This window comes from Bufo bufo, chromosome 4 (genome assembly GCF_905171765.1).
Source record: "Bufo bufo chromosome 4, aBufBuf1.1, whole genome shotgun sequence".
In the NCBI taxonomy this organism is placed as follows: domain Eukaryota; kingdom Metazoa; phylum Chordata; class Amphibia; order Anura; family Bufonidae; genus Bufo; species Bufo bufo.
In genome coordinates this window covers 132159768-132213206 of record NC_053392.1, presented here as the reverse complement: position 1 = coordinate 132213206, position 53439 = coordinate 132159768, and the positions used below count along the sequence as shown (strand labels likewise).

Here is a 53439-nt window from a genome sequence, read left to right as displayed (position 1 = left end):
AGCCCCATTCTCTTCTATGGGGCTGAGTTGCAACTAGGCCATGTGACCGATGTACGGTGATGTCACTGGCCTAGGAAGAGGCCACGGCACTAGGCCAATTTAAGCCACACCCCAAAAAGGGTGTGGTTGTGGTGGGTGTGGCTTAACATGGAGTGTGTTAAGTCGCTTTGTCATAATGTGACTCCCAGTAATATTAATGCCTCCATTAGTGCCCTCCAGAATTCATAATGCCCCTATTAGCACCCCCCAGAATTAACAGCGCCCCTGTTAGAGCCCCCTAGTAATATGAATGCCCCCATTAGTGCCTCTAGTAATAGTAATGCCCCTTTTAGTGCCCCCAGTAATAGTAATGCCTCCATTTGTGCCCCCCAGAATTACTAATGCCCCTATTAGTGCCCCCAATATTAACCACCTCCCGACCGCCTAACGCAGGATTGCGTCCTGCGGGCGGCCGGGTTATTCCTCCTGGACGCATCGGCGCATCCTCTCGCGAGACGCGAGATTTCCTGTGAACGCGTCTAATATACCTGCTACCTGGTCCTCTGGTGGTCCCTTTTGCTTGGATCGACCACCAGAGGACACAGGCAACTCTGTAAGTAGCACCAAACACCACTACACTACACCCCCCCGTCACTTATTAACCCCTTATTAACCACCTGATCACCCCATATAGACTCCCTGATCACCCCCCTGTCATTGATCACCCCCCTGTAAGGCTCCATTCAGACGTCCGTATGTGTTTTGCGGATCCGCGGATCCGCAAAACTCATACGGATGTCTGAATGGAGCCTTACAGGGGGGTGATCAATGACAGGGGGGTGATCACCCCATATAGACTCCCTGATCACCCCCCTGTCATTGATCGCTCCCCTGTAAGGCTCCATTCAGACGTCCATATGTGTTTTGCGGATCTGCGGATCCGCAAAACGCATACGGGCGTCTGAATGGAGCCTTACAGGGGGGTGATCAATGACAGGGGGGTGATCACCCCATATAGACTCCCTGATCACCCCCCTGTCATTGATCACCCCCCTGTAAGGCTCCATTCAGACGTCCATATGTGATTTGCGGATCCACAGATCCGCAAAGCACGGACACCGGCAATGTGCTTTCCGCATTTTGCGGATCCGCACATTGCCAGAACTATATAGAAAATGTGTAGAAAATATCGGGATGGCTCACCCTCCAAGTTGCAAGGAAAAGGGTGCTCCCCCTAAAAAGGTTACCCCAAACCTTTAGGGAAAAGTCAAGTATGCAAATATGTAAGAGGGGCACACCTACATCTGATTCACACCAAACGCTAATCAATGTTTAGTATTAATATTTAAAAATTTATTAAATACAGTTTAATATAATATGCTGAATATGGTACCTTATCGCTCTAAAATCATAAAATACATGCTTAAAATATAGCCATGCCAAGGGTTAATGTGTACTTCAATCTGAGATTTCAGTAGTGGATATAATGTCTATTTCAATACTACCGAGTCTCAGTTTATAAAATGATAGTGAATGCAGTCTCTGTGTTAATCCGCAGTTTGTCAGCGATATTTTCAATATAGGAATTTGCTGAGATAGAAATATTGTCCTTTGCAATTCCTTGCATATGGTCTTTCACAGTTATAGCTCAAAAAGGTGTTTGGCTAGTGCACTGTGATAATATAATGATAAATTACTCACTGTTTGGAAGCAGTAAAGTGTTCGGATTTTTGCGCTTAACGTGGCGTCCCACGAATTATCAGCACAGGTAGTCGTACCACCGATCAATTTTACATGTGAGCTATGAGCTTGCAAACAAAGAAACAGTCCGTTTGGGTGCCGGGGTAGGTGTGTGGTTACACCCGCTTGAAATTTGTAGTAGCTTGATATCTTTTTTCCCAGGACAATACCGGACTTTCGTTTCTTTACAAAATATATTCGGATATTGTTGCAAGTTGAGTAAAGATGCGCAGATAGTGAACTGCGGTTTTTCTTCCTTTTGTAGAGACTTGTGTACACCAGACGCGTTTCGGAGTTAACACGACTCCTTCCTCAGACATTATATCTACTACTGAAATCTCAGATTGAAGTACAGATTGAAGTACACATTAACCCTTGGCATGGCTATATTTTAAGCATGTATTTTATGATTTTAGAGCGATAAGGTACCATATTCAGCATATTATATTAAACTGTATTTAATAAATTTTTAAATATTAATACTAAACATTGATTAGCGTTTGGTGTGAATCAGATGTAGGTGTGCCCCTCTTACATATTTGCATATATAGAAAATGCCTTTTCTTGTCCGCAATTGCGGACAAGAATAGGACATGTTCTATAGGATCTACAAAAAACGCAGTGTGCGCCCGATCAGGCCTGATCTTGTGCGCACACTTGCGTTCAGTCCGCCCCACCGCAGTGACATAAATTTCTTTTTTTCTGATCACTGCAAAAACACTGTAAAATCGCTGCGGTGCTATAAAGATCACTTTTGAGGGGCATGGCGAGTTCATAGAAGATTTTTTTTTTTTTTGGGCACAAGTTAGCGGAAATTGTTTTTTTTTTTTTTCTTACAAAGTCTCATATTCCACTAACTTGTGACAAAAAATAAAATCTCACATGAACTCACCATACCCCTCACGGAATCAAATGCGTAAATTTTTTTAGACATTTATATTCCAGACTTCTTCTCACGCTTTAGGGCCCCTAAAATGCCAGGGCAGTATAAATACCCCACATGTGACCCCATTTTGGAAAGAAGACACCCCAAGGTATTTCGTGAGGGACATGGCGAGTTCATGTAAAATTTTCTGTTATTTTATAGGGGCCCTAAAGCGTGAGAAGTAGTTTGGAATCCAAATGCGTAAAAAATGCCCTGTGAAATCCTAAAAGTACTCATTGGAATTTGGGCCCCTTTGCGCACCTAGGCTGCAAAAAAGTGTCACACATGTGGTATCGCCGTACTCAGGAGAAGTAGGGCAATGTGTTTTGGGGTGTATTTTTACATATACCCATACTGTGTGTGAGAAATATCTCTGTAAATGACAACTTTTTAAATTTTTTTATACAAAGTTGTCAGTTTACAGAGATATTTCTCTCACCCAGCATGGGTATATGTAAAAATACACCCCAAAACCCATTGCCCTACTTCTCCTGAGTACGGCGATACCACATGTGTGACACTTTTTTGCAGCCTAGGTGCATAAAGGGGCCGAAAGTCCAACGAGTACCTTTAGGCTTTACAGGGTTGCTCACAATTTAGCCCCGCCCAAAATGCCAGAACAGTAAACACACCCCACAAATGACTTCATTTCGGAAAGTAGACACCCCAAGGTATTCGCTGAGGGGCATATTGAGTCCATAAAAGATTGAACTTTTTGTCACAAGTTAGCGGAAAGGGAGACTTTGTGAGAAAAAACTAAAAAAAATCAATTTCCGCTAACTTGTGCCAAAAAAAAAAACTTCTATGAACTCGCCATGCCTCTCCTGGAATACCTTGGGGTGTCTTCTTTCCAAAATGGGGTCACTTGTGGGGTATTTATACTGCCCTGGCATTTTAGGGGCCCTAAAGCGTGAGAAGAAGTTTGGAATCCAAATGCCTAAAAATGCCCTCCTAAAAGGTACTCATTGGAATTTGGGCCCCTTTGCGCACCTAGGCTGCAAAAAAGTGTCACACATGTGGTATCGCCATACTCAGGAGAAGTAGGGCAATGTGTTTTGGGGTGTCTTTTTACATATACCCATGGTGGGTGAGAGAAATATCTCTGTAAAATTACAACTTTGTATAAAAAAATGGGAAAAGTTGTCTTTTACAAAGATATTTATCTCACACAGTATGGGTATATGTAAAAAGACACCCCAAAACACATTGCTCTACTTCTCCTGAGAAATATCTCAGTAAAATGACAACTTTGTATAAAAAAATCGGAAAAGTTGTGTTTTACAGCATGGGTATATGTAAAAAGACACCCCAAAACACATTGCCCTACTTCTCCTGAGTACGGCGATACCACATATGTGACACTTTTTTGCAGCCTAGGTGTGCAAAGGGGCCCAAATTCCAAAGAGTATCTTTACGATTTCACAGGGCATTTTTTACGCATCTGGATTCCAAACTACTTCTCACGCTTTAGGTCCCCTAAAATGCCAGGGCAGTATAAATACCCCACAAGTGATCCCATTTTGGAAAGAAGACACCCCAAGGTATTCCGTGAGGGGTATGGTGAGTTCATGTAAAATTTTATTTTTCGTCACAAGTTAGTGGAATATGAGACTTTGTAAGAAAAAAAAAAAAATAATAATAATTTTCCGCTAAATTGTGACAAAAAATAAAAACTTCCATGAACTCACTATGCCCATCAGCGAATACCTTAGGGTGTCTACTTTCCGAAATGGGGTCATTTGTGGGGTGTTTCTACTGTCTGGGCATTGTAGAACCTCAGGAAACATGACAGGTGCTTAGAAAGTCAGAGCTGCTTCAAAATGCGGAAATTCACATTTTTGTACCATAGTTTGTAAATGCTATAACTTTTGCGCAAACCAATAAATATGTACTTATTGCATTTTTTTTTATCAAAGACATGTAGAACAATAAATTTAGAGAAAAATTTATATAGAAATGTAGTTTTGTTTGAAAAATTGTACAACAGAAAGTGAAAAATGAAATTTTTTGGCAAAAATTTCGGTCAATTTCGATTAATAACAAAAAAAGTAAAAATGTCAGCAGCAATGAAATACCACCAAATAAAAGCTCTATTAGTGAGAAGAAAAGGAGGTTAAATTCATTTGGGTGGTAAGTTGTATGACCGAGCAATAAACCGTGAAAGTATTGTAGTGCAGAATTGTAAAAAGTGGTCTGGTCATTAAAGGGTTTCTGTCACCCCACAAAACTCATATATTTTTTTTTGGGATAGTTAGATTCCTTATAGGGCGATATAGGAGAATATAATAGTCTTACTTACTTTCATGCGGCCGATTCTTTATAAAACAAAGTTTTATAATATGTAAATGAGGGCTCTACCAGCAAGTAGGGCGTCTACTTGCTGGTAGCCGCAGCAGCAATCCGCCCCCTCGCCGTGTTGACTGACAGGGCCAGCCGGGATCTCCTCCTCCGGCCGGCCCTGTCAGTAATTCAAAAATCGCGCGCCTCTGGTCATTCGGCGCAGGCGCTCTGAGATGAGGAGGCTCGTCTCCTCAGTGCGCCTGCGCCGATGACATCCCCGAAAGAGAAGACGTCATCGGCGCACTGAGGGAGTGCTGAGGAGACGAGCCTCCTCATCTCAGAGCGCCTGCGCCGAATGACCAGAGGCGCGCGATTTTTGAAATACTGACAGGGCCGGCCGGAGGAGGAGATCCCGGCTGGCCCTGTCAATCAACACGGCGAGGGGGCGGATTGCTGCTGCGGCTACCAGCAAGTAGACGCCCTACTTGCTGGTAGAGCCCTCATTTACATATTATAAAACTTTGTTTTATAAAGAATCGGCCGCATGAAAGTAAGTAAGACTATTATATTCTCCTATATCGCCCTATAAGGAATCTAACTATCCAAAAAAAAAAAAGAAGAGTTTTGTGGGGTGACAGAAACCCTTTAAGGGGGTTTAAGCTAGGGGAGCTGAGGTGGTTATTAATGCCTCCATTTGCGCCCCCCCTAGAATTAATAGTGCTCCCATTAGAGCCCCCCAGTAATATGAATGTTCCCAGTAATAGTAATGCCCCCATTAATGCCCCCCAATAATAGTAATACCCCCCCATTAGTGCCCCCCAGAATTACTAATGTCCCCTTCTCTGCTTGTGCAACAAAAAAAAACAAAAGAACTCACCTCCTCCATTTTATTGCGCCCCGGTGAACACTGTCTGCTCAGGACAGGACCTGCACTCCAGTGTGATGATGTTTTGCAGGTCCTTCTCCTGCTTCCAGTAAATGCTGTTAAACATCATCATGCTGTAGTGCAGATCCTGACCCCGCCACCATCAAATAGAGGTAATTTTTTTTTCTTAACATAAGTGGGGGTGAGGGGTAAAAGTTAAAGGATGTACTAACGAGCGCAGCACAATGGAAGTGCTCATTAGTAAATCCATATAGGAATACCAGCAATTATTACTGTCGGTAGAAAAAAATTACTGCCACTGGCAGGGGCACTAAAATACCGGCTTGGCTGCTGAGTCACTGACCAGGTGGCAACTCTAGCTGGCTCTCGGTCCCCCGCTGATCTGATATTGATGACCTATCCTGACAATTTTCAGGATAACTCCTTTAACACTTTTTTGTTTACAGCTTATCTGTCACGGACATTTCCTGTGGCAGGTACAAGCAGATCGGAGAAACTGGACATTTTGTCAATATATGTCCAAGCATTCAGCGGCAAAAAGAGAAACAAAAAGGGGCGTCTAAATCCCATCTGACTATCGGAGGTGTGAGTGGGGAGTCAGAGAATGTGCATTTGTCCTTTGCTGGAAGTACCCGATTTCTCCTGACTGCTGAAGTGGTGCTAGAGTCAAAAACTGTGGAAATTGAAGTATTTATCGACAGCAGGGCCGGGGTGAACCTGATTGATGCTCAGTTTGTCCGCATGATTGCCCTGTCAATCTTATTCCCGGGGCTAAATTGCCTAAATCTAGGTTATATAATCTTTCTGAACCTAAAAAGGCAGGCCATGAGAGAATATTTTGCCGTGAGTTTGAAGAAAGGGCACATAAGACCTTCCAAGTCTCCAGTGGCTGCAGGGTTCTTTTTTGAAAAAAAAAGATGGAGGTTTTCGGCCATGTCTGGATTTTCGTGAACTCAATCAGATTAGTATCCGTGATCCTTACCCTCTTCCTTTGATACCCGATTTGTTTAACCAGATTATTGGTGCCAAAGTGTTCTCCAAGTTGGACTTAAGGGGGGCAAATAATCTGGTTAGGATCAAGGAAGGGGATGAATGGAAGACGGCTTTTAATACTCCTGAGGGGCACTTTGAGAACCTGGTCATGCCTTTCGGGGTGACCAATGCCTCGGCGGTCTTCCAACATTTTGTGAATGACATCTTTCATCACCTGGTGGGGAGGTTTGTGATTGTGTATTTGGATGACATTCTTATTTATTCTCCTGACATGGAAACACATCAGAATCATGTGAGACAGGTGTTACAGATTCTAAGGGATAATAAATTGTTTGCAAAATTAGAGAAATGTGTTTTTGCGGTACACGAGGTGCAGTTCTTGGGCTACCTGCTGTCATCTTCGGGTTTTCGAATGGATCCTGAGAAAGTCCGTGCTCTATTGGACTGGGATTGACCCGAAAATCTGAAGGCTCTTATGAGGTTTTTAGTATTCACCAACTTTTACCGAAAATGTATTAAGAATTATTCGACAATAGTAAAACTCTTAACGGACATGAGTAAGAAAGGGACGGATGTCTCTGTATAGTCGGATTCGCCGTTGCAAGCCTTTTCTGCGATTAAGGAATGCTTCTCTTCTGCTCCCATATTGGTGCAGCCAGATGTGTCACAACCGTTTTGTTGTGGAAGTGGACGCATCCGAAGTGCGGGTAGGAGCAGTTTTGTCACAGCGCCCATGACCTAGTAAATGGTGACCATGTGCATTTTTTCTCGAAAAAACTATCCCCCGCTGAGAAAAATTATGATGTGGGTAACAGAGAGTTGCTGGCCATTAAATTGGCTTTTGAGGAGTGGCCTCATTTGTTGGAAGGGGCGATTCATCCTATTACTGTATTCACTGATCACAAACATCTGGCTTATCTGGAGTCGGCGAAACAGCTGAACCCAAGACAGGCCAGATGGGCTCTGTTTTTCATCAGATTCAATTTCACTGTCACCTATGGTCCTGGGATTAAGAATGTCAAGGCGGACGCCTGGTAACGTAGTTTCCCTGGAGGTGATGATTTCAAAAACCCGAGTCCCATACTGTCTAAAAGGGTGGTGATATCCGCCCTCTACCCTGACCTTGAGGTGAAGGTGTTAGAGGCTCAGGGAGCCGTACCGGACTCGTGTCCCTCTGGGAAACTATTTGTGCCACCGGAATTGCGTCACAAGGTGTTGGAGGAACATCATTGTACGGTTCTTACAGGACATCCTGGGAGTAGGTCCACTGCCAACCTCATATCTCGTAGATTCTGGTGGCCGAGGTGGCGTAAGTGTGTGAAGGACTACGTGTCAGTCTGTACTACCTGTGCATGGGCCAAGGTGACACATACTCGACCTTCTGGATCTTTACTTCCGTTACCCATTTTGTCCAGACCATGGACTCATGTATCCATGGACTTTATCACTGATCTACCTAATTCTTCAGGAAAGACAGTTATTCTGGTGGTAATTGATCGCTTTAGTAAAATTGTACATTTTATTGCATTACCAGGCCTACCTAATGCTAAAACACTTGCACATGTATTTGTTGACAACATTGTGAAACTTCATGGCATTCCCTCTGACATGGTCTCAGATCGTGGGACTCAAATTGTTTCCAGATTCTGGAAGGCGTTCTGTACTCGTCCTGTAATTTAACTGTCCTTTTCTTCGACTTTTCATCCTCAGTAGAACGGACAGACGGAGCGCACTAATCAGAGTCTGGAGACTTAGTTGAGATGTTTTGTATCGGCCCATATAAGATCACAGCCATTGTTAATCCTGTAGCTTTTCATCTTGAGCTTCCTCAGGCCCTGAAAATTCATAATGTGTTCCATAGGTCTTTGTTGAAAAAATATGTGGAACCTTTACAGCCATCTTCCTTGCCACCCGCTCCTGTCATGGTGGACGGTAATTTGGAATTCGAGATCTCGAAAATACTTGACTCTCGAGTTCTCTGTGGATCCCTTCAATATCCACTGGAGAGGTTATGGACCGGAGGAGAGATGTGGGTGCCGGCATCCGACGTTAATGCCAATCGTTTAGTGAATGCCTTTCATAGATCTCACCCAGATAAGGTCGGTCCTGGGTGCCCAGAGGTCATCCGTAGTAGGGGGGTACTGTCACGGACATTCCCGTGGCAGGAACCAGGAGATTGGCAACTCGAGGGAACCAGGAGACTGGCAACTCGAGGGTTAAATTGACAAGTTCATTGTGGATCTTATTGTGTCTGTGTTTTGGTGAATGCCTCACCCCTTGCTTCAGGTGTTGCTTGTTGGTAAATCACCTTTCCCATAAGTAGCAGCTTCTCACTCTTGGAGGTGTGGTTTATAGATTTTCTTCCTGACTTCTAACTAGCTAGTTGGTTGTACTCTGTGGTGCTTCTGGAGTTGCCAGTTTTCTACTTTCAGATAAGTCTTGTCTGTTCCCTTTGTTTTGTGTTTGTTATATTCCCTGTTGTTGTATCTGGGCCTGAGACAGAGACTTCCATTCGTCCATCTGGGGAGGAATGGGTTGTCTCTGCTCCTAACCTCATTCCAGGGCCTTATAGGGATATAAAGGCCTAGGTATACAGCATATGAATATTCCTACCTTTAAGGTCTCCTCATATTAATAGGTAGTTAGGGCCTGGATTAGGGTTGTTTAGGAGGTGACCTGTTTCTTCCCTAGTTTCCAGGCCCAGTTACTGTTCCTCTTCCCTCCTGTGTTTAGTGTGGAGTTTTTCCCCCACACTGATCGTGACATTATCTTACTTGCCAACTACCTGTTCAGCAGTTTGCTATGGCAGGCCTGGGAGACTTCCACATGAACTAATTGGAGTTCTATGATTTCCCTATTGGGAGCCCCTTCTCTCTATCCTCTCAGATGTCATGGTTTGTATTGACAGTGTCACCTGATTGGTTAAATGACCAGGATCGGTGTTAACTCCAATTCCAATCATTGTGGCCTGGTGTCAGCTGTATTACACAGCCGACACTCACTGCGGATGGAATGCCCCCATCTTGTGAGCCCTCTCCATAGGTGTGTATGACAGATTTATTTTCGGTTAAACTCCTAAATCTAGTATACTAATTCCCCATTCCCAAGGAACACCCAGCTATTCCTTCAGGACACCCGCTTATGGGGTATATTTGAATAAACCCAACTCCGTTTTGGTTGGGGCTATGGGATTATCATGGCACAGTGGAGTCTGTTGGCACACATGCCTTTATTAGGGTATGGTTTGGGGGCTTCTTGTGCCCTTACAGTATATGTGACATGGGAACACCTTGTATACACAATTGTCAGGCATTTACAAGAACCAGAGATACAAGGGAGTCCTCCCATGTGCCGATTTCGGTTCTTTGGGCTCATCAGAGGAAATTATTCTCCGGGTCCAGGGGCCCAGGCCCTATCAATAAAATCAAATAGGTCCTAGTGGCAAGTGATTGTTTCGGGACCTACTAAAAGGAATGACAGAATGGAATGCCCATAGACTTTAACAGGAAAGTGGAATGCCTATAGAGAATAATAGACCAGAGTGGAATGCCCATAGAGAATAATGGAAATGTAATATTTAAATTAGAGACAAAACCATTTGACACATCTAATAATTATTTAGCAGGTTTACTCTCCAAATTCAGTGGGATTATTTAATGTTCAGATTAAGTGAAATTATCACTGTTTTCTGCAGAATGGCGAGGGTGACTGACACAAAGGAATGCCCATAGACTGAATGGAAAGTAAACTATGAGCTCATTTGAAGGTAAATCTGTGTTATGTAGGACATTAACCTTTACCGCAAGTGTTCCCTGGGTAGAGTAGCATATTGTAAAAAAAAAAATTACCTTGGATTATAACCATTTTTCTATAGAATGCAAAGGTGATGGAATGCACATAGGCTATAATGGGAAGTAAAATGTGACTTGGTGCCTGAACCATTCAACATATCAAATAAATATGTAGCAGATTTACAGATTATCATTGGTTTCTATGATATGAGAAGGGGGATGATACAATGGAATGCCCATAGGCTATAATGGGAATTAAAACGTGACTTCTCATATCATAGAAACCAATGATAATCCCACTTAATCTCAATTTTAAATAATCCCACTGAACTTGAAGAGTAAGCCTGCTACAGATGTATTTGATATGTTGAATGGTTCAGGCACCGAGTCACGTTTTTATTCCCATTATAGCCTATGGGCATTCCATCACCTTTGCATTCTATAGAAAAACGGCTATAATCCAAGGTAATTTTCATTTTACAATATGCTACTCTACCTAGGGAACACTAAAGTAAAGTTTTTTTTTTAACTCTTTATTATTTTCTAAACCATACACATAAATCTGCATTACAATCAATGTAAAGACAACATACAATTATACAAAGATCAGTAAATTAAACCCCACCCCACCCCCCTTTAATTCACTGCTGCGTGACCCGACCCCACCGTTATTCTCATCTGATCTCCAATTCCCATACCATATATAATTAAAGTCCTAGGGACAGATTAGAAAACCACTCCCTTAAACATTACTCTGATTTTTTAGCTATTCTTTTGTAGGCATCTATAATATCAATACGAGCCTTCCACTCGGGGAAAGTAGGGCTGTTTTTTGTACCCCAGTATTTAATAATCAAGGCCTTTGCGGCCATGAAACCCTCCAAACATACTCGCTTCTGATAGGGTGTCAAATTAGTGGGGGGAAAAAAGCCTAGTATTGCCTGCATAAAACAACAATTCAATTTAATCCTATATCTTTGATGTAGTTCTTCATAAATGCTGGTCCAAAACCCACCTATTTCTGGGCAATTCCATAACAGATGACTTAGACCGGCATTTTCTGCCGAACACTTCCAACATGTGTCCTTCTTTTCTTTATATATTTTTGCGAGGAAGGCAGGGGAGTAGTATAAACGATGTACAATTTTAAACTGCATCAATCTGTAGTTTTGGGAAATCGACACTTTTTTTATATTTTGATAGGCTACATCCCAATCTAAATTGCTCTTGTGGCCTAATTCAGTCTCCAGCCTCCCTCACTTTTGAATATTGTTATTTCCCCCAGGCAATCCTGAAGCCTACGATATATCTGTGAGAGAGTGAGTTGTGTGTCCTTGGATCTAAAACTAAAAAATCCAAAAACGAGTTTGCCCTTATATTCAAAAGACTTTTATCCTGAGTGCTCATAAATGCATGACTAATTTGTGAATATCTAAGTCTATCTAAAAAAGTAACATTTATATCCTTCATCATTTTATCTATAGGGGTAATATTACCATGTGAAATTATATGAGTTAAGCGGTTAATACCGCGTGAATTCCAATACTTATAATCTTCAATTAACATAAACTCTTTCAAATTATAATTGTGCCAAAGTGGGGTGAAATTAGTGGAACTTCTTACACGCAATATTTTTTTTGTCTTCTTCCATACCCTATCTAACGTATCACTAATTAAACACAGTTTTTTTCTTTTCCCTGGGTGACCACTCTCCAGAATAGAGAAGATGTCTCCATATGGCCCCTGAAAATTCTTTGAGATGATACTCATCAATGTCGCTAATTGGTGATCTCCCTCCGGTCCAACCCACCACTTTATCTGACCTGCGATATAATATCCCTGAAGGTATGGAAGGGAGAGACCGCCATCTCTCTCCGAGAGCCAAAGATATTTTTGCTTAATCCTAACCCTTCCCCTCCCCCAGATTAACTCATTCAATAATCTATCCAGCAGCCCAAAAAAGGAGTCATCAATCCATATCGGGCAGGCTGTCAAGGGGTATAAAGCAATGGGGAGAACAACCATCCTAACCAGTGCTATCCGTTCTACCTGTGACAAGGGCAACTTCTGCCAGGTACGGATCTTCTTCCTCAGCTTGTTAATCATAGGGGTTATATTTAAAAGATTATATCTGGTCAGATCTGCGCTGATTTTTATACCCAAATATCGTATAGAATCGGTGAGACTAAGAGGCCTGATACCCATCGGGAGGTGATCGACCTAGAGGTAGGAGTTCGGACTTGTCCCAGTTTACTTTATATCCTGATATTGAGCCATATTCTCTCAAGATATTCATAATGGATGGAACAGCTTTCCATCCCTGCCTCAAAAACACAATGATATCATCCGCGTACAGACTAATTTTATCCTGCTCTCCCCTCCCTCCAAAGCCAACAATCTCCCCAGACTGTCGGATTCTACATGCAAGGGGTTCAAGCGCCAAGGCAAATATCAAGGGAGAGAGAGGGCATCCCTGCCTAGTACCTCGCTGTAGGGGGAACTGTTCAGAGTCAATGTCATTTATCCTTACACTTGCGGTGGGGCCACAGTAAAGTAACTGAATCCATTTGATAAAATGTTCACCCAAATTCATTCTGTTCAAAGTTCCCCATAAAAAGGGCCACTCCACCCTGTCGAAGGCCTTCTCGGCATCCAGAGTCAGGATGGAGCGGTCCTCCCCCCCTCCGACATATATATTAAGAAAGGCTCGGCGAATACTAGACTGTATGGTTCGTTTGGGGATAAAACCCGTCTGATCCGGGTGAATCAGTGTATGACCCCCTTCAGCCTATTAGCGAGCACTTTAGCCAGTATCTTATAATCGGTATTGAGTAACGAAATTGGGCGGTACGACTCTACCTCCGTCCTATCTTTATCCTTTTTCAAAACTAAAGAGATAGAAGCTTCCCTCAAAGACGGAGGGAGTAAACCACTCCTCCAAGATTCATTAAACGTTTGGAGAAGAAGGGGCAATACCGTTTTCCGATATACTCTATATACTTCAAAAGGCAATCCATCTCGCCCTGGAGCCGTATTGCCCTTTATACTACCCAGAGCCAATTCCAATTCTTCGAGGGTAATTAGCAAGTTCAATTTCAAATGGTCTTGATTAGAGAGACAAGGGAGTACCACACTATCCAAAAAAGCAGAGACGGAAACTCCCTCCTCCACCCCAAAATCAGACTGGTACAATTTGGTGAAGTATTCTATAAAAGCTGTTTTAATGGTTATATAATCATTAGTTAACGTACCGGTGGATAATTTAATTTGCTTTATTGGGGTTTGGGTCCACTGGTTGGCTACTACAGATGCCGAGATATAGGCGGTGTGGAGAGGAGAGAGAAAAAGGAACCTATCACACCCGTGGAGGAAAAAGTTTGAAACACATACCAGGCGCCAAATCCCTCGGTTATTAGTCGTGAAAAAGATATAGGTTGATTCTTATTTGTGTATAAAATATAAAAAATAAAAAAGACCTTCACTAGGTCTATTGAAGAGCTCGGGTTTTCGGAAACAAATACCTCAGTTCGATAGTGATGATATTAAGAATCATAAATTAATGATAATAAAAACAAATGCACTCACTTCACAGGGGGGGCAGTCACCAGGATAAACTCATGACACCTGAGACTATTTTCCCCCCCGGCCAGGATCGCATGAAGAGATGTAAATAATTGAACGCCGCCTACACACGTGGCTTCTGGTCAATCATTTTAATAAATATAAGGCTCAACGCGTTTCGAGGGTCTGAGGCCCTCTTCTTCAGGAGAAATACATAAATGAATAAATAAATGAATAAATAAATAAATGAATTTGGTTACAACAGAATACATAAAAAGTTATTGTATAGATACATACATACATATACATTCATACACACCTATACGCACACACACGCACACACATGGGAAAATTGTGTACATGTGTGTGTAGGTGCACCCATACAAAACCACATGGCAGCACTCATGTGGATGGTATTTTGCCTCACGTTTATCGTTTAACGATAAACGTGAGGCAAAATACCATCCACATGAGTGCTGCCATGTGGTTTTGTATGGGTGCACCTACACACACATGTACACAATTTTCCCATGTGTGTGCGTGTGTGTGCGTATAGGTGTGTATGAATGTATATGTATGTATGTATCTATACAATAACTTTTTATGTATTCTGTTGTAACCAAATTCATTTATTTATTTATTCATTTATTTATTCATTTATGTATTTCTCCTGAAGAAGAGGGCCTCAGACCCTCGAAACGCGTTGAGCCTTATATTTATTAAAATGATTGACCAGAAGCCACGTGTGTAGGCGGCGTTCAATTATTTACATCTCTTCATGCGATCCTGGCCGGGGGGGAAAATAGTCTCAGGTGTCATGAGTTTATCCTGGTGACTGCCCCCCCTGTGAAGTGAGTGCATTTGTTTTTATTATCATTAATTTATGATTCTTAATATCATCACTATCGAACTGAGGTATTTGTTTCCGAAAACCCGAGCTCTTCAATAGACCTAGTGAAGGTCTTTTTTATTTTTTATATTTTATACACAAATAAGAATCAACCTATATCTTTTTCACGACTAATAACCGAGGGATTTGGCGCCTGGTATGTGTTTCAAACTTTTTCCTCCACGGGTGTGATAGGTTCCTTTTTCTCTCTCCTCTCCACACCGCCTATATCTCTTCTTAAGTGGACAAGGGCAATCCTTTACCCACTGAAACACTTGAGCAGCCTATCCTGTTCCTTAATTGCAGACGGGCATAACTCCATATATACATATATATATATATATATTGATATATATATTGGCCTATATAGAATTCACCTCCGCCCCCTGGCGCCTCTGATAGCCTCTACTCTAGGTACCTCTTTTGTGACTCCTGGTCTGTTTCCAAAACCAGGAAGTTCAAATTGTACCGTAATCCTCTTTTTGTATCTCTACATTTTACTACAGATGCCAGCATTCTTCCCGTTTTCCCTTTTTCAAAGAAGGCCTGTTGTCCCGCAAAAAAAGATTTGTGCTGCGCTTTTTCATATAAGAAGATTTGATACTCTTTCTTAGCCTCCATTAATAATAATCTATCCTTTTCCTCATTCTGTCTGGCCAATGCTACCTCCAGGGCTCCAACCCTCTCTGCCAATTCCTTTTCCGTCTTAGCATACTCCGCCCTTTTTTTTCTGATTTCCTTCCAATATATCCCCCTTATCATAGCCTTCAAGGAATCCCACACAAGATGAATATGAGTGGAGCCATAGTTTAATGCCCAGAACTCTAAAATATCTTCCCTGATTCTTTCTTGGTCGCCTACCACTTGAATCCAATGTGGGTTTAACCTAAAGGGTTTTCTTCCCATTAAGGACACAGTATCGGCCATTGTCAGTAACATTGGAGTGTGGTCAGATATTCCATGTGGCTCATATTTCATTTTTTGTAGTAAAGGTTAATGTCCTACATAACACAGATTTACCTGCAAATGAGCTCATAGTTTACTTTCCATTATAGTCTATGGGCATTCATTTGTGTCAGTCATCCTCGTCATTCTGCAGAAAACTGTGATAATCCCACTTAATCAGAACATTAAATAATCCCACTGAACTTGAAGAGTAAACCTGCTACAGATTTATTTGATATGTTGAATGGTTCAGGAACCAAGTCACATTTTACTTCCCATTATAGCCTATGTGCATTCCATTGTGTCATCCCTATTCTCATACAGGCTTGGACTGGCCCACAGGGGTACAAGGGAAACCCCCGGTGGGCCCCTGAGCAAGGTGGGCCCCTAATCTCCCACCCCCTGCACAAGTGGCACATAACACATTAAACTTACTGCACTACATAGATATATTCAATGTACATTACCTCAACCAGCCTATGTTCATATAACAAACTTGTTAGATTATTTATTATATTTGAATGTATCTGTATTATATTTGAATGTATCTGTAGGGTGGGCCCCCCAAATTTTTTTTTTACTGGTGGGCCCTAGGTACCCCAGTCCGACACTGTTCTCATATCATAGAAACCAATGATAATCCCACTTAATTTTAATTTTAAATAATCCCACTGAACTTGGAGAGTAAACCTGCTAAATAATTATCAGATATGTCAAATGGTTTTGTCTCTAATTCAAATATTACATTTCCATTATTCTCTATGGGCATTCCACTTTCCTGTTAAAGTCTATGGGCATTCCATTCTGTCCTTCCTTTTAGTAGGTCCCATTGTTTCCAATGTCAGCTTCAAATGGGTATTTTTCTCCTGGACCTTTGGGGCCCACTCAGGATCCTCTGGTGGGCGAGTCCGACCCTGGAAAACACATCTGTACATACAAAGGAATCTTAGGCCAGCCAGCTTTACAAAGCCCCTGGAGATGCTACGTTCCCATAGCAACCGAGGCCTTGCCTTGCGCAAATGCGCACGAATAGAATGAGCTGTTCAGCAAGCGTGTTGTTAATAAAGTTTACCTTCAAAGCGGAAGTAGTCATCTCCAGCTGTTCTCCTCTGATTGGCTAGAGGCGCGCTACGATTCCTTCATGATTGGCTGATGGCTCGCTGGGCCCCGCCCACATCGTTGATTGACCGACGATCAGATTTCCAGGATTAGTTAGAATTAGTAACCGGTGGGCCGGTAGTCCCGGAATGGAGCTGTATGACGAGCTTCCCGAACCGCCGCGGGCTCCGGGTGAGCACATAGCAGAGTCTGCTGCGTCCTATAGAGCACCCATGGCCACATGTCCTCATCTGTCAGCGCAGGGGGATGCGACATTGCAGTTCAGGCGTCAGTTTGTATCATGGCTGTGTGGTCTGCTGTACGCACAGGTGGCCACAGCTGATATGGGGGCGCTAGTCCACCCTGCAGGCCATGGAAGCTTCAGCTCATTGCCTGGGAGCTCTAGCTGCTCCTTCACTGCTTGAGACATGTGAAAACCTGCCCTGCATTTACCCCAATGGTAACCTGCTGTGTGCCCAAATCCTTGCCAGGGACACACCTGAAGAATCTGTGCTGGTCACGTGTTGTATGTGGCCTGGTCTCCATGGCGATGTGGTCACAGCCCATAAGCTATTCCTGGAGCCGTGTATGGGATATTGGCTAATATTATCCCCTCCAACGCCCAGGCCCCGCAGATCCACTCTGCATTGTCACATACGATGGCATGACATGATTACACTGAGGTCACATGTAATAAGCTTGTGGGTTTGATATGTGAAGACCCGTCCTGTCACCCAGACGTTCACCCCGTTAGGCCGCTTTCACGCAGTCAGCGTTTGATCAGTGAATGTGAGCCAAAAACGCAGAACAGGAGCAGATCTTTCCATAATTTAATAAGAGGCAGATTCCTCTCTGCCCTGCGCCAGAAACTTCGCAGACTTCAGCTATAACTTCCGCTAGTTACAGTAAATCCAGCCCTGCCACTAAGCCACTTCAGAAACGTGGGGGAGAATCCTAAAAAGTCTCAAATGATGGCGCACGTATGGTGTGTGCCGTAATTTACAACCTTTTTACACGACTATTGGTCCGGAAACGGTTTAATAAATGTCCCTGCTTGTCTCGGGTTTGGCTCACAATCCCTGATGGAAATCGCAGACCAAACACTGACTGTGTGAAAGGGGCCTTAGGGCGCTGCCTCGGATGCGGTTTTTGCCACGACATACATGCAGTTCAGGTGAATGGAGGTCATTTTCAGTCGCGGAAAATTTCTGCAACAAAATGTGCCGTGTGTGAAGGCGTCAATAAAGGACTGATATTTTGGGCAATTATGGGGAACAAACTGTTCCCGATAATTGCCTGATTGTCAGTGGAGATGAGGGCTGCATTTACATGCCGCAATCACCCCCTCTGCATGGAGAAAAGCAATCACTACACCAATCGCTTATCCCAATAGAAAACCATTGGAGTCATTTACAAACATTTTTCACGCCAGTTTTTGGCTTAAAAAATGGGCTCAATCCCAGCAAAAAACTCTTCCGTTTTGTCCTTATTTATTGTCAATGGGGACAAAACGTAATTGATCAGAAAGGAATACATTCCGTTCAGTTCTCATACCGGAGAGCAAACTTCAGCATGCTGCGGTTTCCTTTCCGTCCTGGGATGCGGAGCAAGACGGATCCGTCATGAAGTCAATGGGGACGGTCCGTTTTCTCTGACACAATAGAAAACTGATCCGTCCCCCATTGACTTTCAATGGAGTTCATGACGGATCCGTCTTGGCCATGTTAAAGATAATACAACCGGATCCGTCCATAATGGATGCAGACGGTTGTATTTAGAGATGAGCGAATTTCATATTTTGAAATTCATTCACGCTTCGTTTACTAGTAAAAGCAGAATTGCGTTATGGATTCTGCTACCACGGACCATAACGAAATTCTATGAAAGAATGCACAACAGAATGCCTTTAGAGGACTCCCCTGCATAACGGGAACGGGACAGATCCGTTTTGCAGCCCATAGACTTCTATTATAACAGAATGTCTCTAAAGGCATTCCGTCATAGAATTACGTTATGGTCCGTGGTAGCAGAATCCATAACGCAATTCTGCTTTTCTAGTAAACTAATCACAAACAAATTTCATAAGCGGAAATTCGCTCATCTCTAGTTGTATTATCAGTAACGGAAGCGTTTTTGCTGAACCCTGCAGGATCCAGCAAAAACGCCGGTGTGAAAGCAGCCTTAGAGTGCATCCACACGTGACTGAAAATACAGTGGAATAGTCAGCTGCGGTCATTACTGCAGATCTGCCGCCGACACTGCATCCGTTTTTTGCCTGTGGGTTTCGCCCTCTCCATTGTAAAAAGTGAAATCTGCCACATAAATGAAAGGGGTTGTGCAGGCGTTTATATTGATGACACACCTTCCTTCAGTCTGTGCTGCTAAGGATGGGAGTCGCCTTGCAAGGCCTCGTGCACACGACCATATTTTCGGTTGACATCCGATCTGCATTTTTTGCGGATTAAATGTGGACCCAGCCATGGGGCTGCAAAAAATGTGCTGTCCGCATCCATGGAGCTGTGCTGCAAATGGTAGAACACGGCCTTCATTTCAGACAATAGGCATTTCTACAATGGGGCCCGCGAAACGTGCAGGATGCACGCGGACCGCTAAACCGGTACGGCAGTGTGCAGGAGGCCTCACGGGGAGGCAAAGATTTCAGAAGTGTTTTTAGGGCGGATAACATGAAAATTATTAAAGTGGTTTAAGGATTTGTTCAGTTTCACCTAAAGTAACCTTTGATAAGTTGCTGCCCATTTAAATTAGAATATCCACGACACAACCGTTTTCTGCATAGTGCTGCTACTTTAAAGGGATTCTCTCACTGCAGCAAATGACATTTACCATGTAGAAAAAGTTAATACAAGGCACTTACTAATGTATTGTTATTATCCATATTGCTTCCTCTGTTGGCTGGATTCATTTTTCCATCACATTATACACTGCTTGTATCCATGGTTACGACCACCTTGCAATCTAGCAGCAGTGGCCGTGCTTGAAAAAGCAGCAGCCTATGTGAGCTCCCACGGTCCCAGCCAGCACTTTTTCCTATAGTGTACAAGCACGGCCACCACTGCTGGATTGCAGGGCGGTCGTAACCATGGAAACGAGCAGTGTATAATGTGATGGAAAAATGAATCCAGTCAGCAAAGTATAGAATATGGACAATCACAATACATTAGTAAGTGCCTTGTATTAACTTTCTCTACATGATAAATGCCACTTGCTGAAGTGACAAGTAAGTACTTTGTCTCCTTCAAAGGCGATAAATGAGGCGGTGAGCACTCCCCTTCCGTCTATATGCATACCTCATACATTTTGGGGAAGATTTATCAAACTGGTGTAAAGCAGAAATGGCTTAGGTGCCCATAGCAACCAATCAGATTCCTCCTTTCATTTTCCAAAGGAGTTCTCCAAAATGAAAGGTGCAATCTGATTGGTTGCTATGGACAGCTAAGCCAGTTCTACTTCACACCAGTTTCATAAATCTCCCCCTTTATCTCCAAATTGGAAGCCTCACCCCTGCTTCACACTTGAGCACCACTGAATGATTTCAGTTCCGTTCTCAGTCTCAGCCCCTCGTTTGCTGCTGTTCTTCCCAGTATCTTCTGTGTCACCTTTGTGTCGTCTTCTCCCTAAGAAGCCGTTCACACGATGGAGTATTTACCCGCATGTATTTTGCACAGCAGAAATTCCAGACTGACCTTGCACGAGTAGGAGCCCCATTATAAATTAGGGGGGACAGTCTCTGGACAGGGGTGCGGATTATCTTGTAAAATAAATGAATATAATAATCACGTTGCCCAGCAGAAAGACGTCACTTATTACAATGGCCGATAAAAGAAACTCAGCAAATTGGTGGCGAAATGTTCCTGTGCAGAAACCGCATTCGCACTCATGGGATGCAGATTATGTGCTGATACCTGCATGCAATTTCATTGTGTGAACATAGCTCAAGAAGATGTATCTCTGACATAACCCGTGCTCTTGCAGCCGCAGCAGGATCTCCACCGGCCCCCGGACCTCCAAACGGTAACTCAAGTGGGAAACGAAGAGCGGAAGAGAGTGACCCGGACGGCTGTGAGGGCGCGCACCAGGAAAAGAAAGTTTGTAAAGGTTTTCACACAACGTAACCGTGCACATGGAGTCTGTGTGTCTGTACAGCGTGTATCTGCCACTTACATATGGCTCCTACACCAGCTCTAATCTGTCCCAGTACTCTGTGTCATAATGGAATAGATCTGTGAGGGTCCAAGTGCGGAGACCCCCCCCCCCCCCCCCCACTGATCGCTAGAACAAGCAGGTCCACTGATCGCTAGAACAAGCAGGTCCACTGATCGCTAGAACAAGCAGGTCCACTGATCGCTAGAACAAGCAGGTCCACTGATCGCTAGAACAAGCAGGTCCACTGATCGCTAGAACAAGCAGGTCCACTGATCGCTAGAACAAGCAGGTCCACTGATCGCTAGAACAAGCAGGTCCACTGATCGCTAGAACAAGCAGGTCCACTGATCGCTAGAACAAGCAGGTCCACTGATCGCTAGAACAAGCAGGTCCACTGATCGCTAGAACAAGCAGGTCCACTGATCGCTAGAACAAGCAGGTCCACTGATCGCTAGAACAAGCAGAAAGAGGGGCTCAGACTAGAGACAAGCCCATCTCCTGCAGTGTGCTATGTCAACGCTTCTTTCTCCTTGTTCTAGTGATCGTGGGGGTCTCACAGTCAGACTCCCACCGATCAAAACCTTTGATACATCACTGTAACATGTCAAATATTTATTTTTTATTTTTTATTCAAGTACAGGAACACTTGTCAGCAGAATTAAAGGGGTTATCCTGGAAAAGATAATGATTACTTACCCTCAGGATAGGCCATCATTATCACATCAGCGGGGGTCCAAGTCCTGGCACCCCAGCCGATCAGCTGTTTCAGGGAGCCGCTGAGCTGACCAAAGCTATGGTGAGTGATGCAGGCTCCCGGCAACTTACCAAGGACAGCGGCGTACGTCGTATAGTGGTGTTGAATGAGGCTGAGCTGTAACTAGGCCATGTGACTGATGTAGAGTGATGTCACTGGCCTAGCAAGTGGCTGCGGCGCTCAAGGCCTCTTCTAACCCCCGATTGGTGGGGGTCCCGGGTGTCGCACCCTCGCAAATCTGATACTGATGACCTATCCTGAGGATAAACCATAAATATCTTTTACTGGATAACCCTTTTAAAACAGGTATATTGGGGTTGATCCTGCTGATGAAACTTGTACCTGTCTTGTGAAAATAAGTTGTGTCATTCCCAATAATAAAAATAATGGATTCTTTATGGAAATGAGATGGGTGGTCTCTAGACCCTTGCTGCTCCTCAGCTTTTCGGTGCTGGCCATGCCCCTTGGGGCACTGAAGCCCTCACTTGCACGAAGGATAAAAGTATTTGTCTGGTTTTAATGCTACCCGTGCCAGGATCACAGGTCCCAGGGGGCATTCCCTTCAGGGCTCTCTGCACTGGTGTGAGTGATGGCGCTGACGATCTCCTGATTGGACATGAAGGCAGTGACTAAAGAGGGGAGGGTCTTTAGAGTTCAGCGTCGAGTGCCCCCTGGGCCTTTAATTCTAGCGACGGGAGCATTAAAATTTAGATTTCTCAGTCATGCAGGAAGCAAGCAGATAAGTATTAACTCCGCTCTCCCCATTACCTACATAGCTGTCTTAGGCTACTTTCACACTAGGGTTTTAGTTTTCCGGTATTGAGATCCGTCATAGGGGCTTAATACCGGAAAAAAGCTTCAGTTTTGTCCCCATTCATTGTCAATGAACTGAACAGAACGGAATGCTCCAAAATGCATTCTGATACATTTAGTTGCGTTCCCAGACCGGAGAGCAAACCACAGCATGCTGTAGTTTGCTTTCCATCCTGGAATGCGGAGCAAGACTGATCCGGCATGACCCCCAATGCAAGTCAATGGGGACGGATCCGTTTTCTCTGCCACAATAGAAAACGGATCCGTCCTCCATTGACTTTCAATGGAGTTTATGACGGATCCGTCTTGGCCATGTTAAAGATAATACAACCGGATCCGTCCATAACGGATGCAGATGGTTGTATTATCAGTAACGGAAGCGTTTTTGCTGAAACCCGCCGGATCCAGTAAAAACGCTAGTGTGAAAGTAGCCTTAGGCTCCTTTCACACTGGTGTTTACTTGTTCCCCTGCCGGATCCGTAACTACAGTGTACTACCGTCCAGAAGTGCGTCCGATGTGCTGCGGCCGGATCCACGCCACTCCCCATTATAGTGAATGGGGCATACTTCCGGCAGCTCACGGATGTACATTGTAGTTACGGATTCAGCAGGCCGGAACAAGTACACTCCAGTGTGGAACAGGCCTTCGCAGTTTCACGATGGCAATACTGTTGACTGCCTTTAAAGGGGTATTCCAGCTTTTAGATTTTGATCACCTATCCAGTGGGGTCTGATACCTGGGACCCTCACCGATCAGCTGGTTTCAGCTGCGCCAGTTACTAAACAGTGGACAGAGCTGGAAGAAGGCTCCAACCTTGGTGTAGTGGCCGTGCGTGGTACTGCAGCTGCACTTCCATTTCTACATACCCCTTTTAAAGTGCCTCTGCCAGGTCTCCTATGCTTGCCGTGTGAGGGTGGCTGGGAAGATGTTGAATTTGAGGATACATGGATTCCTATATGAAGATTCAGTGTTTTTATGTTAAAAGCTGCTACGTCAAGGGCAAAAGCTGTCAGTCACTCTCTGCTAGTGGGGGACGCAGAAGGGCTTGGGAGATCTACAAACCCCAATCCATATGCCATGGAATCCAGATCCACAGCATGCCTGTCTGCCACAGGGGTGTCCTGAATGCATAGTTATATGTATATATATTATATGTTCATTGTTTTCAGTCTGTTAGGTGTTTGAACAGTTGCAACCACAAGAGGGCGGAAGGCAACACACATTCCCAGCATTACTGAGTGCGACACAATGGTGGATGTTTAATCCAACAATATGTTCTTAAGCTATGCAAGAGGATAAAACCCCAGTTTTCCCACGTTGTAAAACCCATTCGATTGCCCTTTATGAATGAAGCCCAGGAAGAGTCACATGCTGAAATGAAACATGGAGGAAAGGAAGACCTGCTTCTGCTGGGAGATTCTTAATAAATGTTCCCCGTTATTCCTGTCTCTGATCGAATATTGCTAGGATAGGCTTCCATTTTGTGATTGGTGGAGTTCCTACCTCGGAACCCCGTAGCCATCCTGTTTTTAAAAGAAAGCAGCCACCTTTTTCTAGTTTTGGACAACCCCCTTTAATAGAGCTGTGCTGCAGTTCCCCGAACAGCCAGGGGATGGGAGTGGTGCTGTGCAAGGAAACGGAATGAAAGGCTGCAGCGCTAAACCAGCTCTACTTCTCTTTCATTCTCAGTCCTAGTGGTCCTGGAGGTCGGATCACCATCAATCATATCACTTTAAGATGGGAATAACCCAATAAGATGGGGGTGCGAGGTGTCAGACCCCTGCTGATCAGATAGTGATGGCCTGTCCAATGGACAACCCATCTAAACTCTGATCTTGCAGAAGTGTTAGAATATTTTATAGGATACAGCATACATTCATTGCTTTGCAACCTGGTTCAGGCACTGTTGCTATATGCAGCCCTGACACATAGGACTGTGCAAGCAGCTATAGACTGTGCTGACACCTGTATTGGAAGTTCAGTTAAAGGGTCGCTGAGTTCTGCCCTCCTCCTGATCTGCATACCACCTAATGGAAGACGTAGAATATTTATTGCACCCGCTTATCTGGAGCTTTTTTTCTTTTTTGTGTTTCGTCCATGTAGGAATCGTGTCATTAAAAGCTCATGTGGCAGAAAGGAGAGGAGAAAGGGAAGAGTTACAGGATGCCCATGCCGTGTGCGATCTAAGCAAAGAGTGCCAGCCTTTGCTCTCCAACGTGTAAGTAAAAGACCATGTGCTCAATGGACACTTTATTAAAGGGGATTTCTAACCATGAGCCATTTTCTCCAAGCCTCCCCAACCTGCTCATTTACTTAATAAAAACTTCCTTTCTCTGGTGCCATCTGCATACTGACAACATATGCCACTGATCTAAGGGACAGTGGCAAGTATCATTGGTGGCACTGTCCGCCGCAGTCTCTTCTTGTCTGATTATGAGGGTGATGGTTGATGCACCATGCTCCTTCTCCAGGAGCGTCTGGCTGCTCCTTAGCAGGAATTGCAACTCCCTCAACTTGTGTTTGTACATTGTAGTACCACTGCTGCTCTCTGTGTCTTACTGCTCACCCGCACCTGCTACTGTATTGTGTGCTAACTTCAGATTTCTGCTGACTGACAGCTTTCTCCCTATTACTATGCATAGGGTAAAAGCTGTCAATCAGCAGAGGGCGCTAACAGCTCATACATTCTGGACTTACCGACTGGATCACTGTGCTCAGAGAGTGCTACTACTATTAGATTGAAGGTTTGCCCAACCACAATGTATTTTCACATACGTGACACAAGGCACTTTACTGCGCAGGCTCTCCCTGCGCATGTAGGACAGTGCAGTTGTGCAGGCTCGTTCTTCTGTGCTCTGCAGCATATTGAATGGAGAGATACCTGCTGGGAGAATCAGAGCGGTGGTGTGAGATCTGTCAGGTAAGTAATCATCCTTTCTTTAGTACAGGTCAATCCCGTGCGCAGCCGTGTTTCCTTTTGAAACCAGACAACCCCTTTAATAATGATGGATGCGCTGACAAACCATTTGAAGAGGACTGCCGACAACAAGGGAACGTGGCATTACTAGCTGTTATATTGTGTTACCGTTTGTTTTTCTTGTAGATCACGTCTTTCATACTATGCAGTATTTGATGGGCATGGCGGGAGTCGCGCAGCACGATATGCAGCACACAATCTACACCGGAATCTAGTGAAAAAGTTGCCAAAGGGTAAGTACAGGGTCACGTTATATTACACATTAAGGCTCCTTGAGCGAGTTTTCTGTATGGGTGCCATGCGTGAATTGAACGCATTGCACCCGCACTGAATCCTGACCCGTCCATTTCTATGTGTCTGTGTACACAAGCATTGTTTTTCACACATCAGTTCTGCGTTAGGTAAAATTCGCAGCATCTTCTATATTCTGCATTTTTCAAGCAGCCCTGGCCCCCTAGAAGTGAATGGGGCTTCCATGGAAAACGCATTGCATCCGGAAGCAAAGCGCTTTTCACTGATGGTTGCTAGGAGATGTAGATTGTAGTTATTCATCAGTTGTTTTTTTTTTCCATGCTTATGAAAAATGCATCAAAACTGATGGCATCCACGTGAAAAATTACTGAACCACTGAACGCAATCGCAGGCAAAACTGACTGAACTTGCATACAAAACCGTCAGTATTTCCTGAAGAGACCCTGAGAGCATCTGTAATGCTCGTGTGAAAGAGGCCTAAGGGCTTCTTTTAGTTTGTGAGCGTGATTTCCCGTTTCCCGTCTTTGGAGCACATGGCATTATAATGATTTATTATGCTGTGTCTCTGCATGACCTTACGTCTACAGAATCACAGTGACAGCTTTATTTCGGTATAATTCTGTCATGTAGAGACACACAGCATTATAAATCAGTATAATGCTGTGCACTCCTGCGAAGAAGAATCATGCTTGCACACGGAGAGTGATTTCCGCACAGGACACGCTCGTCTGAAACAGCCCTAATATACGAGAATGGAGTCTCACATGGCCATTCTTTACAGGAGATGGAGGCAGTGTGGACAAGGCCATAAAGAAGACTCTGCTCGATGCTTTCAAACAGACTGATGAAGAGTTCCTGAAGCAGGCGGCCAGCCAGTGGGTGTCTTCCAGATTTCTCCAGTTGTGTGATTTAACGCGTTTTGGCCTTATGACCTTATCATTTCCATCTGTTCTATTTTGTAGGAAGCCAGCATGGAAAGACGGCACAACAGCCATTTGTGTACTGGTTGCAGATAACGTTCTCTATATTGCCAATCTCGGGGACAGCAGAGTGAGCACTAAACCCTAATATTTTCTACAAATTGGAGTGGAAATATCCATATACCTGACTATTCACTTACAAGACATTCCCTATTCCCATGGAGGCGACTTAACAGTCCAGCGATTGTTTGCCAGGGTTCCAGCCCCTAGCTGTTATCACCCAGGGGAGGGCCATGTCCAACCAGATATTTCCTCTGCAGTGGTGGCTTCTTTCTATGGCAGCTGTTCAGATGACTAGCCAGCCATTCAGGGAAGGACATTAGTATTGGATTTGGGGTCAACATTGCATAAGGCTGCGACATAAATGTTGTTGCTGTTGCTCATTAGATCCTTGCTATTTCTTAGTCACCTATATAATTGAATACTATTAACTTACTGTTGTTGTACTTTTGCCACCACTGCCATAAATATAGTATTTGAGATTCTGAATTTTTATTCCATGCCAGATCTCCTTTCCACTGCTCCTCTGTTCTGTTTTCTTGAGCTAGGCTTTGCTCTGCAGAATAAATGAAGAAACGCAGAAAGCCACCGTTTTGGGTTTGAGTAAAGAACACAATCCCACCCAGTATGAGGAGAGGATGCGAATCCAGAGAGCAGGAGGAAATGTGAGGTGAGCCTCTCTGCCACATGTCACTTAAACGCACACCTGGGGGTTTGTAGAACTTCACAGTGGCCACTAAGGTTGAGCGAATCAAAGTATGCAAAGTGGACTTCGCAGTGAAGCCGAACGTCCTCGTGGTAAAGATTATTTTTTTCTGAAATGGCGTTAGAAAAAAAAATAAAAAATCAATTTGAACGTGAAGAGGTCGCCATGGCCACCTTGATTGAAGATTCCACGCAAAATCTTGTATGATGTCACCATGCATCAGGACCTTCAATCAGGATGGCCGCAGTGGCCTCTTCACGCTCAGAGAAGGTGAGTATTATTATTTCTCATCCATATCATTGGGGACACAGGCTTGACCATGGTATAGCTATTGCCACTAGGATGCGACACTAAGCACAAAAGCTCCTCCCTTCAGCTATACCCTTTCTACAAGGACTAAGCTAAAACAGTTTTAGCTTAGTGTCCGTAGGAGGCAGACCTTCCCTGCTTTGCAGGTCTGCTGAATGTTTTTCTTTTTTCTTTTCTTCCAGCAGGATTACAGGCAGTCCTAGCTGCCTGCACTCCCACCCAGGAGACGGAAGACCAGGGGGTCCCCAAGCCCGCTGCTCCTTCGCGGTCTCCAGAAGACAAGGAGGACCAGAGGTTCTTAAAGCCTCTGCATCTCGCCAGCCTTTGGGTCACCACGACAAGTGCCCTCTGTTCCGGTGTAGCGGCCCTCCCCAAGGGGCCGCACACCAAAGGTGGTGACCCGGCTGGAACCAGGGGGGCAGAAGACGCTGGACGGGTAAGTATTCCTGGCTCCAAGCCCCCCTCTCCCCCCTCCCCCTTCACAGGTTACTTGCTAGGATCGCCCCCACGAAGCCTTGTTCCCCCCAGGCGGGGAAAGAGTTAACAGCTGCATGTCAGCTCTCCTGTGAAGGGAAGCCCTTTGTACTTTCCAAGCTTCTTTCTGGGCCCTAAAACCACCCCGCAGACCTTTCTCCACACCGCCTGCCTGCCACCTGTTTCATGTGGAGTTCCGCTATTCTCCGCCGGGGCCGCTTGTAATTTGAGGCCCCGGCTTCTACTGCGGCCTACTTCCGATCCGCTCGCCGCGGATACTTCTCGTCAGGCCAGCATCTCCGCTCGGTCAGGGCTCCTTGCGGCACCACCGCTGTACTTGGGGGTGTGGGGAAGAGTCTTGGGGAGTCAGTTGATTCGCTCCTTTTTCTTTTTCGCAGGCGGCTGACTCCATTATGGGGGCGGGGCATGAGTTCTCCCTGCTTCCTTCATCTGGCGCAAGTTTTTCGCGCTGGTTTCTCTGACTCCGCCCATCTCCTGCTCAGGAGGACATCTGCGGTCTCTGGCACCAGGTTTTCTCTGAACAGGCTGCAGTAAGGGGCACAGGCCGAGTAAGCTCTTTCCCCTCCTTCCTACAGGGTCTTGCTTACCCTTCTACCTTTCACCACAGGTACTCACTATGTCCGAACCTAGATCCCAGGCCCCAAAGCCGGCGGTCACTTCCGTGCGACATTTTGCATGTGCTTCTTGTCGCTCAAAATTACCATCCGGCCAGTCGGACCCCCTCTGCTCCTCTTGCTCTGCTCCACCGCCAAGTGGCTCTGAACCTGTCCCAGTCCCCCCCTTCCTGCCCAGCCCATGGTAGAGCACCCATGGGTGCGCTCTCTGTCTAAGATGGTGCAGGACGTTTCCCATTCCAACAGGGCCATTGTGGACATGCTGCGGCGTTATGCTGCACGGCCACCCTCTGACCAGTCAGACACTGGGAACCCCTCTGATGCCCCCTATCGCGTATGTCCTGCAAAACGGACCAGACCACCCTCTCCTCGAAGGGAATCTGCGTCCCCCCATTTCATCCACCTCCCAGGGAGTCTCGCTCCGACGTGTCCTCATTAGAAGAGGCGTGTTCTCAGGAAAAGTTGTCAGACGCTGATTTTGTCTTACCGGAGGACCAGTCTTCCAAACTGTCCGCTATGGTAGACAATCTTATCGCAGCAATTATAGAAATCTTACAGGTTGAGGACCCTGTGCCCTTCTCTGACGGTTCTGGTTTTTACTTCAGGCGATCCCGTCGCTCGCCACATGTGTTCCCCAACCACCCGGAGTTTGTTTTCTCCCTTTCCAAGGAATGGAACTTCCCTGACAGGCGTTTTGCTTTACCGAAACGCTTATATCCCTTTCCAGAGGATTTGACAAAGAGGTGGTCATCCTCTCCTATTGACCCTCCGGTATCCCGCCTGGCTAAGAATACCACCTTGCCTATGGCGGGTGGGGTTTCCTTCTCTGACCCAAGGGATAAGAAATTGGAATTCGTTGCCAAATCTTCTTTTGAAGCAGTTGGCACTGCCCTGTGCCCGGTTTTTGCCTCGACATGGGTTAGTAAGACTAAGCTACGTCAGGGCCTCGTCTCTGGGGACTCCCCGGAGGAACTTTCAGATATTGCAGTGCAACTTTCCCACGCCAGCTCTTACATCTGTTAGGCCTCTCTGGACGTGGCCATGCTTGTGGCCCGCTCTTCAGCCATTTTGCTGGCTATTTGCCGTACCCTGTGGCTATGTTGCTGGGCGGAGGATAATGCTTCTAAACGGGCCTTGACGTCCCTCTCCTTTGCAGGTAGCAGACTTTTTGGCAAGCGTCTGGATGATATTATCTCTGATGCTACAGGGGGTAAAAGCACCCATTTGCCGCAGAGCAGGAAGCGCTTCAACAGATCTAAAAAGCGCAGACCTCTTTTTCGGCCCTTTCACAGTTCCTCCAGCCTGAAGCGGCCAACCCTTAAATCTGCCCCAGAGCAGAAGCGCAAACAATCTTTCAAGCCTTGCCCTCCCTGGCGTCCTCGCCAGCAGGGCTCCAAGCCCTGTACCCCCACGTCCTCCTCTGCATGACAGGTCGCCTCTGGCGCCCGCCAGACTAGTGGGGGGTCGTCTTCATCTGTTCCAGCATGTCTGGCAAGCTCACGTCTCGGATGTCTGGGTGCGAGAAGTCATATCGGAGGGTTACAAACTGGAGTTCCGATCCCCACCTCCACCCCGTTTTTTTTCGCTCGTCCCCTCCAACCTCACCCTCCACCGCCCATAACTTTTTTCCGGCTATTCTCTCCCGTCTGTGACAGGGAGTGATTGTCCCCGTTCCGCGTCAAGATTCTACTCCAATCTCTTTGTAGTCCCCAAGAAGGAGGGTACGGTCCGTCCCGTCCCGTCCCATCCTAGACCTCAAAGGCCTCAACCACTTTCGCTGCTTCCGAATGGAGTCCCTGTGTTCGGTCATGGCATCCATGGCCCCGGGGGAATACCTGTCCTCGATAGACATCAAGGACGCCTACCTCCATGTTCCCATCTGCATCGGTTACCAGAAATAACTTTGGTTCGCAGTGGGACCTTTTCAGTACCTGTGCATAGCCTGCGCATCATCCGGGACACCCTGGAACGCTTCGGATGGGTTCTGAACCTATCAAAGTCATGTCTTTATCCATCTCGGCAACTGATCTTTCTGGGCATGCTGTTCGACACTGATTGGGCCAAGATATTCTTGCCCCCGGACAAACTCTCTGCTCTCCGTCGTCAGATCCTCCCATTGTTGCGGACTCAGCCTCTCCCCATTCGCCAATGCATGAGGGCTCTGGGCCACATTGTCTCTTCCTTCGAAGCAGTGCCCTATGCTCAATTCCATACCAGGCTCTTTAGCGGTGCATTCTGTCCATTTAGGACCGTTCCCCAGCCTCCCTGGATCAATTTATCTGTCCCTGCCCCAACGCGCAGAGACCTTCGGTTATGGTTGATGTCTCCGATGCTGACGTCGGGCCGCTCCTTCCTTCCCCTCCAATGGATAGTGTTGACAACAGACGCCAGTCTCCGGGGCTGGGGGAGAGTTCTGGACAATCTCTCGGTCCATGTCTCCTGGTCCCGAGAGGAACGCCAACTTCCGATCAATATTCTTGAATTGCGGGCAATTTGTCTCTCTCTGGTTCATTGGACAGACCGTCTCCGGGGGTATCCAGGTCGGTTTCAATCCAACAATTCTACGGCAGTCACATATCTAAACCATCAGGGTGGCACCCAGAGCCCCGCAGCCATGTTGGAAGCGGCGCTCATTCTCTCCTGGGTGGAGAGTCATGTTCCAGCTCTGTTGGCAGTTAATATCCCTGGCTTCGACAACTGGATCACCAACTTTCTCAGCTGAGAGAGGCAAGTTTCGGCCCTTTCCATTATTTTTCAACGAAACCTGGCTTCGCTTTCTGGGGTTCAGACCTTCCTGCAGTGGGTGGCGCACACTGCGCCCCCTTACCGTCTTCTGTTAAATCCGTGGGACCTTAATCTGGTGCACAGCGCTCTCCAGTCCTCTCCGTTTGAGCCTTTGCAGCAGGTGTCCCTTCGCTTCCTGTTCTACAAGGTGGCCTTTTTGGTTGCAATCACTTCCATCCGTAGGGTATCGGAGCTAGCGTCTCTTTCCTGTCTGTCGCCCTTCCTTATCATCCACCAGGACAGAGTGGTCCTTCGCCCTGTCCACTTCTTCCTTCCGAAGGTCATGTCGGCATTCCATCTTGATGAAGAGATCATTCTCCCTTCCTTTTGTCCTGCCCTGTCTCATCCTTGTGAACAGTCGCTCCACACTCTGGATTTGGTTCGGGCAATTCGCATCTGTCTGTCTGACATTCTCTTTCCGACGGACTAATTCTCTATTCGTCATTCCAGAGGAACCGAGATGAGGGTTGGCTGCGTCCAAAGTTTAAATTTCCCGATGGATTTGTTTGGTTATTGTGGAAGCTTACTGCATCAGTGACCGGACCCCGTCCCCTTCTGTGTTACTGGTCATTCTGCTCGGGCAGTGGGGGCCTCATGGGCAGTACATCATGGGGCTTCGGCCTTTCAGGTGTGCAAGGCGGCTACCTGGTCATCTTTACACACCTTTTCCAAGTTTTACAGAGTACCCACTTTTCTGTTCTCTTCTGACGCTTCTCTGGGGCGTAGAGTATTGCAGACTGCGGTTCTCTGATTGGCCGGAGGGCTTCTTTGTTATGGCCCACCCCAAGGTCAAGCCTGTGTCCCCCAATGATACGGATGAGAAAACTCGATTTTTGTACTTACTGTAAAATCCTGTTTCTCTTCTGTTCATTGGGGGACACAGTTCCCATCCATTCTCTCTGGCTGCGGGCCTCGTCGTGGCCTGAGTGATTCTGTACATAGTTTGGTTTTCCTGTTTTTCCTTTTGTTTCTCCTACTGCTTTTGCACAAACTTTTAGCTTAGTCCCTGTAGGAAGGGTATAGCTGAAGGGGAGGAGCTCACACCTTTGTGCTTAGTGTCGCCTCCTATTGGCAATAGCTATGCCATGGTCAAGCCTGTGTCCCCCAATGAACAGAAGAGAAACAGATTTTACGGGAAGTACAAAAATCTATTTTTTTTGTATTTTTTAACTGATTAACCCCTGAAAGCCCTCATTTTTTAATCTCAGATGTCGCGATCAGCAATGAACACTGCATCTTAAGGGGTTCAATGATGGAGGGGGCGGCACAATTCCCGTTCCCAGTTATTGCGCCCGCTACTCACAAAGAAATACGCTACATGATGAAGTAATTCGTCACAGAGCGAATTTCTTTGTGATATTCAGTGAACCAGCCGAATCAAATTTTAGTAAACTTCACTCAACACTAGTGGCAGAAATACAGACAGAAACTCTTAGGCCTCTTTCACACGGGCGTTGCGGGAAAATGTGCGGGTGCGTTGCGGGAACACCCGCAATTTTTCCGCACGAGTGCAAAACATTGTAATGCGTTTTACACTCGCGTGAGAAAAATTGCGCGTGTTTGGTACTCGAACTTCTTCACAGAAGTTCAGGCTTGGGATCGGTGTTCTGTAGATTGTATTATTTTCCCTTGTAACATGGTTATAAGGAAAAATAATAGCATTCTGAATACAGAATGCAGAGTAAAACATCTCTGGAGGGGTAAAAAAAAAAATATATATATTTAACTCACCTTAGTCCACTTGATCGCGGCCCGGCATCTCCTTCTGTCTTCATCTGATCTCTGTGCAGCAACAGGACCTTTGGTGACGTCATTCCAGTCATCACATGATCCATCACCATGGTAAAAGATCATGTGATGACCGGAGTGACGTCACCAAAGGTCCTTTACCTGTAATTAATGCTCACCACAGGTCCTGTTCAGCAAAGGAGACAGAAGGAGATGCCGGGCCGCAATCAAGTGGACTAAGGTGAGTTAAATTATTATTATAATTTTTTTAACCCCTCCAGCGCTAGTTTTCTATGCATTCTGTATTCAGAATGCTATTATTTTCCCTTATAACCATGTTATAAGGGAAAATAATAATGATCGGGTCTCCATCCCGATCGTCTCCTAGCAACCGTGCGTGAAAATCGCACCGCATCCGCACTTGCTTGCGGATGCTTGCGATTTTCACGCAACCCCATTCATTTCTATGGGGCCTGCGTTACGTGAAAAACGCACAAAGAGGAGCATGCTGCGATTTTCACGCAACGCACAAGTGATGCGTGAAAATCACCGCTCATGTGAACAGCCCCATAGAAATGAATGGGTCAGTATTCAGTGCGGGTGCAATGCGTTCACATCCCGCATCGCATCCGCGCGGAATACTCGCCCGTGTGAAAGGGGCCTTATTCAAAACGCTGTTATCTACCTGTAATAACCTGCGTAGTCCTAAGCCCCACAGAGAGCTGTAGCCAAACTGGCACGGGCTACCTGGGATGTTCTTAAGTTTTTGTGTCTACAATTATTTCATCACATTCTGCCTTCAGGGTGGAGGAGCCCCTAGCACTCGGGTGTGTACAGTTTTCTGCAGAATCAGCGAATTCTGTGAAATGCCAGGCAGTTATCTGTATAAGCCACACTGCAGACTGTGCTCTGCCCGTGGGCTAAATTTGCTGAAAAAGTTTCACCAAGATATGGACTGTGTGATGCCTCCCAGCGCTGAAAATCTCTTACAGAAGACTCCTTGTAGAGATATGCAGCCTAAGCGAAGGAGAGTTTTTTTTTTAGTTTTTTTCTTGCATTCTACAAGATGCATCTTTGCTGCACAAAAACATGGCTTAACCAACTAAGTAAAACCGCAGAAAATTACTACAGCACTATTATATTTCTATATACACAATGGCCAATATTATGTGGACGCCCGACCATCACACCTTTTATGAGCTTGTTGGGCGCCACATTCCAAAACCATGGGGCTTGATGTGGAGTTGAGACCCCTTTTGCAGCAGTGCCTGTCCTCACTCTCCAGAAAAGGCTTTCCGCAAGATTTCTGAGGGTATTTTTGCCCCTTCAGCCAGAAGAGCATTTGTTAAGATCTGTCTCACATTCAACATTCCAGTTCATCCTATAGGTGTTCTATAAGGGCTCATTCAGACGGCCGCATGTTGTCGGCAAAAATGTGGATCCGTTTTTGTGCGGATTAGATGCTGTCCTATTCACTTCTATGGGGCCCTTTTCTTCCATTGCACGGCTCAGTAAAACAAATGAAACATGTCCTATACTTGTCAGTGAAAATCAGGACATGGCCCCATTGAAGTCTATGGGTCAGCCCAAAAAACGGAATGCAATCCGTTTTTTTTTTTTTTTTTGCGGACAAGCTAAACTGTTAGCAAAAAAAGGATCTGCATTTTTGCGGACAGCATACGGCCGTCTGAATGAGCCCTGAAGGGCGAGGTCAGGACTCATCGAACCAAGTCTGTATGGACCTGGCATTGTGCAAACGGGCACAGTCCTCCCCAAACTGTTACCACAAAGTTAAAAGCATAACATATTAACATCTAAAATGTCTTTGTATCGTGTAATTTGAATATTACCCTTTACGGACCCAAACTTTTCTCTCTCCCACAAAATATTCTGGGAGGCACTTTACATTCTGTTAGGTACCATGCTCATTCCATCTGCTGGACTCAGATTTGTCCATCAGACTGCCAGGTAGTAACACATTATTCATCACTTTACACCGCTCCAGCAGACGCATGTCATGGCCACTTCATGAGGCTCCTGGTGCACAGTTCTTGTACTCATGTCCCTTCCACAGACACTTGTAGTTAATGATGGAATAGAGCAGGGATCAGCAACCTTCGGCACTCCAGCTGTTTTGAAACTAAAATTCCCAGCGTGCTCCATTCATTTCTATGTGAGTTCTTAGAAGAGCAGAGCAAGTATGCATGTTGGGAGTTGTAGTTTCACAACAGCTGGAGTGCCGGAGTTTGCCTACCCCTGGATTAGAGGATAGATTCTATTAATGTTCCATGCCCTTAAAGGGTTATTCTGGTAATAATTAGTGTTGAGTGAATCAAGGATAAAGAATCAAGCTGAATTTCCTCGTGCTTCGTGGTAACCTGAAATAGTGTAAAAAACTAAAAAGAAATCATACTTGCCTCATCCATTTACTCGCAACAGGCTGGCCACAGCCATCTTGCTTGAAGGTCTCGCACGAAATTCTGTGTGCGGTGGCCTATGACGTCACCACGGACTGCCAGATCTTCAAGCAAGATGGAGGCAGCCGGCCTATCACGAGCAAAGGGATAAGGTAAGTATGATTTATTTTTATTATTATTATTATTTTTTAAACACTTTATTTCAGATGCTGTGATCATGTATGAACGCAGCATCTGAGGGTTACAATGACTGGGAGCTGCGCAATCGCCACTCCCTGTCATTGCAACCACTACTTACAAAGAAATTTGCTCATCTCTAGTAATAATCATTGTGTAGTAGTGCCAGAAGCCTGGCCCTGAAACAGAAGATTCATATGTAGCTTCTCCACGCTGTTTACAGCCAGCGGTGCATGAGCCTGGCCACTAGCAGCACGTCACCGCTGGAGCGGTACATGTGACCACAGCCTGCGGGATGTAAACAGCGGAGGACCAGAGCAGCGTGGAGCAGGTAAGTGTGAATCTTCGGTTTCAGGGGGCAGGCCGCGGGCACGTGATAAAAAATAACTATTACCAATTACTCCTGGGACACATCTATCATGCATTTCACAAGTAGCATCCTGTGATAGCTCCATGTTAAACTCACTGAGCTTCTCCGTATGACTTGTGCGATTACGGAGATTGTATGGCTGTGTGCTTGATTTTATACACCAAGTGGGCAGGTTGTCAGCTGCCTCGCATAAACCCGGCTATATTGTATATACCTTTGTCTATAAATGAAATCAGTTCAGTAATAGATACGCCTGGCTGATTTAGCTTTTTTTTAAACTAATCATGGGATAACCCCTTTTATAACATTCTTTTAAAACCCACATATGTGTTTGTTTGACAGAGATGGGCGAGTCCTTGGGGTGTTGGAGGTGTCCCGTTCCCTAGGCGATGGTCAGTACAAACGTTGCGGTGTCATTAGCACCCCAGAGGTGAAAAGGTGCCCACTATCTGACAGTGACCGGTAAGTAAGGCTTCTGTACATCCGTGTTGTGGCCACACAGACATCGGCGCTTTATGCCCTTTTGAATGCTGCTAATCGCATTCTCTGGCTATGTTACCCCAAGAGATCATCTCATTCTATCTTTCCTTTTCCCAAGTGTTTTCCCATTAATTATAACGGAAGCTGTGGAGTGTGTGCAGGAAGTATACCCTACTCCCACGAATTACATCAAAGTACTCCTTCTGCTCTTCTCATACACTGTGCTGTCTAATAGAGGCACAAGCACATTCAGAATACTGTACTGTCGGCCTCATCACCCTTGAGAACAAAGATCAGGCATGTTCAAATTCAGCATGCCTCATCCTGTTCTCCCCTGACATTTTCCAAAGGAATGCCGACCAAACATCTAATACACATTGGCCACCTTTATGGACACCTTTTAGAGAAATGTCATATTCTAAAAAAAATTTTTTTAACTCACAACAATTGCAGCTTCATCAGATTTATAATCCATAAAGCAGCATGGTGTAAAAACAATCCATGCATGGAATTTTTGCGGAACGGGTGCAGACCCATTCATTTTCAATAGGGCTGGAATGTGCTGTCCGGATCCGCATTTGCGGATCCGCACTTCCGCATCCGTGCTTCCGTTTCTGCAAAAAAAAAATAGAACATGTCCTATTCTTGTCCGCAATTACAGACAAGATTAGGCATTTTCTATTATAGTGCCGGCGATGTGCGGTGCGCAAATTGCGGAATGCACATTGCCAGTGTCTGTGTTTTGCGGATCTGCAAAACACTTACGGACATGTGAATGCACCCTAAGGCTCCATTCACACATCCTTATAATGGGTTCGTAATTTGTGGAACGGGTGCGGATCCATTCTCTATGGGAACGGAATGGATGCGGAGAGAGCACACTATGTGCTCTCCGCATTTCCGGGGCGCGCCCCTGATCTTCCGGGCCACGGCTCCGGAAAAAAAATAGAACATGTCCTATTCTTGTCCGCAAGAATAGGCAGTTCTATGGGGGTGGTGGCCGGGTGTATTGCGGATTCGCAATGCACTACAGATGTGTGAATGGGCCCTAAAAGTCTGATTCCACTGCCCTTAGGCACATCTCACTCCGGTGCGCAGGGTTCAAGACTGGAATATGGGAGTGCCCCTCATAGTGGATATGAATTTGGGTGTTTTTATTAATATGACATGGCATGTTCTCCCTGCGGCACACGTACAGTACCACCGATGGGGAATCTATTTTGTAGACTATAAGACGCTCATTTACTGTATATTGTTGTTGGCTTTAATTACCTTTTTTAAATTCTAGCGTTTTTATTGGTCTGAATCGGTTCTCTAATCATTAATCTTTAAGGACGGCCGGTCATCTCTCCTGTTTTAGCAAAGACTTGTGTTCCCTATCAGATAAAAATTCTGGAGCGTCAATTGTCGGCCTATTCATCCATTTCCAGGAGGAATGACAGGAATGAGACAGCGTTCTAAGAAATGGCACTCCAGAACTGATGGTTGAGAACACAACTAATGTCCCTTGCTAACATTGTAGAAGCATTACATTTTCTCCTGCATGAAGTTGTGCTCCTGAGATTTCAGTTCATCATCTTCACAAGAGTCTGTAGATCATAGACTATATAAGTGTATAGTACTGCCGAAGTGAAAAGGAAAAACAGCCCAAAATTCCCCAAAAATGTTTTTCTATAAATGAGTTTAAAAGGAAGTGTCTGTTTCATTTTGTTTAGCTGTACGTTCTTCGAGGAAAATCTCAGATGATATTTAGGAAACGATATTTCTTTTGTTTGTGTCAAGGTTTGTTTTACTAGCCTGCGATGGCCTTTTCAAAGTCTTCTCGGCAGAAGAAGCTGTCAATTTTGTCCTTAGCCATGTACAGGTAAGTGTATCAATACTATTATGCTGAGTGCCCGGTCTAAAGTCCCATTCACACAAGTGTGTGACGGCCGTGTCCATTTTGCGGACCGCAACTGCAAATCCACAAAACATGGGAATTGTGCACGTCGCAGAGCAGATCCATTGACTTCAATGGGTCCGCGATCCGCATGTTGCAGACAAAGATAGGACATGTCCTATTTTTTGTGTCATGGCCACACAGACCCGGATGGGCTTCTAGGTTTGTCCTTTCTTTGGCCGCATCTTGTGGATCGCTGATCCGTTGAAGTCGGTGGGTGCAGGGTGGAAAAAGCCAGTGCCTGTGTTTTGCAGATCCGTGGTTTGTGGTCCGCAACACGGCCACAGCTGCCAATGGTCATGTGAATGGGGCCTAAGGGAGAGGAGGACTACTGCCATATGATGGGAATTCATGACTGTTGTCTAACAGACACAGTGGCGGAGATTTATCAAAACCAGTGGAAACTGGCTTTATTTCCCATAGCAACCAACTATGTTCCACCTTTCATTTTTCACCGTTCCTTTGGAAAATGAAAGGCTCAATCTGACTGGTTGCTATGGGCAACTAAGCCCGTTTTTTCCCTTCCCCCACTAGAGCACTACACAGAGAGGGAGAGGATCCGCCTCCAGGGACAGGAAACCTACAGAATAAAAAGGTGGAGCCTCTCTACCCCTTAAGTGGTTTCCTGTCCCTGGGGTAGGAGACCTACAGTTTTTTTCCAGGTACTTACTGACGGTCTGTTTATCCTAGGGGGTCCCTAGAGGACTGGCGGTATCCTGCCGGGGTCTATCCTGCTGTGGTTGCTGGCTGACAGGACCCTAGGATCCGGGGGGCTCCAGGGGCTCCTCTGGATCTTGCGGCAGGCGTGTGGGCATCTTTCTGAAAGAAGTATTGCCACGCGGTGTCAGGAGGTTGCTCCCGGTAACTGAGCAGCAGGTGCGTGGGCATCTTCCTGGGTGAAATTGAAACATTGCCACGCTGGATCAGGAAGTGGCTCCTGGTAGCTGGACAGCATGTGCGTGGGCATCCTTTGATCAGGTAATTTCACGCTGCTTCAGAATAGACGAGTGGCTACGGAATAGCGCGGCTACTTCCGGCAGAGCGGTGATGCGTCCAGCGATATATTTAAACGGAGATGTTTTACCGCCGGGATGCCGAGGCTCTGACAGGCGGCTTACCGTGACCGAGGAACGACTCATTGTGTTTGAAGCAACTGTTACAGGCTTCCAGGATGTTGTGTCTCTGTCTTCTCCCTGGTCAGGACGCTGGCAGTGGAAGCAGAGCGTATCTTGGAGGTTAACGGTCTGAGTAATGTCATGTTTTAACCCTAAAGCAGGCTTTTCCTTGCTGTTACCAGCTATGATTGAGGAAGAAAAAAACACAAGAATCTGCAGAGAAAGAGATGGTAGCACCGGTTCCGGTACTTGGACACAATTCTTTTTCTGGGTGAGTCATATGGCTGCGACACTGTTTTCTTACTTTGTTCCTTTGTATTGTTTTATTTTTAGTCAAAACCTAAGAAAATTCTGACTAAAAGAAAAAACAAGGAATGTGCTTTATGCAAAACGGCTCTTTCGTCCTCTTATGACAAAAAGTTATGTCAACACTGTATCGATAAGACTATTTCGGACGAGTCCCCATCCCTCTTAGAGAATATTAAAACACTAATTAGGATGGAGGTAAAAAATATGTTTAAAACCGGTAATAAGCTTAAAGTGACGGAAAGGGGCAATGTGTCTCAAGACAATTCTTCTGACAACAGTGACTCCACTCGGGATACCCTTTCTTCAGAATCTTCCTCAGAAGAAGAAATGGTAGAAAGAAATTTTTTTTCCATCTGAAGATACGGATAGACTCTTAAAAGTTATTAGATCCACTATGAACATTAAAGATGTTAAGGAAGATAAATTGGTAGCAGACTCTTTGTTTGATCCGTTGCAGGAAAAAAAGGGTAGATGCTTCCCCGTACATAATAGTGTTCTTTCCCTTATTCAAAAGGAATGGAAGAAACCATGTAGGAAGCTTCTTATTTCCAAAACCTTTAAACATAAATACCCCTTTGAGGATGAGGCTTCATCTTCTTGGGGCAAGGCTCCCAAAATAGACATTGCCATTTCTAAGGTTTCTAAAAGATTCTCTCTTACCTTTGAGGACACAGGTGTTCTTAGGGACCCTTTGGATAAGAAGGCTGAATCCTTCCTGAAGGGGGCTTGGGAAGCATCCACATCCTTATTTCGTCCCAACATTGCGGCCACAGTGACGGCTAGAACTCTAGCTTTCTGGCTGCAACAATTAGAGGTTCAATTAAAATAAAGATGTCCTAGGGAACACATTTTATCTGCCCTACCCACATTACAGAAGGCAGCTAACTTTTTAGCTGATTCCTCAGTAGATGCGGTTAGGCTTGGTGCTCAGACTGCATCTCTTACTAACTCCGCTCGTAGTGCTCTTTGGCTTAGGAACTGGAGTGGAGGAGATGTGGCCTCAAAACAGAAGTTATGTGGTATTCCCGATCAGGGTAATTTTCTCTTTGGGCCAGATTTAGATGACTTGTTAGAAAAAGTGGCAGATAGGAAGAAAAGATTTCCCCCTCCCAATCCGTCAGGTTTTTCCTCCTTTAGGTCTAGACGGTCCTTTCGTCCCTCAGGAGGTAATTCGGGTAGGAGACAGTGTAGGGATAAAGACCAGAGATATAGATCCAAAAACTTGGCAGGGAAAGGTTTCCTTTTTGGAAACTCTTCCTCGTCAAATAAACTGTCACAGCAATGACGCCAAGCCAAAAGTGGGAGGAAGACTAAGATTCTTCCTCTCAACATGGGAAAAGGTAGCAGGGCCATGGGTTTTGGAGGTCATTCATCATGGCCTAAAAGCAGAATTTCGCACCTTGCCACCTCAAAGATTCGTTATTACAAAAAACTGTGCTGTAAAGGGGTCCTTCCCCATAATAAAGGAAATTCAAGAACTAATAGAGAAAAAGGTCTTAATTCCAGTTCCTCTAAAAGGATATTTCTCCCCACTTTTTCTAGTCCCAAAGCCAGACTGCTCTTTCAGAACCATCATCAATTTAAGGGATTTAAACAAGTTTCTAGTGGTCAGAAAGTTCAAGATGGAAACAATGAAAACTACGATACAGCTTTTATTTCCACATTGTTTCATGGCAGTGATAGATCTGAAAGATGCCTATTTCCACATTCCAATGCACCCAGAGTTCCAGAAGTTTCTCAGAGTGGCAGTTTTTATGGAAGGCTAGCTACAGCAGTTCCAATTTCAGGCTTTACCCTTTGGCCTGTCTATGGCCCCAAGGGTCTTTACCAAAGGGGTAAGACTAAAGAATGTGATGTTAGTGCCATATCTGGACGACTTTTTAATAATTGCAAAATACCGTTGCAGGGAAGCAGTTCAGGTGGTAATAAACACCTTTCAGGAATTGGGTTGGATGATCAACGACAAAAAATCCAAACCAGATCTCAGAGCTTGTATTTACCGGAGGAATAGATGAGCAGAATGTCCACTCAAATAAAATCCCTTGCATCTCCCACTCTGACGATTCGGAAGGCGATGTCGGTCCTGGGGTCCCTAGTGTTCTGTATTCCTGCGGTCGAATGGGCTCAACTACATTCTTGTCAATTACAGATGGAAATTTTGATGGCCTTCAAGAAGAACAAAGAAATTCTAGATGCCAGGCTGCATATCTCAAGAACGGCAATGAAGAGTCTAACCTGGTGGGAGGACAGACCAAATCTGATACAAGGCGTTCCATGGACCTATCCAGATCTGATGGTCATAACTGCGGATGCAAGCCCCTGGGGGTGGGGAGCTCATGTGCAGGGTCACAGTTTTCAGGCTCTGGTCACTGACTCAAAGGCACTTTTCCTCAAACAGAAAAGAGCTTTTGGCGGTGAGATTAGCTGTAGAAGCTTCCCAATCCCTAATAGGTTCGGGCCATGTCAGAGTCCTATCAGACTACAGTAGCCTATATAAATCACCAGGGGGGGACAAAGTCGGTTACCCTCGGGTGGGAGGCGAATCGGTTGTTGAAAAAACTAGAGGGGCAGGTCTGTCACATTTCAGCCCTACATATAAAAGGAAAATAAAATATTCAAGTGGACTTCCTGAGCAGGTATCCTTTAAAACAGGGAGAATGGTCCTTGAACAATTCGATCTTCTCCATGATCACAAAGTTATGGGGCATTCCAGTGATAGACCTGTTCGCCTCACGTCAGAACAAAAAAGTGGATCTTTTCTGTTGCTTGGATCCAAGAGTTACATGCCATTTCTGGAGATCCTCCCTTCACTACTATTCTAGAGGATAGATTCATCATACAACCTGACCTGGCCTTCATACCTAAAGTTTCCTCAAAATTTCATAGATTACAGGAAATTTTGCTTCCCTCTTTTTGTGCTAATCCTAAAACCCCAAAAGAAGAAGAATTTCATACTTTGGATGTGAGACTATGTTTGTTACATTATCTCAGATCCACGGAGGGGTGGCGAAAGTCTTCAGCCTTGTTTGACCTCTTCTCTGGACCAAATAAGGGTAAGAAGGCTACCAAAGGTACCTTGTCTAGATGGATCAGACTTGGTATATCACAGGCTTACCTGGAGGCTGGTCTTTCTCCTCCAAACTCGGTGAAGGCTCATTCCATTCGTTCTGTATCCACCTCTTGGGCAGAAAGATCTAGTGCAACTATTGAACAAATCTGTAGAGCTGCCACATGGTCATCTCCCTGTACCTTTTACCGTTTGGACCTCAACTCTTCCTCTGATCTGTCTTTTGGTAGAAAGGTCTTACAAGCGGTGGTCCCTCCCTAAGGAAGGATGTTCTTCTCTTTGTGATGCTGTCGGGGTGGAAGGGAAAAATGATTACACTTACCGGTAATCAGATTTTCCAGACCCCACGACAGCACCCTTCCTTATTCCCTCCCTGGGTTTTCTACTTCTTTCCTCTTAGGCACAAATTTATATATATATATATATATATATATATATATATATATATATGTATATATGTGTGTGTGTATATATATATAATACAGTACAGACCAAAAGTTTGGACGCACCTTCTCATTCAAAGAGTTTTCTTTATTTTCATGACTATGAAAACTATGAATTAACACATGTGGAATTATATACATAACAAACAAGTGTGAAACAACTGAAAATATGTCATATTCTAGGTTCTTCAAAGTAGCCACCTTTTGCTTTCATTACTGCTTTGCACACTCTTGGCATTCTCTTGATGAGCTTCAAGAGGTAGTCCCCTGAAATGGTCTTCCAACAGTCTTGAAGGAGTTCCCAGAGATGCTTAGCACTTGTTGGCCCTTTTTGCCTTCACTCTGCGGTCCAGCTCACCCCAAACCATCTCGATTGGGTTCAGGTCCGGTGACTGTGGAGGCCAGGTCATCTGGCGCAGCACCCCATCACTCTCCTTCATGGTCAAATAGCCCTTACTTTCAAAGTTTTCCCAATTTTTCGGCTGACTGACTGACCTTCATTTCTTAAAGTAATGATGGCCACTAGTTTTTATTTACTTAGCTGCTTTTTTCTTGCCATAATACAAATTCTAACAGTCTATTCAGTAGGACTATCAGCTGTGTATCCACCTGACTTCTCCTCAAGGCAACTGATGGTCCAAACCCCATTTATAAGGCAAGACATCCCACTTATTAAACCTGACAGGGCACACCTGTGAAGTGAAAACCATTTCAGGGGACTACCTCTTGAAGCTCATCAAGAGAATGCCAAGAGTGTGCAAAGCAGTAATCAAAGCAAAAGGTGGCTACTTTGAAGAACCTAGAATATGACATATTTTCAGTTGTTTCACACTTGTTTGTTATGTATATAATTCCACATGTGTTAATTCATAGTTTTCATAGTCATGAAAATAAAGAAAACTCTTTGAATGAGAAGGTGTGTCCAAACTTTTGGTCTGTACTGTGTGTGTGTGTGTGTATGTGTATGTATATGTGTATATATATATATATATATATATATATATATATAAATAATATATTTGTCGTGGGGTCTGGAAAATCCGATTACCGGTAAGTGTAATCATCATTTTCTTTGCACCCCTTTGATAAATCTCTCCCATTGTATTTGTTGGCCCTAGCACCCAGTCACAGCACAGCTTTCATCTTTTAAGAGCACTGTAAGAAATAACAGCTGTGCTGTGATTGGTTGCTGTGGGCAAAAATGTTTTTCTGATAGAGTATGTTCACACGGTGGATTTTAACACTATCAAAATATGCCGCATATTCCGTGGCAGAAACCGCCACAGTTCCTGCTTTTGGTTTTTCAATTCCGGTGCTGTGAATCTGCTTGCGATTTAGCCCCATTGATGGGAGTGAAAGACTCGCGCTGTGGTTTCCGATGGTCTCTGTGTGGAATCCGTACCTGGTGCAGTCTGGAAAACCGCACATAAATCTGCAAGTGCATGAAGGGCAGCAAGGACTCCCATTGAGAATAGAAAACCGTTGCAGAAATCTGCCATGTGAACGTACCCTTACAAAGATTTCCTGAATCTTTCCCATGTCTCTGGTTTTCTTGCCATGCTTTAAATTGGTGCCTGATTTGATGCTAGCTCAAGCTAAAATTGTCATCCACAGGATGAAGGCTCTCAAAAAGAAGACATTGACGCTCGGTATGAATCTGCCTGTCACCGCCTTGCAAACGAAGCTGTGCGGCGAGGTGCTGCCGACAACGTCACCGTGCTTGTAGTCCAGATCCTGCACTGATGTTGTGGTCGGGGAGGGTGGGGCAAGGCCAAAACGTTGATTAAGGACAATTCAGGAGCATCTTTTCTTAGAGCCCTGCATTGTGCCATTCTTCTATTATACACCCTGAAAATGTATAAAAAAAAAAATTCAACTGGGTGTTACCATTTTGCTTGTCAGTGGGGTGTATCCCTGCCCAGTCTGGCACTGATTGGGCAATGTCAGACACCACCCCAACTGGTAATATCTGGTTGTAGGTTTATTCATACCTTTCTTGGGGGAATAACAGAGGAATGGCACAACGCAGAGTTGTAGCAAAAGATGCGTCAACATTGTTATATTATAGGGAATACAGTAGTTTACTAAAGCGGACGTGAAAGGAGTGGTGACAGGTCTGCTTTAAGGCCAGGTCCACATGTGATGGGAGCCACATCACTACCACGTCTAGAAACCATGGCGAAAAGTGCACGTCTATACACGACAGGATTGCATTTTTTAGCCCAACTCCTATTGACTTCAGTAGAGAAAATATACAGTTCTTTACCACTATGGACATATGGGAATTCTAAAAAGCATTTTTTTTTCTCCTCCTCGGGCAAATATGGAGTGGAAAACCAACCGAACGTGTGGACCCTGATGCTGTAACAGCCACGTGACCCATCATGGATTGTACATAACCCTGTAAAGTTCTTGTCAAAGACTTTTTTTCACATCATGCCATTACGAACGCTTTCACTGAAATATTACTTATCTCTGGATTTATGTTAAGGCAGTGACGTGCTATTTTAGTTTGGGAGTCTGTGACGTATGCATAAAACAGACGGAGGGACTTGTTAAAGAGGTTGTCTCACTTCAGCAAATGGCATTGATCATCATCAAGGCACTTACTAATGTATTGTGATTGTCCATATTGCTTTTATCCTTTGCTGGCTGGATTTGTTTTTCCATCACATTATACGCTGCTCCTATCTAGGGCTGCAACGATTATTTGAAGTTATCGATAATATTCGATAACGGGATTCGTTGTCGACAAATCCCGTTATCGAATAATCGGCCGATTCGTTGCTATGCGGGCGGTTAGGCGCCATGCCTGCGGGTCCTTAACCGGCAGTAACTTTTACTTGAACTTTAAATCAGCGCATCTTTATTACCTTACAATGAAGCTCCGGTAACAGGCAGAGCGGGCGGCGGCGTAACGTCACTTACTCACGTGACGCACCTGCTTTATTCATAAAGAAGGCAGAGCAGGCGCGTCACGTGAGTGAGTGACGTGATGCCGCCGCCCGCTCTGCCTGTTACTGGAGCTTCATTGTATTTGTAAGGTAATAAAGATCATAGCGCTGATTTAAAGTTCAAGTAAAAGTTACTGCCAGTTAAGGAATACTCTTTAGATATTATACTGCTGTGAGCGGCGGGGCCGGTGTATTGGGAGACACTGTTATGGGGGAGATCTGTGGATGACACATATAGCATAAGATGCTATATAGTGTCATCCACAGATCCCCCCCATCCCCATAACAGTGCCATCCACAGATCCCCCTCCCCATAACAGTGCCATCCACAGATCCCCCTCCCCATAACAGTGCCATCCACAGATCCCTCGCCCCCCCATAACAGCGCCATCCACAGATACCCCATAACAGTGTGTCATCCACAGATTCCCCCCATAACAGTGTCATCCACAGATTCCCCCCATAACAGTGTCATCCACAGATCCCCCCCCTATAAGTGTCATCCACAGATCCCCCCCCCATAACAGTGTGTCATCCACAGATCCCCCCCATAACAGTGTGTCCTCCACAGATCCCCCCCATAACAGTGTGTCATTCACAGATCCCCCCCATAACAGTGTTTCATCCACAGATCCCCCATAACTTGTCTTTTTTACATTGTTATGCAAAATTTTAATAATTATAATAACTCCTAAATTTGTTTTAATATGGCCTCTGAACATAATTTTTCAAGTAAAATCATATAAACCCCTTTTTTTTTGTTGTCATTTTGTTGTTTTTTCCTGATTAATCGATGAAATTATCAACAACTAATCGATTATTCAAATAATCGTTAGCTGCAGCCTTACTTGTATCCAGGGCTTACGACCACCCTGTAATCGAGCAACAGTGGTTGTGCTTGCACACTGTAGGAAAAGGCGCCGGCTTTTCTGGTGGCCGGGATCATGGGAGATGCACATAGGCACGCATGCGCAGTAGCTCCAACAGAGTCCTCTGAATATGAGCAGTGTATAATATGATGAAAAAATGTATCTAGCCAGCAAAGGAGGCAATATGGACACTAACAATACATTAGTAAGTGCCTTGTATTATTTGCATCTACACGATAAATGCCATTCATTTGTGACTTTGTTGATTTTATGTTCCTGTATATTTCAGTAAACAATTTGATGACATTTTGTGAACTTGCTTGGGTTCTAGTCAAATCATAGATTCCAGTTTTTTTACCGTTTTTTTTTCTCCTGTGGCACAGAATGTGGTGTTTACAGTAAATTACTGCATTTTTGCAAAACTGATAGCAAAAAAAAGAAAAAAAAAACTGGGACATGTTAATGGAACCTTAAAGGGGCTTTTAAGGATTTTGATATTTATGGCTTATGCTCAGGATAGGCCATCAGTATCAAATTGGCGGGGGTCCTACACACCACACCCCCACCAATCTAGAGTTGTTGCGATACCAAATTTTTGATTCGGTTTCGATACCATAAAAAAGTATTGCGATATTCGATACCATGCAAACCAAAAAAGCCACGTGCATTCCGCATTTAAAAAAATTGCGAATCGCACAGTTTTTATTTATTTTTTCTGTTCCGGCGTTCACCGTATAGATTTTTTTAAATATTTTAATAGTTTGGACTTTTCTGACATGGCAATATGTTTATTTATTGTTTATACATTTTATATGTGAAATTGGGAAAGGGGATGATTCATACTTAATATTTTGTGTTTTTTTTTTACCCTTTTTATTTAATAACTATTTCACCCCTTAGGTGCCAGAACCTGGGATTTTTTTCATCCCTTGTCCTATTCACCCTGATAGAGCTCTATCAGGGTGAATAGGACTTCACACTCTCCCTGCTGCTCTGTGCACACAGCATCATGGATGTTACCACGGCAGTCAGGGCTTCAGTAGCGTCCTGGCTGCCAAGGTAACCGATCGGAGCCCCAGGATTACACTGCTGGGGCTCCGATCAGAAGCTGTCACTGCACCACCAATGAGGGGGAGGGGAGAGGACCCTGTGGCCACTGCCACCAATGAGGGGGAGGGGAGAGGACCCTGTGGCCACTGCCACCAATGATTTTAATACTAGGGAGTGGGGGGAGGGGGGCACTGTGCCAATGATTTTAATGGGGTGGGAGGGCGCACTGCGCCACCAATGATAATTACCCCTTAATACAGGAGGCGGGTACTGGCAGATCAGCCGCAGTTAACCCCTCAGGTGATCGCAGCTCCCTGTCAGGGGCAGGGTGCCAGCAATGCGATTCTGCTGCCGGCACCTGCCTCCTGTATTATGTGTTAAATACTTCTTTATATGAGTCCAGACTAAGTATTAGTCTACACAGAGCGGCGCCCAGAGATGTCCCAGCACTTACCATTATTTCTGGGCGCCGCTCCGTTCGCCCGCAGTGCCCCATTACTGTCTCCTCTCCTGCTCCATATGCCAATTACTATTGGAGCAATGGGGAGGAGACATCAGCTTCTCTAGTGGGCGTTCCTTCTCCCTGGCCAATCGCAGCGCAGGGAGAAGGAACGCCCACTAGAGAAGCTGATGTCTCCTCCCCATTGCAACGATAGTAATTGGCATATGGAGCAGGAGTGGAGACAGTAATGGGGCACAGCGGCGCCCAGGAATAATGGCAAGTGCTGGGACATCTCTGGGCGCCGCTCTGTGTAGGAAAAGTCCTATCATTGGTGGCGCAGTGCGCCCGCCCCTCTCTCTGTTCATTGGTGGCAGCGGCAGCACAGGGGGAGGGAGGACAGCTTCCTTCTCCCCTGTGCTGCTGAGGGAACATGAGCGCGCTAACAGCAGCACGCTCATGTTCAGAGATACTAGACTGCGCAGCAGCGCAGGCTAGTATCGAAAAAATGGAAATCCCGGTATCATATCGATACCGGGACAAAAGTATTGATTGGGTATCGAAATTTCGATACCCGCAACAACCCTACACCAATCAGTTCTGCAGTAGCTGCAGAGCTGGAACTACAGCTTGTATTGTGTAGCGCTGCTTCAATTCTAGTGAAAGCCGGCAGCGCTGCAGTTACCTGCCCTGTGTACTACACAATGGGTGGAGTTGTGTAGTTCCAGCACCGGAGCTAAAGGGGAACAGCTGATCTGAGTGGTAAACCCCTACCAATCTGATATCGATGGCCTATCCTGAAGACAGGCCATCAAAATCCTGGACAACCCCTTTAAGGAGCATCTGTCAGCATGATCAGCTAACACTGTCTTATAGCAATTCAGTGTGTAGTTTGTGAGACATTCATACTTACGGTATATCTTTATGTTAATGAGGTAATTGAAGCATCAAGAGGTGTGTCCATCCCCTTGGCCTTGAAGGAACACTTTTGGATAAACCGTGCTATATTTGTGTCATGTGCCACGCTCTCATGCCCTGCACTAGGCCAACACCTCATATCTGTTGTTCTTAGATTGCTTCTTTAATGGGAATCTGTCACCAGGATTCTGGACTACGATCAGCAGTAATACACGCGTAATAAAGTCCAGATCACCATATTTTATTTTCCTTCTGCCTCCCCCATTGCCCGCTGTCAAATCTGCGCTGAAATAGTCTGGACTGCTGCACTGCACTAACGTCATAGAAGGGAGTCCTGTGCGCATGCACAGGAGACAATGTATTTCAGTGCAACTTTAAATTCTGACAACAGGGGGCAGTAGGAAAAAAATAATAATGATCTGGACTCCTTATGTACAGTCCAAGATCACGGTGATAGATTCCCTTTAAATCGGAGCCTGACTAGTACGTTTGATAAAATCATTCTCGGCCACAGGACAAATGCTGCATTTTCGTGAATCCACTTTGTCATTCTGAGGTTTGATTGATATTACCCACATTCCATACATATACATGTGCAGTGAAAAGGATTGACTGGCACTTCCAGCATCTTGCTTGTCAGGGATGTGCAGTGTTTACATGGGCCATAGATGGGCAGTTTGGGGGCCTTCAAACCAGCGATGTATGGATTTTGCAAGCATTTACAACAACGAAACATTTGTAAAGCGCTTTTCTCCCGTAGGACTCAAAGTACATAAGCTTGTCTCAGATCGGTACATAGTGATGTGTACAGGGGGAAAACGTTATGTGATCGTAAATGCCAGGCTAAACAGGTGGCTTTTCAGTTTTAATTTAAATGTGTCCAGGGTTGGAGCTGTCTTGATTGCATTTGGCAGGGCGTTCCACAGGGGTAGGGGCAGCGTGACAGAAACCTCTGGCTCCAAAGGTTTTTAGTTGAATTCTGGGGGTTGTCAAGTTATTGGATCCTTTTGGTCTTAGGTTGTGTGAGGTGTGATGCAGATGCAATAAAACCTTCAGGTATCCAGGGCCTAGGTCGTGTAGGGATCTGAATGTTAGCATGCCAATTTTGAAAAGGATTCTCCATTTTATGGGTAACCAGTGTAGTGAGCAGAGGATTGGTGTTATGTGACAGTGGCGGGGTTGGCTTGTTAACAGTCTTGCGTCAGCATTCTGTACTAGCTGCAGGCGATGTAGGCCTTTATTAGGAAGGCCTACATAGAGGGCATTGCAATAGTCCAGCCGTGATGTGATGAAGGCGTGAACTAGGGTTGAAAGATCTTCTGAAGGAATGAGGTGCTTAATATTTGCAATATTCCTTAGCTGAAATTTGGTTCCTGAGGTTTAACTCCTTATCCATCAGTAAACCCAAGCTGTGCACAGTGTTGGAGCTAGTAAGGTCTGAGATACCTACCCTCAGTGGTGTTGACTGTGTCTGAAATATTAGGTGGCCCAACCCTATAAAAATGGTCGCACTGTAAGTACTACTGAGTGACCAACTAATGTGCGGTATAATAATCACTTTAGGCTACTTTCACACTAGCGTTTCGGCTTTCCGTTTGTGAGATCCTTTTATGGCTCTCAGTAGCGGTCCAAAATGGATCAGTTTTGCCCTAATTCATTCTGAATGGAAAAGTATCCGCTCAGAATGCATCAGTTTGCCTCAGATAAGTCACCATTCTGCTCTGGAGGTGGACACCAAAACGCTGCCTGCAGATCCGTCCTGGCACAATAGAAAACAAATCTGTCCCCCATTGACTTTTAATGGTGTTCAAGACGGACCCGTCAGGGCTGTAGAAGACATAATACAAACGGATCCGTTCATGACGAATTCATGCAGTTGTATTATTGTAACGGAAGCGTTTTTGCAGATCCATGACGGATCTGCAAAAAACGCTAGTGTGAAAGTAGCCTTACTCGTACCCTGGTTGGATCAGACCATCTGTGAGTAGCGTGCCTTGTGGTCAGACAAAGACATTTTTATTTGCGTTCTTTATTTCATAGAAATATCCTAAGTGATTAATAGTGAATATTCCCGTGGCTCTGTGGCCATCTTACTTTAAAGGGGTTTTGCCATCTCAGACAATGGGGGCATATCGCCATTGTCTGATAAGTGCGGGTCCCACCTCTGGGACCCGCACCTAAAATGAGAATGGAGCGGGAAAATGAACGGATGGCGCACTGCGCATGCGCAGCCGCCCTCCATTCATTTCTATGGGGCCGCCGAAAATAGCTGAGCCAGTCGTCTGCCCCATAGAAATGAATGGGAGCAAGGGCCGCGCCTGCGTGGTGCGCTCCCATTCACTTCTATAGGAGCAGCGCTTGGTGGTGGACGGACCCTCCAGCCACAGCTCTCCCCGCTCCGTTCTCGTTGTAGGTGCGGGTCCCACCTCTGGGACTATCAGACAGTGGGGGCATTTCCGAGCGATATGCCCCCATTGTATGTGATGGGAATACCCATTTAAGTTACAAAATATTTAATGCAAGTTATTAAATTAGAAAATATAGAGGATAGAATGACATCATAGATCACTGTCCTAAGAGGACACCGCTGAAATCGGAGCCCTTCTCCAGCACAAGCCAAGATTTTATCCTGTTCTCCAAGAAAAGTGACACGTATTCGCCCGCCTGTGGGAAATAAAGCAGATGAAAGATGCATAACCATATTGCAAGATGCTGATAATATCATTGGAGGACATTTATCAAATGAATGGAAAAGTGCTCGAGCTGCCCACTAAAGTCCCTCTGTCTTCTAGCCTGTGGAAGCAAGATAGTTTCGGTGTAACTTAGGCCCACTGATCCCGCCATCTCCAGTGCACTGACTTGACCACTTGGACCGGCTGTGGGCGCTTCTGCTGAGGTTCTTCTAAGTCGTCCTGTTCAGCTGCATAACATAAATGCAGGAGCACATCTGGTTGGAAAGCCAGTTGTGCAGTCATGTGATCCCAACCAGAATCGCAGAATCAAGTACTGCTTCAAATGTATTCTCTCCACAGGTTAGATGAAAGAGGATTTTTAGGTACACGCCTGGAGAATCCCTTTAACGCTGCTGTCTGGTCGCTATGGGCACCTCCCTGTGTTTTTTATACACATAGTAGATTATTCTCTACAGCACTGTTTTTGGCTAGTTTAGTAGAGAAGATGGGAGGTGATTTTCTATGCATAAAAAACAGATATGGATCATGTAATGTG

The 53439-nt window shown here is 45.1% G+C and overlaps 2 protein-coding genes across 3 annotated transcripts in view; one reads left to right on the top strand and one right to left on the bottom strand.

The window, feature by feature from the left end:
• The first annotated feature begins 17137 nt into the window (after positions 1-17137).
• On the top strand, positions 17138-46666 carry LOC120997689 (ILK associated serine/threonine phosphatase). 2 transcript variants are annotated; one of them, XM_040427913.1, is made up of 10 exons: positions 17138-17279; positions 21081-21203; positions 24923-25037; positions 25923-26029; positions 26830-26923; positions 27011-27098; positions 27577-27698; positions 36971-37090; positions 38891-38972; positions 40496-40843. In XM_040427913.1, exons 1-10 carry the CDS (start codon positions 17237-17239, stop codon positions 40826-40828), a joined length of 1227 nt encoding a protein of 408 aa, XP_040283847.1. In that variant the 5' UTR covers positions 17138-17236; the 3' UTR covers positions 40829-40843. The 2 variants fall into 2 exon arrangements, with proteins under 2 accessions (XP_040283847.1, XP_040283848.1); XM_040427914.1 differs by lacking the exon at positions 40496-40843 and adding an exon at positions 45596-46666 and having other exon boundaries at positions 17149-17279.
• Positions 46667-52587: 5921 nt separating this feature from the next.
• LOC120997690 (erythroferrone-like) overlaps positions 52588-53439 on the bottom strand; it is a 13412-nt gene continuing 12560 nt past the window's right edge. The window contains exon 8 of the mRNA XM_040427916.1: positions 52588-52875. Within this exon, the coding sequence (XP_040283850.1) occupies positions 52777-52875 (99 nt within the window). The 3' untranslated portion in view covers positions 52588-52776. The remainder of the gene's footprint in view (positions 52876-53439) is intronic.

Excerpts from the sequence above, each read along its gene's own strand:
- LOC120997689 (XM_040427913.1), top strand. The coding sequence starts at position 17,237 with ATGGAGCTGTATGACGAGCTTCCCGAACCGCCGCGGGCTCCGG. Across the intron at positions 27,699-36,970 it reads AGAGCAGGAGGAAATGTGAG|AGATGGGCGAGTCCTTGGGG; the intron begins GTGAGCCTCTCT and ends TTTGTTTGACAG. Across the intron at positions 38,973-40,495 it reads TTGTCCTTAGCCATGTACAG|TCAAAACCTAAGAAAATTCT; the intron begins GTAAGTGTATCA and ends TTTTATTTTTAG.